General features: G+C 35.5%; 4 protein-coding genes, 1 long non-coding RNA gene and 2 pseudogenes across 6 annotated transcripts in view; 1 reads left to right on the plus strand and 6 right to left on the minus strand.

Moving 5' to 3' along the window:
• Positions 1–6,254: 6,254 nt before the first annotated feature.
• On the minus strand, positions 6,255–7,128 carry LOC132603918 (uncharacterized). Its single transcript, XR_009568571.1, has 2 exons — positions 6,991–7,128; positions 6,255–6,544 (listed from the first exon to the last, which is right to left on the minus strand). It is a non-coding gene; the product is annotated as an uncharacterized LOC132603918 (long non-coding RNA).
• Positions 7,129–7,276: 148 nt separating this feature from the next.
• LOC132601799 (laccase-15-like) lies at positions 7,277–10,693 on the minus strand (annotated as a pseudogene).
• A 15,546-nt stretch (positions 10,694–26,239) lies between these two features.
• Positions 26,240–35,292, minus strand: LOC132601800 (cysteine-rich receptor-like protein kinase 34; annotated as a pseudogene).
• A 2,023-nt stretch (positions 35,293–37,315) lies between these two features.
• Positions 37,316–56,783, minus strand: LOC132603916 (cysteine-rich receptor-like protein kinase 10). Its single transcript, XM_060317217.1, has 10 exons — positions 54,187–56,783; positions 53,901–54,094; positions 53,457–53,694; positions 52,973–53,123; positions 39,986–40,156; positions 39,778–39,899; positions 39,474–39,684; positions 39,085–39,322; positions 38,374–38,524; positions 37,316–38,025 (listed from the first exon to the last, which is right to left on the minus strand). The coding sequence occupies exons 5-10, from the start codon at positions 39,990–39,992 to the stop codon at positions 37,711–37,713; spliced, it is 1,044 nt and encodes a 347-aa protein (XP_060173200.1). The 5' UTR covers positions 39,993–40,156; positions 52,973–53,123; positions 53,457–53,694; positions 53,901–54,094; positions 54,187–56,783; the 3' UTR covers positions 37,316–37,710.
• On the minus strand, positions 40,168–42,046 carry LOC132603917 (cysteine-rich receptor-like protein kinase 25). Its single transcript, XM_060317218.1, has one exon. It carries the CDS (start codon positions 41,150–41,152, stop codon positions 40,307–40,309), a length of 846 nt encoding a protein of 281 aa, XP_060173201.1. The 5' UTR covers positions 41,153–42,046; the 3' UTR covers positions 40,168–40,306.
• Positions 56,784–62,312: 5,529 nt separating the features above from the next.
• LOC132603919 (ATP synthase delta chain, chloroplastic) lies at positions 62,313–63,344 on the plus strand. The gene has a single exon (XM_060317220.1). It carries the CDS (start codon positions 62,443–62,445, stop codon positions 63,205–63,207), a length of 765 nt encoding a protein of 254 aa, XP_060173203.1. The 5' UTR covers positions 62,313–62,442; the 3' UTR covers positions 63,208–63,344.
• Positions 63,345–66,663: 3,319 nt separating this feature from the next.
• Positions 66,664–72,089, minus strand: part of LOC132603920 (uncharacterized) — a 6,961-nt gene continuing 1,535 nt past the window's right edge. Inside the window, exons 3-6 of one of the 2 annotated variants that reach the window (XM_060317222.1) lie at positions 71,773–71,845; positions 69,850–71,238; positions 67,691–67,747; positions 66,664–66,942 (exon numbers count right to left, since the gene is read on the minus strand). In XM_060317222.1, coding sequence (XP_060173205.1) covers positions 67,716–67,747; positions 69,850–71,236 — 1,419 coding nt within the window. In that variant the 5' untranslated portion in view covers positions 71,237–71,238; positions 71,773–71,845 and the 3' untranslated portion in view covers positions 66,664–66,942; positions 67,691–67,715. Of the gene's footprint in view, positions 66,943–67,690; positions 67,748–69,203; positions 71,239–71,772; positions 71,846–72,089 lie in introns of those variants that run through there. The other variant, XM_060317221.1, reaches the window with a different exon arrangement.

Here is a 72,089-nt window from a genome sequence, read left to right on the forward strand (position 1 = left end):
GATATAGAATAACAAATGACACGTTCGACCTTCTCTAAAGCTTTTCTCCCTAATTTTTCTAAAAGAGAGACAATGTTAAAATTGAAAGTAGAAGTTTGTCCTATTTTAGCCAGTTTAAACTGAATACAGTAACTTACAGAAATAGCTATATTTTGGATGTTTCTAACAAGCCATAACTCTAGTTTAGCTTCGTAGCTACTAATTCTTTGACATAGGGTGTATTATGTGGTATTCAATTCGATTATATTCAATTATGTTGTATTCAATTCGTAGCTACTTTTACACTGCATTCAACTCACTGTATTCAATTCGATTGTATTCAAACAACAAAAATTTAAAAAATATAGGAAAATTCGACTGTATTCAATTCGGCTGTATTCAAACAAAAAAGATTCAAACAATACAGGCGAAAATACAAAACAAATCTCTTTCAAATAAAGAAATACAAAAGATACACCATATTTACACTAAAAAATGACAAATACGCTATACTCAAATCCGGCCATATCAGAGAAATAAAGGAAATAAAAGACACTCATATCTGCGTAATACACTCAGATATGAGGAAATACACTAAGATCTAGAAAATCTAGGTTGTTGCCCAAGGATTCTGACTTGAGATGATGATGGGGATGGAGGTGATGACAAAGCCAATCTGAAACTCGAGTTTTTCGGCGAGTTTTATCAACAAATTTCATCAGGTTTTTCACCGCCAACATTGGAATACATACGTTTGTGTTTGCTTTCTTTAAGAAAAAGTGGACACAATCAATATATAGCCCACCGGCTGCTTCAAGGGATCACTTCAACACTCGCATCTTTTCCGAAGTAAACATCTCGACGCGCCTATCGTCGCCGTCTTCTTCTCTATCTCATCTTCGGAATCTGATGAGGAAGAATCGTGGTCGTGCAACTTGTCGTTGATCTTATCCGTCTCGGCTTCAACGATTGATTCATGCTCGCCGACGTGATCGGCCATCGTGTACTCCCATCTTACAATCGTGAGCAGCCAGCTATTGGGGATTTTGTTTTTGCTTTTTTGAGTGATTGCACTTACGCTTGCAAGTGTGTGTAGTAATCTTCTTTAAATATATAGTATAGCTATGATAGATAATTAAATATATAGTATAGTTATGGTAGGTGAAAAATATAGTTAATGCAGGTAAATACCTCTTAGATGTTATCTACATCATGTAAAATTTCTTCTTCTTTTTTTAATAATAATTTGTGTGTACGAAATTTATCCCAAGGAACCAAGCATCTACCAGTAGAGGTATATCGACTAAATAATCCCGATATTATTTAATTCATGTATTACTATAATCTACTGTTTGAAAATTTCGGACAACCTGGTGCATGAAGCATCCCACATTAGCAGAGTTTGGGGAAAGGACGCACCCCAAGGGGTTTGAAAATTTTAACAACAAAATACTCCCTCCATTTCAATTTGTTTGTTTGGATTTAACTTGGTACAGAGTTTAAGAGAGTGAAGAAACTTTTGAATCTTGTGGTCTTAAGCTAAAGATATGTCGAATGTACCAAAATGCCCTTTAATCTTGTGGTCTACAACATGCCATTTGAAAAGTTGAATTAAAGAGTTGTCAAAAAAGAAAAAAGACATTCTTTTTAAACGAACTAAAAAGGAAACTAAGACAAATAAATTAAAACATAGGGAGAAGGTGCAAATATAACCCTCAACTTTGCGATTTAAAGCAGATATACCCCTTGTTAAAAAAATGGTGCATATATACCCCTGCCGTTACACAAATGGTGCAAATATACCACTGCCTTTACACAAATAGCGCAAATATACCCTTTTCGCTGCCTGATTTTTTTTTGAAAAATGAGTTAGCTTATCTTTTAATTAAGAATATGCCATGTGGCCTTAAAAATAAGTTTACCCATTTCTTTTGAGTAGATTTATTTTTTTAAAGCTATGAAGCAATTTTTTTCTAGTGGGTTGTCACGTTTGTTTAAAAAGTTATTTGCTTGACTTTTTTTTTTAAAAAAATAAGTCCACCATTTTTCTGAATGAACCGGACCCGAGCCAGCAGAAAAAATTTACCACGTGGCTTTAAAAAATAATTCTACTAACAAAAATGGGTAGATTTATTTTTTTAAAGTCACGTGGCATTTTTCTAATTAAAAAACAAGTTAAATGATTTTTTTTTAAATATTGTCAGCGAAAAAGGTATATTTGCACCATTTGTATAACGAGAGGGGTCTATAAGCACCACTTTTTAAACGAAGGATATATTTGCTCTAAATCACAAATTTAAGGGGCATATTTGTTGCTTTTCCCTTTTTAGAAAGTGCAAAAAATATGTGGTATATATGGTGAAGGTCGGTGTTTATGGTGAAGATGGTTTTCGGTTTTTGCTGATTTCCGGAAGATTCGCTGATTTTGGATGCTTAAGCTAAAAAATATTTATTAAATTTATGGTTGGCCGAATTTTTAACCTTAATCTTTAAATGACAAGCCGAATGGCCACTTGTGTAATCATTCCAATGTACTAACCCCAAGTCAAGAAGGGCAAAACAGTCCTTTAGCTAACAAAAAATTAGAGAAAAGAAAAGGATTTATACTGCATATCCATCGGTCAAAATAATAAGAAAATGTATATTTTTGTGCATTAATATATATTAGACATAAATGATATATAATTTATATATAACAGTGTATATTTTTTATATATTTGATTGGCCAAAATGTAAAACTTGCCCGAGAAGCAAAGCAAACAAATCAACCAAAATAATAATAATAATAATAATAATAATAATAATAATAGATTAGGGCCAAAGCTACGGAAGTAACAAGGAGCAAAAAGTGGAAAGGGAATACGGAGTAATTGAGCTAAAACTTTTGGGAGGCAACTAAAAGAAGGTTTTACCTCTTTCTAGCTAAGGAGTTCACAGAGTAGAAAAACAAGGTAATTTAAATTCCATGGTCCTTGGTAATTTAATTCCATGTTCCTTGGTAATTTATTTGAGATTTCCTTTACTAAATACCTAGCCTATTACTAGCAAAGTGCGTGTGTATATACACTTTGAAAATCGATCAAATATTTCGTTAGGCACCCAAAGATACAAAATCGATTGGGGGCGCGGGTCGAATTCATTGGTTAGTGGTTTTGCTTGACAGCGACAACGTGGATTCAACTAAATTTACAAAAAAATTATTTTTCTTCATCTTTGATTTTTTGGTATTTAATTAAACATGTTTTAGTTACGCGTCTATTATTTTGATGATCTGATATATATTCTTAGGATAACAAATAACGTCACATTTTTATTCATTGATTCCCGAATTATGAAGGTTGACATGTCGTGCCTCATCATGTTAAGAAGGAGACACCGTCAATTGCATATGTACCTAAGAATTATTGCAAAAAAAAAAAATATGGAGTTATTTTACATATCTTTTAATTTCCTTCAAACAAGAAATTTTGGGCCTTTCTATTCTAACTTTGGAGGTAGGAAAGATTAAAAAGCCCAATTAAAAAGTTTAGGATTTGATATTTTTTAGTTTATTTAATACATGATTAAATAGGATATATAGTCAAAGTTACATAAGAATATGTTTTTCAATTTCAACTTAAGTAAATTGCGTACTATTGTAAGAAGGAATGCTACCACTTATTTATTTTACCGTGAGGAGAACTGTGGAGGATATTAAGAAATTTATGATATTTTGAGTAAATAATGTGGAGACTTTCATTTTCCTTTTGAGCTGGTAATTGATTTGGTTCAAAATTTGGATCCTTTTAAGTTAACATTAAGGCTTTCCTCAGGCAATCAACATCATTATGGGGAAAATACTCCGTCTTATTGGAGCTGCGTTCGATGTTACATCGAAGCGTTTAGCTTCTAGCTTGAAAAATGGGACGCATTGCATCCCAAATTCGACCATACCGATGCTTGTGGCTCCTATCGTCCTCTTGTTCGCTATACGACGATAGGAGCCACAAGCATCGGTATGGTCTATGGAGCGAAATGTTATTTGGACCAAGAGAAGCAATGCCGCTGGGAAACAAATCAAGATTTGAAAGAATTCAAGCGAGATTTATCGCGAGAGGTCATAGAAGCAGGACATCAAATTAGTCGAGAGCTGCGGATGGAAATAGAGCGAGATGTACAAAAATTCAAACAAGAATTCTCGCGAAAGATCAATGAAACCGGACAGGAAATACGTCAAGAGCTGCGGATGGGAATAGGGAATGATGTACAGGAACTCAAGCAAGAATTCCCGCGAAAGATCAAAGAAGTCGGACACAGAGTACGTCAAGACCTGCAGATGGAAATAGACAAAGATGTACGGAAACTCAAGCAAGATTTCTCTGGTAAGATCAAGGAAGTCAAACAGGGAATATGTCAAGAGCTACAAATGGAATTAGGGAAAGATGAATTGTCGCGAAAGATCAAAGAAGCCGAACAGGGAATACGTCAACAGCTACGGATGGAAATAACGCAAGATTTACAGAAATTCAAGCAAGAATTTTCACGAGAGGTGAAAAAAGCCGGACATGGAGTGGAAATAGGGAAAGATGAGTTCTCCAGAAAGATCAAAGAAGCCGAACATGAAATACGTCAAGAGCTGCAGATGCAAATAGGGAAAGATTTACAGAACTTCAAGCAAGAATTATTGCGAGATGTGAAAAAATCCGGACAAGATATGGAAAAAAGAAAAGATGAGTTCTTGCGAAAGATCAAAGAAGCCGGACAGGGAATACGTCAAGAGCTGCGGGTGGAAATAGGGAAAGATTTACAGGAATTCAAGCAAGAATTTTCGCAAGAGGTTAAAGAAGCCGGACAGGCAATAGGGAAAGATGAATTATCGCAAAAGATCAGAGAAGCCGGACAGGGAATACGTCAAGATCTGCGGATGGAAATAGCACAATATTTAGAAAAATTCAAGCAAGAATTTTGGCAAGATGTGAAAAAAGCCGGACAGGAAGTACGTCAAGAATCGCGGATGGAGCTCAGGCCAAAGATTTTTAGAGAAAAACAAGATTGAGGCCAGTTGAGGCTTAAGAAGTAAACCCGTTTTGACTAAGGTAGCCAAGGAGAGATGAGTCTTGCTAATTTTTTTATATTTGTGCACACAAATTAAGCCTATGGAGACTTCATACGTTGAGGCTGAATGTGTTTTCGCCTCAATTTAGTTGCTAATTTATCTGTTCGGTGTGTTAATTAGTAATACTAGCTAGCAATTCAATTTGACAATTAGTAGCCAACTTTCTTTGCAAACATGCAAATATAAAAATAACTTCGATTGATTCAATTATCGGCCGCTTTTCCTTGTTTCCAATTCATTCAAATCAAACGCAAGCATTTGAGATTGTTAATGAACTATCCTCAACTTCACATATTTTCCTCTGCACTACCACCACAAAAACTACCATAACCTGATAGTTTTGTGCATTACATCAACACAAGTACACCTCAGGATAGGCCACAAAAAATTATAATATCAAAGTGAATCGTGCTAAAAATATCAGGTTGCTCTTTATTCTCATGTTTGTCCTCCCCTAATAAATAGACTATCAGATTTTGATAAACCTCAAATTTTAGTACTGTCTCTGTCCCAAAATATTAGTCATATTTTGCTTCTCAAAAGTAAAATTACATGAACTCTGACCAACATTTTAAGATATATTTTTCCACCATATTGGTACGAGAAGAATTACAACTTAGAATATTTTTCATATAGTTTGAGAATGTCTAGATTTTAATTTTTAAATATTGAATTAATCTAATTTAATTTAACTCCAAATATTAGTTAAATTGACTCTCGAAAAGCAAAATGTGACAGATATTTTGAAAGGGAGGGAGTAGTAGTGTAAAGGTAATACGATGAGATATTACTATTGTGTTGATAGCGAGGATGTGGAAATTCTCGTCCAGTATTAACTAACTTTAGGAGTTGTATGCTATTTACATATGAAAAGATAACAATTAACGTCAATTCAGGTGCTATATATTTATATACACACTGTTGTGAACCAAGCTTTCTTCCTAAGGGTCAGAAACTGATTCGGTCGGTATTATTGGACCGAGTAAAATATTGGAGAGTTTTATTTGGAATCTAGGCCCAATTGGCAAATTGTTTAAAAGGACGATAGATTAGAACAAGTAATGTTTATGCATATTGTTGAGAAAAGTCTGTATCAGTTTAATTCTCACCCCTTTCTTCTTAGCTCTGTTGAATTTACGTACTACTTTGTAATTCCAGTTCGTTCAATATAGACAGTCAGTTATATCGAACGAGAGTTGTCTACTCTCGGTTTGTTTCACATACACTATTAATTCCACAAATTCTTTTTATCAGGATAGTTTCCTTCAATAATATAATCACTACTAATGATAAACACATAGAAATATATTAGTAATTTGTGAAAGAAATACTAGAAAAATCACCAAGGTGGCATGTCCCTAGGAGGAGAGAAAATGCGTTCTTCGGGCCTGCGTCCATTTTTCACTATAAAGACAGTCTTCATCCCCCATGTAAGATGACGCTCAATATGGCAATGCATAAACCAAACTCCTAAAACAATAACAAATGAAAAATAAGAGGTTAACAATAATTGTGATATAGTAATTCTTCCTTCCTCTCCACAATAAGTAATTTTTAAAGTTTTGACACATTGATTAAAAAAATTGCTCGTTAAGAGAGTTATTTGACTAAATTTCCTGATCTACTCATAGGAAATTGCAAAGAATTTTTAAAAGACTTTTTAGAAATTTGTTCAGATTATTTTATTAGACGAAGGTAAATTGGAAAAAAAAAACACACACACACTTACTAATACTTTCATGGTTTTCTAAAAGTACTTCTTTTGGACCAAATTTGAAAGGATAAAGAATCAATTGTTACGGACCGGAGGAAGTAAAGAGTGTTTAGTATTTCTTTAAACAAATGAATTGAACTTAAAATCTTCTTTTGTGGAGATATCCAGTTTTCTGATGGACAAATAAGATATCCCGACATACCTGCGGTTTGATACCACTAGAAATGCCCTGTTCAAATCGATTATTAAACAATAAAGTCATTTATAAGGTAATTACCGATAGATATATATAATAAACATTAGTTGGTAACCTGAAAAGGTGGTTAACTTGCTATCACAGATATGCCCTGTTCAAATCGATTATTAAACAATAAAGTCATTTATAAGGTAATTACCGATAGATATATATAATAAACATTAGTTGGTAACCTGAAAAGGTGGTTAACTTGCTATCACAGATTAGACTATGTATCAATAATTTAAAAACTCTTTTTAATACTATCAGTATATATAAGTTATATCCGATAAGTAAAAACGATAATGCAAGTAATGCCTTATGAGGAAGACTTAAATACCTGGATTGTCTAAATCTAATGGCAACTCAACCACTTTTAGGTACAGCTACAGTGTTGCTTCGAGGGGGATCAACAAGATTATACTTCTTTGGATCCAATTTTTCATCAAAATTACCCAATCCCAAACCAACAACATAAAAACTGTAACCATGTAAATGCATTGGATGGTCTAATCCAGTGACCCCATTAGTCCCTTGTTGCACCAATTCAACTGTTGTATTATACTTCAATACTTTCACTTGTGTCCCAAATTCAGCCAATTCAAGCTCCAAAGGCAAAACATCATCAATGTAATTGAACACGTACGGTGGAAAACTTGGAAATTTTGTCCCAAACACGCCCTTGACACCATAATAATATGCCTCGAGTATGTTATACCAGGGCGTCGCGAAACTTATGTTGTTCATACTGGCATATAATTGCGTCCCATTTGGTCCTTGGCACGTCGTAACATTTGTACCATTTATTGGGCATGGTGATAAGTTCACCGAGACAGTGGAAACTAACCTTGTTTTCACTTTAATCGGGACAGATATCGGGTGCTTTTTCGAAGCTAAACTTCTTAGGCTACCGCTGAAATTAACAACTGAAGGTGTGTCATAGTAAGAAGGTAAGTAAGGGAGTGAAATAGGTGAAGAAATTTTATAATTTCCTTCATATTTCACTATGGCTGTGGTTGTTGTGTTATCAAATTGGACATTAGTACCATTGGTATATGCTCTAGCAGCCATGTAGTAAAGATTATTTTGTTCTTGATTGGCTTTTAATAGGCAATCAAGTGTTTGTCCAGGACTTATGGCTATGAAATCTTTTGTTAATGGCTTTGTGTAGCTTCCATCTGTTCCAACAACCGTTAATTTGTGATTTGAAATTGCAAAGAAAAGAATTTCATTCATTGCAGCATTCAAAATCCTTAGTAGATAAGTTTTTCCAGGCTTAACTTCTAGCTTGAAAGTTCCTGCCCAAGAAAGAAAAAGAATGAAGGATAAGGAAAATGTATCCTAAATGGGCTAAAGTTTTGAATTAACTTAGCCAAGTTACACATTTGGTTGGTTGGTAAAATTTATTGCATTCTCTAGAAAAAATACTCTATTATGTATAAAATATGTATATTTTATGTATATCATACATTACTATACAAAATATATATTTGCCGACTATTACTTTAGTGTCCGGATATACAGTATGGAAATCCTTTAACAATTATACATACGATAAAGAACTTTTACAGCTATAGGTGTGTGTAAACATAAAGTTTAACTTATATACATTGATAGTAGACGAATTTATACATACTATTGATTCAACCTCTTCTAGCAACTAGTGGAGGCTAAAACTTCCGCGAATTGCAACTTTCAACCTCCGCAAATTACCCATTTTTTTGTAGTGTACGTAGCAGGTATTAAATTTTTGTTTTCAAGATTGCAAATCTTACTTTTTATGGTGGGCTACCTATAAATATCTATTGTGTGACCTAACAGTGTAAGAATTTATTTACATTGTTGATACATATAACTAAACTTTTAAACATGATATAATAGATCACTTAACCTACAATTATCATTTAGATAACCTGAAAATTCTTTCTTTTACGTATAATAATGGTATTTAAAAGTTAAACTATAATTAAAGTTTTTATTGGGGTACGGCTGGGTAGCAATTAATAGTGAGGGATCAATAATCAAATGTGTTGCTATCGTATAGCCAATAATAGGAAAACGATGAGTTCAATGAAAAAAAAAAATCTACAACCACAATTTGTTTTCTAATTTTAGTTACAGTAATTAATACTTTAGTGTATAGAAACTGGTAAAGATCAATGGCTTTAACTTTGTGATATCAATTGGGTACCTACCATGATTTGAACATGGATGAAGATCACCAGGCTGACCATTAATCATAAAAGCATCAGAATTCTTAGGTTGACCTCCTGAGCTAATAAACTCCTTTACAACCACCATAACACTGTCCTTCCACCACTCAGCTAAAAATAATCAGATTTAAGAATATGGAAATTTAATGTGAATTTGTGAGAGTTAAAATAAATTTATATGCATATTCAATTAAAATAAGATGTTTAGAAGAAAGAATTAATAATTATACCTAAAATAATTGGTATTTCAGCATGTGGCTTGGGAAAAGGATAACCAGTACCAGGTTTCGGGTACACAACAATGGCACCATGAACTGTGGCACGCGCCCATGAACTGTGCACGTGCCACCACATAGTACCTTCTTCGTCAGAAAGTACGATGTTTTGCCTGAATTTAGAGCCTGGTTGAATTGGACATTGAGTGATATATTCAGGGCCATCTAACTAGGGATTTCGCGATTGTTTCACTCCATGCCTGGTACATATATTTTGAAGTTGAATCACTAAATTAAGTCGAAAAGAACAGACGAAAAAGAAAAATTCTTTGGTATTGAGGATTAATATGCTCATCAGATAGCCATTAGCATCCTATGTCATGATATGGAATTTGAAAGAAAAAAAACTATCTCTCAAAGATGGAAACTGGGATCAAATTTATCTTTTTTATTATCTGTGATATACAGGCAAGTTGAGTTATTTTCAATTACATATATATTATTTTTATGCTTTGGTGGAATAAAGTTGAAAGTCGTATGGCTATGCGTGAAATTAATGTGACTATATCTATTTTATCAAGTAATATAGAATTAATACTGTACTAATTAAATTAAGTGGTAGACAGGACATGTATATAATAAGGGTATATTGTTAAGATTCATCAATGAGCAAGGGGAAAGCAATGAAATTAAGTAAAGAGAGGAACTCAGTGAAGGAGAAGAAGAATTTGATTGAATGGAAAAGATCTGAGTTAGTTTCTAACTGTACAGTGCTGTGTATATATAAACATAACAGCTTAACCAACTAGTTAGTTATTAACTTACACTAGTTACACTTAGGTACCTCTAGTTCTACATACTAACACTTTGTACTCCTAACTACCAGCTATTACATTAATATCACTACACCCCTCCTCAAGCTGATGCTTGGAAGATGTCTTTCAAGCCCAGCTTGGACAGCAAATATAGATGTTGACTCTTGCCTAAGCTTTTGGTTAGCAAATCAGCTTGTTGTTCTGTTGTTGGTACATGATGAGTCTTGATCATTCCTTGTATGAGTTTCTCTCTGACAAAATGACAATCAATATCAAAGTGCTTAGTTCTTTCATGAAAGATAGGATTGGATGTTATTTGCATAGCAGCTTTGCTGCCACAGTAGAGATATACTGGTAGCTTGACTTCCACACAAAGTTCTTTGTACACCCCAATCAGCCAAGTTACTTCTGCAGCTGTTGAAGCCATGCTTCTAAATTCAGCTTCTGCAGAGCTTCTAGCCACTGTTTCTTGCTTCTTAGATTTCCAAGATACCAAGGCATTCCCAAATTTCACTAAGTAGCCTGTGACTGATCTCCTAGTCTCTAGACAGGTCCCCTAGTCTGAATCACAGTATGTAGTTAGCAGTTCTGAGCTTTGTGAAGGCATAAACAGACCTAGACCTTGTCACACCCCAGTCCTGATAGGGTATGATGGGCACCCGACCCTTTTTCTTAGAGCCAAGGCGAACCCGCTGGTTCTCGTTATATTCATAATCTCACTGGACTCTTAAATCACGAAATGAAATGCATAATGAAAACTTTTCAAAAACATTCTTTTCGTCTTTCTCAAATCAAGTAAAATCTGTAATCATATGAAATTTGTAACATAATGCATAATGATACATCGGCTTGCAGAGCCACTTGCAAGACTGACATGATATATGCGTGACTCTGTCTGCAAAGTCTCTAACATAAATCAATATACCATAAAAACTTTAAGAGTCACGAATCTCTAACATTTTTGGAAATGAAAATTTTCATGGAATTCATGCATAGTTTGGTAGGAAAAGAATCATGCCTTTAGAAGCTCAATAACATCACAAGGATCACGAAATTCGTGGACATCTAGCATTTGTGAAACTAGTAATATTATGGGTATGACACAAAGGTTTATAACGAAAGGATCATGCCTTTAGAAAGAAAGGGACTAGCCTTAACATACCTGGAAGAAAATTTCACGACTCCCAACTTACTTCCTGTCTTGCAATTCACTTAAGATTATTCGTAGCCTCGTAATTTACATATACCATACTATTGTTAGGATCATCATCATACGCTCGTCTTAAGCCCTTAATTAAAATTCCTTTTAGATTCTGTCGAAATTCGGGCAGCATCTCCCCTGTTTATATGCCTAGCCCGAAATTCCAATTCAACAACCAATAACATCAACAACAATATCCTCAACATTCTACAAGATAAATATATATATTTTATCCAAAATTTTCTTCAAACCTCAATCCATAAATCAACAACATCAACACAACAAACTATAACCTTTATTCTTGCAAATATTCCTTAATCAAAGTTGATAAAGAAAAAAGATTCTATGATTCATACCTTATTTTTACTAAGGTAGCAATATCTTCAATCTCTACTTGTTATCAAGCTCACTCCAACACAAAACGGAATGATAATCGCGACTACAAATCGTCCGGACTTCGATTGGTATTCCGTAGCTTGAAAATTGCTCAAAATCCTCAATTCTATGTGAGATTTAAGAGCCCTTTTGATGGATGAATTTTCTGGAAATTTTGAGAGGTTTAGGATGAAGAAAAATGGGGTTTTAACCCCTTTTATAGCAGCCAAGGTCGGCAGTACTGTAGTGGCACTGTAGCAGCCCTGTTTCTGCGTTGACAGCTCAGTTTGTAATGTTCGTAATTCTCTACTCCGATGTCCTAGAGAGGAACGGTTTATTGAGTTAGAAACTAGACTCGACGAACTTCATTTTAAGCTTTTGAAACACCTTAAAAATCCTAATATACTAGGAGATATGCCCCTCCAAAGTTGACTAAAAATCTGCCCAACATTTCTCAAATTTTTGTCTAGCTTATTTTCTTCAATTTGCTTGATCTCGAAATCTTCCGAAACTCTCCATACATGATATTTATCGTTTATTATAATTAATAATGGTCATGTTCTTGTGTTTCAAAATAGTCTTTCCTGATTACGACTTACGAGATCGTAATTCATCATTTACTTCATTGTTACATACTTCACATGGATTGTACCTTCCAAAACATCATGGAACGTCTCCGATACTCCATTACTACGGTGATGTACATGGCATGCTCATGCTCTGAAAGTACGGGGTGTAACATTCTCCCCCCCTTAAAAAAACATTCGTCCTCGAATGTTGAGGTAGAGTTTGCTTTGAGATAGATGTCAATGTTCTTACCTGTATTTGTCGGTATTTACTTTACTTACTTGTCGTCTTAATTGCTCATTTAAAACTAAACTTATCCGAGTTATGTAGTTTATCCTTCTTCTTTTGTAGCCAAAATTTATGCTTGTACTCAAGGTCATCCCTTTCCTTATTATTTGTCTATCTACTAACTCTCCATGCTTTATCGTTTTCATTGTCTCTTCAGCCTTCATTGTTTACATTCTTGTATTCCCTTTCATCCCGTGCTTACCACATACTTTTATTCAATTTTGATCTCATCTTTTTTTTTATTCAGAAATTCTTGTTCTCTTCGATCTCCACGTATCTTTCTTACGTTTCACAGATGTCCCAAGCCTTTGTCTTCTTGGAGTTGACTTATTCTTATTCTTACTTCCTTAAGGTAACCGCGAGACTGGTCACATTTTAGCATCCTTTCTTTCTATAGCAGTCGAATTAATCTTTGCGATACTTTATCTTTCAACTAGTGTAACACGGAAATGTCTCGCTTAATTTCTCTTCCTTCAATTTACTCTTAAAGTTTCTGACCCTTAGTTCGGCTAATAACTTGGGGGTGAATTCAGAAATTTGTCGAAGAATAACCAAGATTCCTAGTCATGCAGCGAATTCGAATCTTTTCATTCTTTCCTTTGTCTGTAACCTTCATTCATCCCTTTTTCCAATAAGAGCCATCATGTTGCTTGTTCCATGAGGTTTCATTCTCACCCGATTGATCTAATCGAACGTGATATCCTTTGATCATTTCCTTTGGGGTTCTCCTTCTACTTTTAACCTTTGCCCGATTCTCACTTAATACGTTTTTCCCATAGTTTGGCGCACTTATCTATCATTTTGGTTTACCAATCAAGCGGATCTCTTAATTCCTTAAATGTCCATCTCCTTTAGTTATATCCTTGAATCCGTTTCCTGCGCTCTTGTCTTCACGACTTCACCTTCCGTTAACTTAGTTCCTTTTATTTCGCAGCCCTCTATTTCTCTACTAGTGGGCAACTTTCTTATTTAGCTGCGGCACTTTTCCTTGCTTGCTTCTCTAGTGCTACTTTAGATTATTCCTCTTAGTACTAATCGATTTTACATACATAACATCTCATCTCCTTTTTAATTCCTTAGTCGGACTGCTTAATTCCTTGTATTGTCATCATAGTTCCACCTATGGTAGTGCCCAGATGGTTTGCAATAGCATTTCCTTGCTAAGGGCTTATTATTCTCATTAATTACTTTACTTCAGATTATTCATCCAATGCGTCAAAAATACCATAGCCAAGGGATTTATATTCAAATGGGACTCAATTCAACCCATACAACAACCTCAGCACCATCCTTTATACACTTGTATACAACACTTTCTTGTCATCATTGTTATCCCTCATAACAAGATTATACTTACAACATACTAATCTACTATTCAAAATATTTTCAAATCCTTGTTTGAATCTTTCCTCCAATTTCCCCTCCTCTAATCTTGACATCATTACCAAATAACTCATTAGCATGAGACTAAACAAAATCTTACTTAATTACAACTTCCTTTCAATACAAGTGTGCTTCCCCTCTTTAAGTCCTTGGCTCTCCTATAGCAGCGGCTAATTGAGACTTAACTAGCTTCCATTCCTCTTCAAATATTTATTGTCGTCCCCACACTATTTTACTAGCCATTTTATCAGGACGATTATTTATATGGTCCTATGACATATACTCTCACGATTTGATATAAATGGTGACTTATAATTTCCCGACGCAGGAGATATTTTCAAATCTCAGGTAGTACTGCTGTCGTGCTATCCATAGGCATACTGCCTTTCTTTCTTTTGACAATCATTGAGATTCCTATAAATATTCCTCTTTTAAAACTCTCATCTCTTCCAACGCCGCGATTTTTCTTTAGTAATCCCGTCTGTCCCTGATACTTATCCTTGATCACTTGTAGGCCTTCTCACTTCCTCCGTTACCTTTTTGGGGTACGTTCGCTGCATATTTACTTGTAACAAAATATTTCTCTGGTACGAGCAATTCGAATCATAGCCCGGAACACAACGTATTGCATTGACAAAACTTATTTCCTTTGAGTTGCTAAACCTTCATTATTTTGTCATGCCTCATTTCTCCTGTCTGTCTCATAATATACTTGCATTTAGTCCATTTTCACTTTTCGTTAGTACATCCTTGCTATATTAGTTCATCTCGAATTTTTGCCTCCTTCAAACCAATACATTTCCTTCTTCTGTACTAGGAAATATTCTAATTCGTCTAAGAATGTCCTCATATACCAGTAACATTCGAGTATTGACCGTCCTTGGTAGTCAATTGGCTGACCCTAGCGATCCTTCAACTTCTTTAGTCCATATAATGCCAGAGTTACTATCATCGCATGGTTTGACTTATTTCTCTTTTGCTAATTGAATTCTTGTATCAAGTCAAATGTCCACACATATTGGACACAACTCAAACCACTTCCTTCCTTCATGCCTAATAGTCCCCTAGGTTAATGAATCAATGGTGACATTAGAATTCGTTAGGCTCCTTATATTATGCCCGACTATACCATGCTCTTTCAGCCGTAGAATAGTGCATTACATTTATTCATACGTATATACCATTATTGGTATGGACCGAAAAAAAAAACTGTGCAGGATTCTGCTTTCCTTCCGCGATGCGGAAGGAAAGCACAATGTTCTGAGACCTTCCGCTTTCCTTCCGCGATGCGGACGAAAAGCTGAAAGTTCTGAGGCCTTCCGCTTTCCTTTCGCAATGCGGACGGAAAGCGCAATGTCCTGAAGCTTTCTGCGCAGGACTCCGCCTTCCTCGCAGAAGGAAAGCGCAATGTTCTGAGGCTGATTTTTGAATGAGAAGTCAATAATCTAATCTTGGCCTTTCGGAGTGACATGAGGTCGATAGTATCCGAATAGCTTATGGAATTCGTATCGAGTCCAAAGGAGTAATCGATGATGCGTAAAATAATATTTCCAAGAATCAATCAAATAACAAGACATTAATATTTGATATACAAAGCATGGGAATAGAGTGAAGTTGTTATGGAACACTCATGTTCATGTTCTAGTTAGGTTCGTGCCAAAGAAAGAAGGAAAATGAACACCTTACATACCTTATCCGTCAAGTCACCACTTAAAGAGTTCCTTACATCGAAGCTTGCCCTTCACCCGAGCCTATATATCGAGAAATATATCATTAATCATACTTTCATCGCATTTCCATCAACTTATAAGTACTCATAGGCATCCTTTCCCCAGTACCCTTGAGATTCCTCTTACTCTTGGTTCTCGATTCCGAGTTGGTTTTATATCATACCAGTAAAAGTCGATACTTTCTCTCATATTCTCGCGATTCATCCTTTTCTTAATTTAGCTCATAGTGTCCCATGGTTTCTCTTAACTAATTGTTTGTATCATAATCATGCGTCATAGTCCTCCTAATGTCCCACCGATTCTTGTTCTCATCATGACTTTTTTGTAAAATACGCCCTTTTCTTTCTTCCTTCGTTCATTTCTTATTTCCCTTTACGATAGCATAGCTTGCTCGTATGTATGTTTATTTCTCGTATATTCGTCTTGTTTCCTTTATAATCGTATCTCTATCCCAAGTCTACTGTCGTATGCCATCACTGTCTACCCTTGGCCAACCTTATTAATTTATTAAACTTCCTCTCATAGTCGCCAATCACATAACTTCCTTTAATCAATTCATGACCGCACTTTCTCGTACTTCTGTCCTGAAGGTCCTCCTAGATTTCTGTTGCTCTTAAAGTGCTCTTTTCCCCGTTTGCCACTTAATAGTATCTACTTAGAAGTTTGCAGGACATTCTATGATGAGTACAAACCTACCTTGATCTCGTATATATATATATATATATATATATATATATATATATACTTCTAGGGTGGAACTTTTCCGTACTCGTTAACTTCCTTCCCATGTCAATATCTCTTTGTTATCACCTACTAACCAATCTAATCTATAAATCGTAATACTGTATTTGAGTTCCTGATGTCAACTTTCTTTATGTTTCCAATAGGTCCTAATCCGTCGAAATCTCGGATGCAACTCATCCTAGTTTCTTAACTACTAATCATTTTTCCCTCCAGGATTCCTCTCTTAAATTAAATTAAGATCATTCTAGAACTTCTCTTTGAAAGCGTCTCATACTTGTTCCTTCAATCATGACTTACCAAACGGCTGATGGTCACATTTTCCCTTTACTCTTTCTCTATAGACATGCAAACAATTCAATTTGCAAAAAAAAAAAATTCGACAGAGTTTCCTCTATAATTTATACTACCTCATTCCTGCACACAGCCCAGAAAACACATCCAATGCCCCACAGAGCAATCACAAATACCCATAATATCCTGCTCAAGTTCTTATATCAACGTCTATCCATATTAATAAAACAGGAAACATACCTTTCGAATGAACAACTTCAATTCGAAGCAATTTTCTCGTAGCGACATAATCAACTGCTTATCCATGATCAAAATATTTGGGTTAGGATCAGGGACATCATATCCTATGATTTAGCTCTATGACACGATCTAGGATAAGAAAGAAAGGGCAATGGTTCCTAAATGCCCTGCAGCCTCTTGTTTATAAGTGTGGCGCGCTTCACACCCATAAACAAGACTCTACTGGACACGACTTTGCAGACAACCCCTAGGACGAACTGCTCTGATACCAATTTGTCACACCCCAGTCCTGATAGGATATGATAAGCACCCGACCCTTTTTCTTAGAGCCGAGCGAACCCGCTGGTTCTCGTTATATTCATAATCTCACTGGACTCTTAAATCACGAAATGAAATGCATAATGAAAACTTTTCAAAAACATTATTTTCGTCTTTCTCAAATCAAGTAAAATATGTAATCATATGAAATTTGTAACATAATGCATAATGATACATCGACTTGCAGAGCCGCTTGCAAGACTGACATGCTATATGCGTGACTCTGTCTTGTCACCCCCAGTCCTGATAGGGTATGATGGGCACCCGACCCTTTTTCTTAGAGCCAAGCGAACCCGCTGGTTCTCGTTATATTCATAATCTCACTGGACTCTTAAATCACGAAATGAAATGCATAATGAAAACTTTTCAAAAACATTCTTTTTGTCTTTCTCAAATCAAGTAAAATCTGTAATCATATGAAATTTGTAACATAATGCATAATGATACATCGACTTGCAGAGCCGCTTGCAAGACTGACATGCTATATGCGTGACTCTGTCTGCAAAGTCTCTAACATAAATCAATATACCATAAAAACTTTAAGAGTCACGAATCTCTAACATTTTTGGAAATGAAAATTTTCATGGAATTCATGCATAGTTTGGTAGGAAAAGAATCATGCCTTTAGAAGCTCAATAACATCACAAGGATCACGAAATTCGTGGAAATCTAGCATTTGTGAAACTAGTAATATTATGGGTATGACACAAAGGTTTATAACGAAAGGATCATGCCTTTAGAAAGAAAGGGACTAGCCTTAACATACCTGGAAGAAAATTTCACGACTCCCAACTTACTTCCTGTCTTGCAATTCACTTAAGATTATTCGTAGCCTCGTAATCTACATATACAACCATTCATACTATTGTTAGGATCATCATCATACGCTCGTCTTAAGCCCTTAATTAAAATTCCTTTTAGATTCTGTCGAAATTCGGGCAGCATCTCCCCTGTTTATATGCCTAGCCCGAAATTCCAATTCAACAACCAATAACATCAACAACAATATCCTCAACATTCTACAAGATAAATATATATATTTTATCCAAAATTTTCTTCAAACCTCAATCCATAAATCAACAACATCAACACAACAAACTATAACCTTTATTCTTGCAAATATTCCTTAATCAAAGTTGATAAAGAAAAAAGATTCTATGATTCATACCTTATTTTTACTAAGGTAGAAAGATCTTCAATCTCTACTTGTTATCAAGCTCACTCCAACACAAAACGGAATGATAATCGCGACTACAAGTCGTCCGGACTTCGATTGGTATTCCGTAGCTTGAAAATTGCTCAAAATCCTCAATTCTATGTGAGATTTAAGAGCCCTTTTGATGGCTGAATTTTCTGGAAATTTTGAGAGGTTTAGGATGAAGAAAATTGGGGTTTTAACCCCTTTTATAGCAGCCAAGGTCGGCAGTACTGTAGCAGTACTGTAGTGGCACTGTAGCAACCCTGTTTCTGCGTTGACAGCTCAGTTTGTAACGTTCGTAATTCTCTACTCTGATGTCCTATCGAGGAATGGTTTGTTGTGTTAGAAACTAGACTCGACGAAATTCATTTTAGGATTTTGAAACACCTTAAAACTCCTAATATACTAGGAGATATGCCCCTCCAAAGTTGACTAAAAATTTGCCCAACATTTCTCAAATTTTTGTCTAGCTTATTTTCTTCAATTTGCTTGATCTCTAAATCTTCCGAAACTCTCCATACATGATATTTATCGTTTATTATACTTAATAATGGCCATGTTCTTGTGTTTCAAAATAGTCTTTCCCGATTACGACTTACGAGATCGTAATTCATCCTTTACTTCATTGTTACATACTTCCCATGGCTTGTACCTTCCAAAACATCATGGGACATCTCCGATACTCCATTACTACGGTGATGTACATGGAATGCTCATGCTCTGAAAGTGCGGGGTGTAACAGACCTGGTGCTGATTGAATGTATCTTACCACCCTTAATGCTGCTTCCATATGTGACTCCTTAGGTGCATGCATAAACTGACTAAGAGACTGAACTACAAAGGATATGTCTACTCTGGTCATAGTAAGGTATAGTAGCCTGCCCACTAACCTTTGAAACTTCCCAACATCAGCAAGAGGTTTATCTTCTACTGATTTGGTAGTTACATCATTCTTTGACTCACTCACATAAGTGTCGTACTTAGTAGATGTCAGTCTAAGATTGGGGTCTAGAGGTGCTTGCACTGGTTTGGCACCACTCAAACCCATTTCAGATATAAGCTCCAAAGCATATTTGCACTGACTCATAACAATACCCTCCTTGGACCTGGCAAATTCTATACCCAAAAAGAACTTCAACTCGCCTAGATCCTTCATTTTGAACTTTAGCTTCAGATCATTCTTGGTTCTATTTATCAATGCTATGTTGCTGCCAGTGATCAAAAGATCATCCACATATACTAGTACAACTATTAAGCCACCCCCTTCCTTCTTGGTAAAGAGTGAGTAGTTATAGTGACTTTGAACAAACCCAAGGTTTATCAGGGAATCTGTTAACTTTAGGTTCCATTGCCTTGGAGCCTGTTTAAGACCATATAGGGATTTATTTAGTTTGCAGACTTTACCTTGACCCCCTTGTCTGCAAACGCCTGGAGGAATAACCATGTAAACATCTTCCACCAGATCACCATGCAAGAATGCATTGTGAGCATCCATCTGGGCAATGAACCAGGCTTTAGAAGTACTCAGATGGAGTGTTGCTTTGTTTCCCACTGGTGCCATTGACATTCATATTACTTCTACCACCAAAGAAAGCCATTCCATCAGCTGTACCTACACTATTAACAGGGTTGGAGTTTCCTAAAATTCTCTGACATTCTTCAGCAATAATCAGATAATAAGCTTTGTTGACACTAGGTACTGGATACATCATCATGATCTAAAATCTACACTGAGTAAATGACTCATTTAGACCCATTAGGAACTGCATTAGTCTTTGATACTCAAAATGATCTGCATATGTCTTAGATTCAGGACAAGGATACCCTGGACATGGCATTAGTGAGTCAAACTCCTCCCATAATTCTTTCATTCTAGAGAAATATGTGGCAACAGAGAGAGTTCCTTGCGTTAAGGTTGCTATTTCTTTGTGCAAATAGAAGATTCGAGAGCCATCAACTTTATCAAATCTCTCCTTCAAATCATTCCACACCTTCTGTGCACTAGATGCATAGACTAATCCACTAAGTAATTCTTTGCTAACAGATACCATAATCCATGAAAGAACTATTGCATTACATTTATCCCACAAATCATGTAAAGATGAGTTAAACTTATCTTTTGCACATTTTCCATCAATGAACCCTAGTTTACCTTTACCTAGCAATCCAAGTCTCATGTATCTACTCCAAGATGCATAATTTTCAGAACCAGTTAGTTGTATTGAGATGAGAGAGCTACCTGGAGTATCACATGCTTGTAGAAACAAATGATGATGATGATGATCGATTACCGTCACATCACCAAAAGCATTTTCAATTGTTCCAGATACCGCTATTGATGAAGATCGAAGAGAAATTGACTGCAATAAACTTGTTTTTGAACAACAAATCTGTAAATCTTTCGAGTTCAATTTGAGCTACTTTTATGGACGATGAGTTCAATTTCAATAATTTTACAATTGTTTCTTCACCGCAAGTAACATCCACTCGATTTTGAAGAACTACTAAGAGAAATAATAAAAAACAAGATTTAATTTGTCAATTTCCTAGCCCTAAGCTTTGATTCCATGTTAAGATTCATCATTGAGCAAGGGGAAAAGCAATGAAATTAAGTAAAGAGAGGAACTCAGTGAAGGAGAAGAAGAATTTGATTGAATGGAAAATATCTGAGTTAGTTTCTAACTGTACAGTGTTGTGTATATATAAACATAACAGCTTAACCAACTAGTTTGTTATTTACTTACACTAGTTACACTTAGGTACCTCTAGTTCTACATACTAACACTTTGTACTCCTAACTACCAGCTATTACATTAACATCACTACATATATATCAATATACCATTCAGGCAAAGGGTTAGATAGAACGCACTAACTTTGACCTAAATCTTATAATTTTCTTAAGAAATTCATTTAATACGTATGAATCATTGTTACTTTAAAACCCATTAACACAAAAGGACTAAAAAAGTTCGTACCCACAAATTTCAAATTTGGAATCTGTCTCGGAGTATATACAGTGCATATATACCAAAGGAAAGTCTAAAAGAAAATTCCAATATACTTACCAGTGAATAGTGATATTGTATTTCTCTTTGTTGTAAACATCAACAATAAGAGTAGATCCTTTGTGGACATAGAGGGTTGGCCCTGGAAACAATAAGAGTAGATCCTTTGTGGACATAGAGGGTTGGCCCTGGAAACTTGCCATTCACCGTTAGAATTTTCTTTGATTTGCAGAGCCTTTCCAACGTAGCTTCTTTAACCTGTCATACCATGCAACGTCAATTAAGCCATATTATATAAACTACTATTAATTTTTATTTTTACTTGAAATCATTCAAATAAGAATCATAAATGGAGAGTAGTATATGCACAGCATAAGGATATTAGATATGTGCAGGGGCGGATGTACACTTTGAGGTCCGCTTAGGCAGTTAGGCCTAAATCTCGTATTTTTCTAAAGAAATCCATTTAATATGTATAAATTATTAACTTTGTACCTGTAGTTACTCAAAATGGTTAAAATGCCAAACCGATAAACTTCATATCCTTAGTAGGCGTTTGGACGTGCGGTCTGAAACCATGGTTTGAAACCATGAGATTAAACCAGCGTTTGAACATGCATTTCATATCATGGTTTCAAAAAATTTAAATATAAAACTTGGCCCATAATTTATATTTTATAAAGAAAGACCCATAAGTTGGTAAATATTTTTAACAATTACTCTCACCAACCATTTACCAACCACATTAACTTCCACCAACCTTTATTTATGTCTACCATGTGGGAGGATTATATTAAAGAGTAGTTACATTACTATTCATGTTAACTTTTCGTTTTTATTGAACTAAAGTTTGATCAATTGATGATGTAATTTTTAGAAAGGCCTTCTAGTTGCATATTAATTTTGTTATGAACTATAACTTGCTCATTTGGTAAGATTGTACTAGAATTGGGAATGTTTTGATAGTTTCATAACTTGTGGGGTTTTTATGTCTATAAGAAAAAATACAACTTAAGATATCCAAATTACATGTCCAAACATGGCTTCAAATCATGGTTTGAAACCGTGGTTTCAAACCATGTCCGAAGGAGAGATCACTTGAAGAAAACTACGTTAATATAACTCATCCAAATGAAACTAAGGGATTTTAAATTTGCGCAATCGGCCTTAGATAAGATCAGTTATATATGTATAATCAAAATAATTCGGATAAGGACTATAAATGGAGAAGCTGACAATAATTTTGTACTTACAATGAAACGATAAGGTTCGCAAAAGCTACGTAATAATGGAGGAAGATGGCAAGAAATATGAGACTCAAAGTATATGTCTTTATAACTATTTCTCCAGCCATCACTTTGAAGAAAAATTGTTATATTTTTTTCGTACTTAACTCTGCTTTCTAAATGGTAAGTTCTCTCTTGCTCACGGAATTTATAATGGAATCAAAGAAATAACGTACAGAAGACAATAACAGGATTAAATGCTGCGCACTACAAATAGTACCAAGAAAATGTTTTTAAGTCCTTTACGTTAATGGATAATTGTGTGTGTGTGAGAGAGAGAGGGGTGATTATTTGCTAGTGTTTTGAGTCATTGTTTATTTGTAATACACTGACCCTTGAACGAGTAGAACTAATGAACTTGGAAGTCTTGAACATGTTACGACTAAAGTTTTGCATAGAAAATTATGTTTTAGGTATGATACATACTAAATGAATTTTTTTCAATACGGCAGGGTTTGAGCCTAACCGATAGCGCCGCCCCTGGATATATTCATGGTCAAGCAAGTGATTTTTTTTTTTTTCCATAACGGGTGCACAGGATATTCTAACTCTGCCTGCTAATTTGATATCATGCAGAATATGTGACCCTTCCATCTTTCATGTTAGGCTAATTAGCCTCCTTTATTTACTTAATGTTATCTTCAATATAGGATAATTAGCATCCGCGACGTTGACATGAATTTACCGCAATTGCAGTGGAGAATCAGAAAGTTAAAAACAAAAAATTAAAAAAAAAAAAAAAAGAGAGAGAGAGAAATTATTCATCGCAGTAGAGATAAGACTTCCAATATTTTTCGGAAATTTAAGCAAAACAAGTTTAACTTAACTAGCTTAGGCCTTAGAACACTAATATATATTGTAGGTGATTTTGAAGGAACCAACGCTAAAAATTCCGAATAACCAAGGTAAGTACTAACCCCTAACTCATATGTATCTAGCTTAAGATCATCATTATATAGAGGTCATACTTATTAGAATCTCCACTTTAATTAATTTGCCGTAAGCTACTAGGGTTTGAAATATGAGACATGTTTTAAATTCAAGGTATACCCTCTTTAAGGTGTTTATTCGCTAGTAGCAAGTTATGGAAGAATTTGTCAGAATTAGTCGATAGGAGTCAAGTGCAAGAAGAATTAAAAGCATTGTGTGCTAACTGATAACTCACTACTTGTTTGTGATAATAAATTACATGTTTGAAGCAAAAAATATGTGTAAATTGAGATAGATTTGATAATTTCAAACCTGGTTGTGGTGCCACAAATATCCTTACTTTTTGTGATGATTTAAGGGTCGCTACAAAATGTTGCCCCAAAAAGATTTAGTATTTCTTTTACAGTTTTACTGAATCTTTAGGAGTGTCATTGTTATATTTTACAAATTATACATGATTGGAATAAGTAAATTAGCACATATCTTCTGTAATCTTCATATCTTATATCTATTTCATCTTTTATTACCACTTACTTTATCCTTTCCTTTTAATTTCTTGATGAAAACGAGAAGGCCTGATTGTCAACTCTGTTAAACGTATTATTCTCTGTTTGGCATTTTCTAATTTATGTTTGCGTAAATAAGAATTCATCTATCTTTTTTCATTCTTTGCTTATCTTATAGTAGACTCCCTTAATTACTTTTGTTTCACTAACGTCTTGTCTATATAGGGTCTGTTTGGAAAGCCTCCTGGTAATTGGAATTGTTGTAATTACTAGGGTAGTAATTACACAGTATTGTAATTAAAACGACTTGTTTGTTTGTCATACAAGCGTGTTGTTTTGATTGCACAAGTGTAATTACACAGTTTGTTTAATTTAAAATAAAATTTAAAATTAATATTAAAAAAACATGTGCCTTTATAAATGATATTAAATTAGTTATTTAATAACACATTGTTTTTTGAAAAATATATTAATTAATAATCATATATTTGTAACAAATGTTGTAAAAAATAATTGATATAAAATTTTCAAATTAATAATATTTTTATTTTAATTAATTATAAAACTTAAAAGCAGACTTTTTTTGTGAGAACATCAGGGATGAGATTTTTGACAAAAAAAAATTATAAATATAATGCCATAACATAATTCAAATGTTTGACAAAAAAATCTATTAACTGTAAGTGAAAAATAAACAACATGCAATGTGAAATAACAAGTTAATAGTACTAAAGCAAATAAATTAAAATCGAAAATATAACCTACATTCAAAATCCAAAAGAAAAAGCTTAACATAATACTCTTATGTCAAATTCCAACATTACATAAGTTCCAATATGACTTAAGTAAAGATAATTCAAAAGAAAGGAAAAATAAAGTTTATAACCTCATTCATAACGAAATTCTACTTTAATAACGTCACTCATTATATGCTAAGTTTGTTAATGACTCATTCTTTCTAATATTAAGAGGTGTAGTTTAAAAAATTAGAATAATAGCACGGTTATGTTAAATTAATAAAATAAAATAAAAAATGCGAGCAATTACATGAAACCAGAAGAAGTAAAGGTTGGGATTGAGAAGAAAGAAAATGATAGATAAATAATATATTTTAAAAATAAAGATAATTAAAAAGTAAAAATAAAAGAGAAATTAAAATAATAGAAATAAAAAATAAATTAAAAAAGAAAAGAAATTAAAATAAAACAAAAAAGAAAGAAATTAAAAAGTAACTCTGGAATTACAGGGTGTAATTACACCCAATTCTCAGTCCCCCTTGAGAATTGGAGAATGTAATTACACCCTCTCAATTACACTTAATTCTCACCTAACTGTGTAATTACTTGATCAAACAAACAGACCAAACTATGTAATTACACCTAATTCCAATTACCTGGGTGGCTTTCCAAACAGGCCCATAAAGTTTTCATAGTTGGACTCATTGCATAATTTTTCCTTTTCATTCTTTGTTCATCTTAAAAATAAAAACATTCTTATTAGGCAGGTCTAATGGATGCTTTCCAAATAATAACTGCGTGAATACACCAAGTCAAAGAGCATATTGGACGCTAGAAAAACAGGGAATCAATGAAATATCTTTACTTTTCAATGCTCTTTCTGTCACAATTTTCTTTGTGTCCTTATACAAGTATGATTAAAGAGTTTTTCTGTAAGGGTTTCAATTGCAACTGTATTGATTTTTATGTGTGAATTCAATTAAGGAGGTATAAGGGAGTATCCCTAATATTCACAGAAGGATTACAATCGTTTAATTTATCCAAAACTAAGGAAATCAGACTTATTTCCTCCGTTACAATTTATGTGACGCAGTTTGAATCGATATCGAGTTTGATATGAACCGAACACTTTTGAAAATTATGATTCTAAATTATAGCATATGTGCGGCTATAAAAATTTAAACATTGTGGCTTTATATATACATGTGGTAACATTGTGTGGTTTACCCACAAAGGTGGCCGAGTTGATTGAGGAGGAGACTCCCAAATGAGGGGTCGCAGATTCGAAACTCTCTGTCCTGTGTGATTTGCGAGTTATTATTCAGCGAAATAGTTGGGTGTACTGGCTCAAACACTACCACTATTGAAAAAAAAAACAATCAAAATGTCTATTGTTATAATTCGGCCATTCTTGATTGACTTGGTTTCATTTCGGCCACAAAGCTAAAATACTGGAAAAAGTATATTAAACAGAAGTAAGCACGACAAAAAGGTTAGTTTACTCTTTATCTTATTCATTCAGCTCATTTACACCTTTAAAAAAAAAAAAGGAAGAAGAAGAAGACTGAATCTAATCATGAAATTGAACTTTACTAAGAAAATACCTTACATTATTGAGAGTCTATTTATAACATCCCAGCCATTTAAGATGAACAAATACAATGCAGTACACTTGATGCTTTCAAGCCTTTTCCATCATAATAGCTACCTTGGATAGACTTCAGTAATTGGGTCTCGTCAAACAGACGATACGCGACAATGGAATGGATTTTTTGTTGAGTTGATCGAACTTTCTTATCCCAGTATAATCCTTAAAAGATGCAGGTCGATTTGACTTGGGTAGAGTAGCAAAATCGGTACTGCGAATATGAGCTATCAAAACAGTTGTAGGTCTTTCGTCTAAATCATTTTGAACACACAACAACCCGATGTGAATACGTCTCATGACTTCAGATGTTGAATTTGAGTCATCAAGAGTTGGATCAACAAGTTCCATAGCTCTACCATCTTTCCACAGATTCCAAGCCTACATAGATATAGACAATCATCTCAGTAAGGTTAGTCACGTTCAAGAATCATAGACTTGAAAATAAGGTTAATTTCACGGGTGAAATCGAATTTCCGGTTTATTATACCAAAGTCACAAGACTAAAACTTTTCTCACTTGAAAAGATTTGACTCTTCCTATGTTGCACAGAAAATTATAATAGGAAACCCAACAGCCGACACCAGAAATGCAAGTAGCATGCTAAAATTAACAAAAATGCCAAGGTAGGTATGCCATGTCGGCCTTGAGAATTTCAGCTACGGTCACTGAACTTAAGGTTTAATTTATAGCAATAAAATAATAAAACTCGATATATTACTTCTTTTGCCCATTCAGATTTACCTGATAAATTTTTATGGACTGAAAAAATAGAGTATTGTTGTAAAATATATATATATGAATGTCCATATGGCCTAGGTTTTTCACATGTTCTAAATAAGGATAGGTACATGTACATTTGGTGGCATGTATGAAATGAAGAAAATGAAGCAACACAAGTTTGATTTTAACTCTTGGTGTTGTCATTGATGACTTCATCAAGAGATTTACCATCTCTATAAATAGATGGTTAAGTTCTCAATTTGTGAAGAGATATCAACAAGAAGTGAATAAAATATCTCTCTCCTTTCTACAAAATTATTAGTTTGCTTCTCTTGTTTATTTCCAATTATATAGTTTTATAACACGTTATCAGCACGAGTCTCTAATATTTTATTTGAGTTTAGCCCATATCGGTACTACCGTCTTTGAATAATCCATGCCTTACTGAAAATCAAGGTATTGTCCTACCCATCTAAAATAATATACCTATGCAGAAGTTTTTGTTATTTAAGGGGTTGCAATTATAAATCATCCGGGAAACGGTTCACGACGGTGTATGTAATCAAGTATTGTTTGCAATTCTTCATGAGGTTTGGGTATCTAGTAAGTTATACTTGTATCTTATAATAAAAACAGTTTCCATCACAGGTAAAGTGATTTGAGCCTTTTTGCTTATTATTGTTGGTTTAATATTTTTAATTCACTTCTAATGTTACATGCTATGTTTAATTTGGTACTTGTTTTTAGAATGATCCCAGAAGTGACATTCATACTTCACAAGTCTAAAGTATCACTAAATTTATTTATATTTATGGATCATGATCACTGGAAGTGATGATTCATATATAGGCCTCCATATTGTGATTTATATTGAAAATATGTTAGAGAAAAATCTCTACATTAGATGCATATCTCGATTTGCTCCTGAAGTAGCAATATCTTAAAAGAAATTTTAAGCTATCACAATTTGATATGCTTAAGGTCTGCACGTTCAGATGATTGTGTTCCATTTTTTAAGAATGAGAACTTTTGATATAAGCTATAAATATAGATCCATTCCCTAAAGTGAATGTGATAATATGTAGTAAAGCTATAAATATAAACGTGCATTTGATTGTGAAAATATCATGATCCATCTCCAGAAGAGATAATTATTTATTTACAAGTATCATGACACTAGCAATGTCCAAATAATATCTGATTATGATAAATAAATTGAAGTCTCTTGAAGATGTTATATATGATAATACCATTCATCGTAGATCATAATTGGTACGATCGGAACATTGTAGTAGACCTGAAGTTTACTAACAAATGATCGGAATATTAAATATCTTCAGGTTACTATGGGTAAGAAATACACAAGTGCAATGTTACCCGAGCATGATGAGATCACATACCACGATAAACCAGAAGTTTATTGATATACAATTTCATGCAATAGTAAACCAGAAGTTTATTAAAAGAAATAGCACTCGTTATAGTAAACTTGAAGTTTACGGGTACAGATAATTTTATCAGTTGACAAGACCATTTTGATCGTCCTGATTTAAATCTGATGTGCTAATTGAGTAATAAAAACATATTGAAGAACTAGAAGATTCTTTAAGAATTTGTTAGTGTTGCTTGTTCTCATGATAAGTTGATTACACCAGCTAATGTTGGGACTGAATCCCCAAAATTCTGAAAAATATAAAAGGTGAATGTGGGCCCCTTCACCTGTAATGTAATGTCTTAAATAGATGCATCTATGAGACGGTCTCATGTATGTTTATTGTCCACTGGCAGTTTGACATTTACGAAGTTGCTTGCTCAAAATGATTGAGTTGGAAGCACAATTTTCAGAATATGTAATCAAGACAATCATCTTGATAATGCTGGTTTATATCTAAGTTGGTTTGGCATTAGATGCCTCCATAATACAACCAAACTATTGCTTATGAGAACAGAGTTTCAGATGTTGGTCTGAGATATGATATATTGCATACGACAGCACTTGTGTGCTTCAGATCAATAAATTTTGATAAATTCTCCCCTCATATTTGGTTCAGGGTCAGGAACTAGATATTTCCATCTTTTAGCATTTGATGTGCGGTACATGATTAATGGATATACCATGATGCACACATATGGATTTTCCCAAAGAAAATGGGGACATATGTCACTAAAATAAAGGGGAGAGAATAAGCAGCTAAGAAATATGTTGTGAATTATCATCAGTATGATCCTCAGATAATTCAAGTCAAATGCTGGAAGCATTTGCTGACCCAACTATTTCATATTTCATCTGCAAAATGTTCCTAATGTCCCTGAAGGACAGAGTCTACAACATGCATGGAGCATGGTAGACCAATCGGTTCCAAATATAATAATCCTTGAAAAAAGGGAGGAGCAAATGATCATAATAAGGAAGAAAAGTGCTCTTGAAGAGCCGACGACATAACACTTCATGAAACCTTATGTGAGGTTCAGGTACCTGAAAATAATGAAGTGATGAGATCTCAGTAAGTTATGTCGAATTGCGAACCGATACAACATGATATCTTGTCGACAATATTTTGATACAATATAGCGCAATATTGTAAAAGATTGTGAGGATCTAAATTCTACGTCTATTAAAGCATGCTGACTTAGAAATTATTATCAAGTGAAATGACGCATCTTGGTAAGCATAAAACTTATTTGACCTGCTGTCCAGACACCAGAAGATGTCATATCATTTAAATAGAAATAGATGTTTTCACATCCTATATGAATTACTTGACAAAATTTATATGAAAATTTCTGAAGGATTCAAAATGCCTGAAGCATATACAAATTCTTGGGAAACTTGTTTATAAATCCTTAAATGGATTAAATGAATCAAGGCTGATGTACTGAAATCGCCTTAATGAATATTTATTGACGAAGGGTACCAATAAGATCATGTTTACCCTTGTCTCTATATGATAATCAGAACCTTTCATATTATTATGCAAGTTGATGACTTGAATATTATTGGAGCTCTTGAAGAGTTTCCAAAAGCACTTGATTATATCTGCTGAAATGAGAAAATTGAAATGGTCCAGAAGTACCATATATTTGTGCAGTTGATGCATTTATATATCTTGCTATAACTACAGGCGTGATATAATTTACTCCAACATGGAGTTATTGAAATAGATCAACTGCATATTGCAAATGAAAGCCCTGACATGAATGTATTTGTCCTAACCAATACTGTCAAGTGTTTTGGACATACAGGGCATTCATCTGATCGACATAAGAATTCAATCCAGATGTTTTATCTATTTCCATGAAGGATTATTGTCATGACAGTCAAATCATAGAAAGACAACAAGAGATTATGAAGCAAGTCATGATGTACTTGTCCTAATTGCAACAATATTATACGGCGATGATGCAACTCTATCTGAGAAATGAAGATGCAGATCATCAACCAGTTCGTCAAATGATCATTTGACAGATTTGATAAAAGCTCTGTCAATCTCAAGATATGATAAGTTGGTATACAAGATTTGTTACATCATCGTCAAGAATTATGTGATGCTTTAATCAGGGGGAGAAAATACGCACTGTACTCTTTTTCCCTTGACTAAGGTTTTGTCCCATTTGGGTTTTCCTGACAAGGTTTTTAATGAGGCAGCTCTCAAAGCGTATTATTAGATATGTGTACTCTTTTTCCTTCATTAGGACTTTTTCGCACGGGGTTTTTTCCTAATAAAGTTTTAACGAGGCACGTCATCTATTAATGGTTTAAAGCAATCTGGGCGCATGTGGTATAACCGCCTTAGTGAATATTTGTTAAAGGAAGGTTATACAAATGACGCAATTTGCACATGTGTTTTTATAAAGAAAGTAATATCGGAGTTTGTTGTACTTGCTGTATATGTTGACGACATAAACCTTATTGGAACTCCTGCAGAGCTCAAAAAGGCAATTGATTATTTAAAGAAGGAATTTGAGATGAAAGATCTTGGAAAGACAAAATTATGCCTTGGTTTGCAAATTGAACATTTGACAAATGACATTTTTGTCCATCAATCTGCTTATACAGAGAAAGTGTTGAAATGATTTTATATGGATGAAGCACATCCATTAAGTACTCCGATGGTTGTTCGATCACTTGATGCGAATAAAGATCCGTTCCGACCTCAAGAAAAGAATGAGGAAATTCTTGGTCCAGAAGTACCATATCTTAGTGCAATTGGTGCACTAATGTATCTTGCTAATACCACAAGTATATATTATCGGGGAAGTTTTTCCAGATAAATGGTATTGGACAAAGATGTTTTACACATTACAATAATGTTTCTCATATGATGACATGACCGCCACGTAATCAGAGTAAAAAATTCATCAGATAATTGTTACTCAATCAAATTCTTAGGGTTCTCTAAAGGTAAAGCAATAGAATTATGTAGGAGGAATAGGAAAAAAAGGATGGAGTTGTTCCACCCCCTTATTAGATGGAGTACAACAACAACAACAACAACATACACAATGAAATCCCACAAGTGGGGTCTGGGGAGGGTAGTGCGTACGCAGACCGGTAGAGAGGCTTTTTTCGACAGACCCTCGGCTCCTTATTAGATGGAGTAAAACTGGAAAACACACTAAATTTTGAATAATAAATAAAGGGAACTCTTTCGGGAAAAAAAGAAGATAACAGTCCACATCAATACATTTAATTTGAGCTTACAAGAATAAGAAGGTCTTCAAGTCCATCTTCATGATAAAACGGCCTATTTCTCTTTCCACTTATTATTTCCAGAAGAAGCACACTAAAACTGAATACATCTGACTTCACAAAGAATTGACCATGGAGTGCATATTCTGGTGACATGTAACCGATAATAAAGAAGAATAATTCGCATTAGTATTGTGCTGTAAGGACCAATTAGGAAAAAATTCAAATTTTTTTCAACATAAATGTTCACTCTTGACATGTGTGGCAACAAATAAGGAGAATTTTCTGGTCTAACCTATAAAAATTGAACTAAAATATTTTGGAAGTAAAAAAGGAGAGGAGGGGTCAGTTGTGATATATGTGGCCACACACATCACTATGTCGCCACTGGGAAGGGTAACATCTGAAGTTGTTGAGAGAATAGACACTTACTATGTCCCAACAATTGTGTTAGTGCTTCCTTCAGTTTGATCAACTCCAAAGATTCTAGCCATGCCGAAATCTGAGATTTTTGAGTTCATGTCTATGTTTAACAATATGTTGCTTGCTTTGAGATCACAGTATATGATTCGGAGACGGCAGTGGCGGAGCCAGGATTTATGTCAAGGGGGTTCAAAAATATAAAGAAGTCATAAATGAAGAAGTTAAGGGGGTTCAATGTCTACTATATATATATAAAAAATAATTTTCACCTTGTATATACAGTGCAATTTTTCGCCGAAGGGGGTTCGGATGAACCCCCTTCTATAAGGCTAGGTCCGCCACTGGGAGACGGGAATCTTCATGAAGATAAACTAATTCTCGTATTATTCCTCTAATAATCTTGTCACGTACTGACCAAGCCAATGATGCTTGATTCTTCATGTCTTCATATTCAGTCACAGACGAATGTTCCAAACCAGATAAAACATCTTTGAAGAGCTAACTCTAAACATGAGAATAGTCATTACCGGTAGCAAATACAGGAAAAACTATTAAGAAAGAAGATGAATTTATTACCCGTTTGGACATGAGAAATTTTTGCTTCAAGTTTTTTTTTTTTTTCCCCAAGTAACTGTTTGGTCATACATTTAGCCAAATTTCCACTCCAAACTTGAAAAAGAGTTGAATTTGAAAATTTGGTTTGAACCAGTTTTTCAAGTAAAAAACAAAATTTCCCTCACAACACTTCAACATTTTTTAAAGTGAAATGCATATCCAAACACATCTTCAACTTCTAAATACCCTTTTTCAACTTAAATTCATATAGTAATTTTTAAATATCATCCAATTCATGTCCAAATGCCTACTTAGATACATATATATAAACCAACATACCAAATAAAAAGTAATTGAGGCTTTTGTTAGGCACGAACTCTTAGATGAGTATCTTTTCTTCTCCTTCCAAACAAAAACCAAGCAGTCTCACTAAATTTCTGTGTTGAAGCTTGGGTACAAGTACAACCTCATTCGTAAATTCTTCTACACCTTGACTTGACCTTCTTGATAGCCTTTTTACGGCTACCTCTTATCCAGTAAGAAATTCCCCCTGAAATTAAAGAATTAAGAATTTTTAGTTTTACAAGAACCATGTGTTTTAAAAAAGAGTACTTTTTTAATTGGAATTCCATCATGCGCTGCATCCGATTTAAGCATATTGAGTCCAGATGAAGAACCTGGTTTTAAGTCAACAACCACAACATGTACTTAGAAGTATGAGAGCGATAAAGTGAACTATGGTGCTTGGTGTATCTTGGCATGGATTAAACATGAAGAAAACTAGTCATCTCTAAACTATCTGTAGCATATAGTATTAGTTAACTCTACCTTTAGTTTTGGATGGAGCCCGAGGAGGCACGGGTACTTTTTTTGATGTTGTAGAAAAGATACGCCTCATACCTGATATTACAGCTAGGGTAGTAAATTCTAACACCCCGTTGTCCATAACAGCAGACTGGGAACTTGGTTATCACAGTTTTAAGGCACTTTAGGCAGTCAGAAGCTGAAAGATCAGGAGTGCACTGAGCAAGGGTATATATCGCTATATCTGATTAGTGAAATTGGTTTCGTTAGTTCCAAATCTTGTGTCTGAGCGATCAAGAGTAGTCGCAACGTCATCCATCATGTCTCTTAGCTGATGGCTGAACTTATGCGGTTCAATGTTAATTGTGCGACCATTACGTAGCACGTAACTGCGGGATTCATCTGGACTGGAAAATATGGATGGATCTGGCTCGGGATATGTTGATTGATTTGAATATCGTAAGAAACAATGGTCATACCAAACCATAGACATTTTTCCTTTAGGGAAATACTGAATTATGTCTATAGTAACAACAATCACACAATCTTGACATTCGGACTCGGAGACATCACCTCTACACAGAAACAGGCCATAAATTATTTCAGAACCATCTTCACCGCCAGAAGTGGAGTTGTAATAAGTTTTTCCACCATAGGCATTAGATGAAAGGGTTGATAGTAGCAACTTGAGGTTAGAACGATACGAGCTATATGGACTGTAGGTAATTGTGTTTGGGCAGTCATTTCCAGGAGGTGTGCTTTACACTACAACGAATTTGGCTGATGGGCAAGAAAAGAACGATGGGTGCTAGAATACAGTGGCGACCCAGAATTTTTACCAAGCGGGTTCAAAATATAAATAAGTATATATACAAAAAAAAATCAATAAAATAAAATTTAATTAATGAAAAATAATTAAAATATATTATTATAATTGTACTCTAGAAAGGAGATGGCTATGAATGTAATGGAACTTGATGTTTGGATTTTTCGCAGTTGAAACTTGAAAGGACCCAGCCGAGAAAAATGAGGAGAAGTTTGGGAATTAGGCTCTCTGTTTATACCTTTAGAATTATATGTACATGGAAAAACTTTCCTAAGTTATATGTGAAAGAGTCTCTTTTGTTTTTGGAGAAAAAGAAATATTGGAAGAGTAAAATGGTATAGTTATTACACAGATAACTTTCACGAACTCAGATGTTTGGTGAAAAAATGAAGCCACTTTGCCGTTAGACCAGACATACTTTTATGTTCAAAGTGAAGTCAATATTTAACTTATAACTGTATTTAGTCAAAGACAAATCAAATATGCCTATATATACCGTGTAATTTTTACTAATTTGACACTATGTAGGTCCACCCCTGCTAGCATCCTAATATGCATGGCGGGATATTATTGAAACTACAAGGCATTATGCCGATTGGGAAATTCCTTCAAGTCGAGATTTGGGCGCATTTTGTGAGTGGAAGGTGAGATTGTCCAATAAGTTTTTGAGAAAACACATTTCAAGCGTAACTTCAAAAGTTAATTTTTGAAATAAATCTTTGTTGCTAAATTCTTAAATATGTATGGATAATCACATCGTAACACGTTTTTTTGCAAGTTATGAGAAAAAAGTTGAAAAGACACATACCAATCTCAGCATCAAGGAAAGAGTAGAGCACCACCCTTTATGAATCTTCTTTCCTTTATTTTTCTTCTTAATAGAAAGCCACCTTATAAGAGGTGACGGGTTAGGATTCAAACTATCTTATTACTAATCAGTATAGAGAGTTTAAGTTATATGCACTCACACGGTGTAAAACATATTTTACACAATCAAGTCACTTATTATGAAATTACAGGTAAATTTTCTTATAAGCATTAATTGGCAATTTGGTAAAAATGGTATTAACTTATTATCACAAGTTAAAAATAGTAGAGAGCGACAAAAAATTACACTGTTAATACATTTGGTCAATTGAATTGCCTCATTTTTTATGAATGAAATTGTCAACAATAAAAGCATAGAATTAAGGGAACAATAAAAGCATATAATTAAGGGAAAGCAATAAGTTAAATTGCATGGCAAAAGATTACAGTAGAAAGGCCATTGATGATAGATCTTTCTAGGAAGAGTCTGTCCTATATATTTGAATATTTAACTCGAAAGAGTCCTAGAGTTCTAATTCCACCAATCAATAGTGAGTATTGTGATTTGTGAAGGTTCTATGTTCGCATTAACCATAACGTCTTTTTTACTCTATATCCTTATTGACATAAAGATAAGTGTATGTCTATCAAAAGGAATTCAAAACCCATTATCATATTATAAATGGTATATACATCTATCAATGGGAACACAACTTAACAAGTGAACCTATTACCTACCATCTTTTTTGATGACGTGCTAATCAGAGTTCTAATTGATATATGTTGTAAATATTAGTAATGGATATCCATTTAATTATACTTGAAAACCATGAATACTTAGTCACCAAGGAAACTTGGCAACCAAGAATACCAGGCCTTCAAACTATTATCATGTTTTTGGCCACCATTTTCCTCCTATAAATAGGAGGTCCATTTGATGAATTGAAAGAGCAATAAAAATCTCTCTCGCTCTCCCAACTTCTTTGGTTATATCTCTTATGTCGTGTATTTTTAATATTATTTTATAACAATATATACTTTATCTTTTTCCCTCTTCCCCTCTTTTTCTCTGGTTCATCTCTATCCCTTTTCAAAGAATTTTTTTTTCTTTTTTATGACATGAAAACCCGCAGCGGCCACCCTTCGAGAGCGCACAGGGTAAACCCAACTCCTGTGCAAGAGCTCGCAAACAACATAGGAGAGATAACCCGCACTAGGCAAGCCCTGTGTGACGAGCTCGACCCAGAAGGCAAATCCCTGCTGTCGTAGGCGGAATTTCGAGCCTGAGACCTTCATTATGAAAGCCCCATGCTCAAGCGAGCCACCCTTGCCGGTATGGATTCGAAATTTTCTGAACCCAAGGTTCATTCGATTTTCTGGGTTTCGAACTTATTATTGTACCAATTTAATGTATTTTTAACACATATATACAGTGTATGAGCCGAAGTTACTAGGTTCAATTGGACTGCCTAGTTATATATAAACCCGCCCTGCTTTCCCTTCCTAAAACCTGCTGCCATTTATTCTTTTGGATTGCTTCCTCTACATGAACATCACAAAGAGATGCAGCGAAGCAATCAATGGATGGTATACTTTTTAAGGTTTCACTTCGTCAAGGTACAGTGACACTCAGCTAAATCTCATATCGGACAGGAAAGAGAGATATAAGAAGCTTGTGAGCTGTCTAAACTCATGAGCTAACTTTTGGAGTCAAAAGTTAAGCGAGTGTGTGGCAGTGGGATCTTTAATGAAGCAGAATACTAGCAAACAATCCTTGCAAGAAAACTCAACTGGAGTCATGGAGATCTGATAGACTTTTCTGCGTAAAGCAGTAAATAAAGGAACAAATACTGATGTTTTACACTAGATACACTGATATTACAAGAAGAAATCTGAAAACAGTCACTCCAACACTGCTAACACCTTAAATTACAACCTAAGACATGAATGACATTCAGGCATTACCATCATTAAAACACAACCAAAATATCTATTGTTATAATTGCACAGTTATTTGAACTTTCCAATCTAATCATGAACTTGAACTTTACTAGTGAAAATACCTTACATACTTGTGATTCTGATTGTACGATCCCCAGCTATTTACAATGAACAAATCTTACAATGCAGTACACACTCAATGCTTTCAAGCCTTTTCCCCTCGAATACCTACCTTGGATAGACTTCAGTAATTGGTTCTCGGCAAACGGATGACAAAGGAATGGATTTCTTGGAGAGTTGATCGAACTTTCTTATTCTAGTATAATCCTTAAAAGATGCAGGTCGATTTGGCTCGGGTAGAGTAGCAAAATCGGAACTGAGAATATGAGCTACCAAGGCGGTTGTAGGTCTTTCGTCCAGATCATTTTGAACACACAACAACCCAATGTGAATACGTCTCATGACTTCAGATGTTGAATTTGAGTCATCAAGAGTTGGATCAACAAGTTCCATAGCTTTACCATCTTTCCACAGCTTCCAAGCCTATAAATATACACATTCATCTCTGTAAGGTTCAAAAGTCACGTTCAAAAATGCGAAGATACTTTTTTACCAATAGCATAACAGAGGGTAAAATCGATCCTTTTCGCAGAGGAGAGGCGCAAATTTGACCCTTTTCCCCGAAACAATTGAATTATGTAGGAGGAAAAAAGGATGAAGTTGTTCCACCCCTTATTAGATACACTAAATTTTGAGTAATAAAATAAGGGAACTCTTTCGGGTCGGGGGGGCGGGGGGGGGGGGGGGGGGGGGGGGGGGGGGGTGGGGGGGAGGGGGTGTTTATAGAAAAAGAAGATGAAGGGAACTCTTCAATACATTAATTGCGCTTACATGAGTAAGAAGGTCTTCAAGTCCACCTTCATGATAAAAAGATCTATTTCTCTTTCCACTTATTATCTCCGGAAGAAGCACACCAAAACTGAATACATCTGACTTCACGGAGAATTGACCATGCAGTGCATATTCTGGTGACATGTAACCGCTAATAAAGAAAAATAATTTGCATTAACATTGTGCTGTATGGACCAATTCGGGAAGAAATTCAAGTTATTATTATCAACATAAATGTACACTCTTGACATGTGTGGCAACAAATAAAGAGAATTTTCTGGTAAAAGATTAACAGAAGGGACCAAACCTAGTAAAAAATGAACAAAAGGGATCGAACCTATAGCAGAGGACAGGTCAGTTGTGATCTATGAGCCGCCCACACATCTATGTTGCTCGGACTCGGTGCAAGTGTCGGATCGGGTACGGATCTAGAGGTCGGATTCGTCATGATCTAAATTTTAAGATTCATGTATCCAGGTATGGATATGAGTGCGGGGCTTCGGCAAAAAATAATTCAAAATTCTAAAAATAGGGTTATAAAACCTAAATTATGAGATATTATGTGGAAAACTTGAGGAGAAAATATTGATCAAGAGGAGAATCTCGGAAGGAGATAAAAGGAAAAGGAGAGAGAAAATAAACACTATGTCTAGTTAAGATTCCCCACTAGGAGGGGTAGCATCTAAAGTTGTTGAGAAAATAAACACTTACTATGTTCCAACAATTGTGTTAGTGCTTCCTTCAGTTTGATCAACTCCAAAGATTCTAGCCATGCCGAAATCTGAAATTTTTGGGTTCATGTCCTTGTCTAACAATATGTTGCTAGCTTTGAGATCACGGTGTATGATTCGGAGACGAGAATCTTCATGAAGATAAACTAATCCTCGTACTATTCCTCTAATAATCTTGTCACGTATTGACCAATCAAATGATGATTGCTTCTTTGTGTCTTTACATTCAGTCAGACGAATGTTCCAGATTAGACAAAACATCTTTGAAGAGTTACCTCTAAACATGAGAATAGTCTTTAATGGTAGCAAATGCAGGAAAAACTATAACAGAAAGTAGATGAATTTAGATACATATATAAGCCAACATACCAAATAAAAAATAGTCGAGGCTTTTGTTAGGCACTAACTCATAAATCAGTATCTTTTCTTCTCCTTCCAAACAAAAACCGAGCAGTCTCACTAAATTTCTGTGTTGAAGCTTTGCTACAAGTACAACCTCATTAGTAAATTCTTTTACACCTTGGCTTGACCTTCTTGATAGCCTTTTTACAGCTACCTCTTGTCCAGTAAGAAATTTCCCCTGAATTAAAGAATTATGATATTTTAGTTTCACAAGAACCATGTGTTTTTTGGGAGTCATGAATCTGAAATACAGTTACTAATAGACCTTTACCTTATAGACATCACCAACTCCACCTTTACCAATTTTGTTTTGCGCAGAGAAGCAGTTTGTGGCAGCTTCTATTGTACCAAAGTCATATTGCAAGGATTCAGCTGTCAAAATGCCTTTGAGGTCTGCAACATATATTAATAGAACAAAGGTAAGGAGAATATGAAGCACTTGAGTCATAGTAAAGTCACATATAAAGTTCAGAATTTACCATTCATCTTCTTTAGATTATTCCTTTTCCTAATTCTCCTCCGTATTAAAGGTAAGCCTCCAATGAAGATTAGAATCAAAAGACTGGTGGCAATGACTGTACAAACAATTGGGAGTACTTTTTTAATTGAAATTCCATCATGCGCTGCATCCAATTTAGGAATATCGAGTCCTGATGAAAACGTGGTTTTAAATCATCAACCATAATGATGTACATAGAGGTATGAAAGCAATAAAGTGATCTATGGTGTAGGTATATCCTGCCATGGATTAAACATGAAGAAAACTAGTCATCTTCAAGCTATTATGTAGGCATATAGTATTAGCAAACTCTACCTTTATTTTTGGATGGAGCAGGAGGAGACACAGGTACTGTTTTGATTTTGTAGAAAAGATACTCCTCATACCTAATATTACAGCTAGGGTAGTAAATTCTAGCACCCCGTCGCCCATAGCAGCAGACTGGGAACTTGGTTATCACAGTTTTAAGGCACTTTAGGCAGTCAGAAGCTGAAAGATCAGGAATGCACTGAGCAAGGGTATATATCGTTTTCTCATTAGTGAAATTGGTTTCTTTAGTTAAAAATCTTTTACCCCAGTGGTCAATAGCAGTCGCAATTTCATCCATCATGTCTCTTAGCTGCTGGCTGAACCTATGTGGTTCAATGTTAATTGTGCAACCATTACGTAGCACGTAACTGCTGGATTTATTTGGATTGGTAAATATGGATGGATCTGGCTCGGGATATGTTGATTGATTTGAATATCGTAAGAAGCAATGCTCATAATAAACCATAGCTATTTTTAATTTGGGGCAATACTGAATTATTTCTGCAGTAGCACCAGTCATACAATCTTGGCATTCATCCTCGGAGACGTCACCTCTACCCAAAAACATGCCATAAATTTTTTCAGAACCATCTTCACCGCCAGAAGTGGAGTTGTAATAACTTTTTCCACCATTGGCATTAGATGAAAGGGTTGCTAGTAGCGACTCGAGGTTAGAACGATACGAGCTATATGGACTGTAGGTAGTTGTGTTTGGGCAGTCATTTCCAAGAGGTGTGCTTCTTACACTACAACATATTTGGCTGATGAACAAGAAAAGAACGAAGGGTACTAGCATACTCGACATGCATGGTGGGATATTATTGAAAGTACTAGGCATTATGCAGATTGGGAAATTCACTCATGTCGAGATATGTGCGTGTTTTATGCATGGAAGGCGAGACTGTCCAATAATATTTTTAGAAAACACATTTACACCGTAACTTCAAAAAAAAATGAAATAAATTTTGTTGCTAACTTCTTTAAAAAATATGGATAAACACTTTGTAACACGTCTTTTGCAAGTTTAGGGGAATATTCAAAAGACAAATGCCAATCTCAGCATAAAGGAAGGGGTGGAGCACCACTTTTTATGAATCTTCTTCTCATTATTTTTCTTTTCAATAGAAAACCACCTTTTAAGAGGTGCAGGGTTAGGAAGATTCATACTATTACACAGTGTAAAATATATTTTACACAATGAAGTCACTTGTTATGAAATTACAGGTAAATTTCCTTATAAGCATTAATTGGTGATTTGGTTAAAATAGTATTGACCTACTGTCAAAAGTTAAAATCAACTGACAGTATAATTTTACACTGTTAATGCATTTGGTCAACTGACTTACCTCCTTTTGTATGAATGAAATGGTCAAAAATTATGTAACAAAAGTCTAAAGTTAAGGAAAAGCAACAAGTTAAATAGCATGGCAAAAGATTCCAGTAGAATGGTCCATTGACGATAGATCTTTCTTGGAAGAGGCTGTCCTACATAATTGAATATTTAACTCAAAAAGAGTCCTACCCCTGTTTGGATGGTGGTTTCCCGTGGTTCATTAATGTATGGTTTTCTATGAAACCATGTTTGTTTCCATTATTCTTAAAATTATGTGGTATAGTGTTGTAAACCTATGGTTCATTCTATGATTATATAATCATGAAAAGTCCCAATTTTTGTAACCACGGATTTGGTGATTTTTTCGTGGTTATGTATTTCATTTCTCCATTATACCCCACCCTCCACCATCCAGCCCACCCCCACCACCCACCCCACCCCAACTACCCCACTCCTCTGCCAACCACCACCCACTACCCCTCACCACTGCCCAACCCTCATCCCACAACCACCGACCTCACACCACCCACCCCTCCACCACCCCCACCACCCTACCACCCACTAGCCCCACCCTCATCCCACAACCACCCACCTCACACCACCCACCCCTCCACCACCCCCACCCACTACTTACTTTTTTTTAAAGTTCCTATTTTATTCTTTACCTGAGTTTTACTAATATATATATAAATTAATTTCTAATTAAGAGTTAAGGGTATTTTAGTAAACTTACAAGTTATTATACAGTACCATACAGCCAAACCACACAATACAAATATTATTAAACCACAACAAACGATACAATATAACCAAACATTGTGTTCATTAATACAATACAATACAACACCATATTGTACCATACCATACTGTACATTAATGAACCACGGGAAACAACCATCCAAACATAGGGCTAGTGTTCTAATTCCACCAACCAATAATCAATATTGTGAAGGTACTAGGTTCACATTAATCGTAAGTCATAACCTCTTTTTGACACAACTAACAAGTGAATCTACCATCTTTGTCATAACATGATAATGGGAGTTTTAATTGATATATACTTTACATTTTTCCCTCTTCCCCCTTTTTTCTCTCGTTCTTCTCTATCCCTTTTCAAACTTTTTATTTATTTTCCCGCGTTACCTTTTTCTTTTACCAATTTATTTTCTTTTTCTTTTTTCTTTCTTTTGCCTAATAATGTGTTTTTCCTACTTCTTTCCCTCAAAGGCGAATTCAAGATTTTAACTTTATGGGTTCAAAATTTTCTGAAACGGTTCATGAAATTTTCTGGGTTTCAAATATGTTAATTGTACCTATTTTAACCACATTTAACAGTGTGTGAGCCGAATCTATCGGGTTCAATTGGACTTGCTAGTTATAATATAAACCCAGCCCTACTTTCCTTACTGATGGCATCCTAGAAGGCTGAACTCCATTGCGGACCAGGAAATATCAAGACGCTTTCATGGGCTTCAATTAGTAATGAAAACATGTTTTATGATGGAAGAAGAGCTCCTGCCTCAAGTAGTTCTTTTGGGAAAGTCTTACAACTATTTGCAGGCCCAAATTGAAGATCAAGATGAGTTGGATTGTAGCCAAAGATCTGTCCAAAGAAGGAGCACGTCTAGCAGCCCAAATTCGTGTTCTGGAAGCTTTCTTAATGCTATGTTGACTGTCTTTAAAGCTTCATTGGACAAAGTGTTTGCAGTCTTCTATGCACCTAGGAAATTGCACCTTATTTACTTTAATTTGACCACCTTTAAATCTTCTTGAACAAAGTGTTGACAGCCCCCTTGTAGGATCCTATATAAAGTGGTATTTTCTTCTTCATTGTAACTAAGTTTGAACGAATATTAATATTATTAGCCTTGTGGCTTGTGGAGGCCGGTGACGTTCTCTTTAGGGTTTTGCCCTTTTTGTTCTACCTTGAACTGTAGCTTGGATTCTTCAATGGTAAGATTCTTTGTTTAAGTTCCCTCCCTCCTATTCTTCTTCTTCTTCTTCTTCTTCTTCTTCTTCTTCTTCTTCTTAATTGATTCAGTTGCTTCTTTCACTATTAGACAAGGTTTCAAGTATCTAATACTTAAACTTGTGTTCTTCTTTCTCAAGAATCAATCCTTCTCTCTTTCAATCATCTAATTCTAAAGTCTTCCACTATCTGTGCCGTTATCAAGTGGTATCAGAGCTTTGGATAGTTGCGTATTCTTATACTCACCCGATCTATTGATTTGAAATCTAGAAATAACAAAAGAGATTCTGAAATTTTTTTGTTGCTACAGTAACTCAGCTACTATGGCAGTTAACAAATCTGAATATTTTGCGAGTTTTGTCTTTGTTCTTGAGCTATTTGATGTTGGGTACCATTGGGGAAAATCAAATTTGATTTGGAGTGTAAGCACTTCTTCATCCTTGTGTTGAAGATAAAAAATAAAAATATAAAGAGAAACTAGAAAACTCATATCTGCCCCATATGAGCAATGACTTGTAGTTTTCTTCACATTTTCTTGGTTTGTTCATGCTTTATCTTGTGATTTGGTGACTTTGAATTGTCGGAAATCAGATCTAGTTGTTATCTCTAGAAAATCCTATTAGATTTGAAGCTTCTTTGTCTTTTGCTCATCAAGGAACTCAAAAGTTACTTGGAGGAGTGCAAAGATCATTGCACCACTTTTGGATAAAAGCTCATTTGAAATGTTCTAGATCTTCTCTTAAAAGTGTTTATTCACTTCGTTCTCTTGCAAGAGACTTTAAGTATTTGTTCATACTTACTGTATTCTAGTGATTCTGTGCCCCTCTCTTTACTTTGAGCCAATTTGTTCCGTGCTTTTCTCTTTATTTTAGTTGAGAATTTACTTGTTTTTTTTTTTTTTTTGATGAAGTGAGAATTTATTTGTTTCCAGTCCGTTATAGTTTTCTTGTCCTTTCTTTGTTTGACATAAACTCTATTCTTGAACCAAGCTTTGGAACTTACTTCGAAGTGTTTGAGTTGCTGGTTTACGGAAGAACTCCAAGAAGCAGCCCTTGAGTGGTAAAAAGCAAGAGTGGTGAGATTATTTGAGGGTAAAAGCCTAATAGTGTGGAACACAAGTGTTGAGATCCACTACTTGAGTGATACAGCAAGGGAGTGCATGTGAGATCACTTTACTACTGACAGTTTTCTCTCGTTTTAAAGCATATCTTCTACAGATTTTGAAAGCATTTGGATGAAGGAATGGATGATTATAGTGGAGATGATTCGGGATCAGACGTAGAGGATGACAAAAGGGCAAAACCCTAAAGAGAACCTCAAATGTCTTCAGAAGCCACAAGGCTAATAATATTAATATTCATTCAAACTTGGTTACAATGAGGAAGAAATGATACGAATTAGCCCTGCTATTTTCTGTTATTTGCTCATTAGACTCTCTTGTTCTAGTATGTTTCTTTTTATTTCCTAAGTGAGGCTAAGACCCTAAATTGCAATTTAGGAAAGAGTAGATTTCAACTAACAAAGGGGCCCACAAGTTAGTTATCCAGCTCAGCTATTCACGAGCTGAGCATTTTCCCCTCTCACATATATCATCATTGTAATTGTTGTTTGAGCGTTATGTTGAATATCAAGTTTTTTCTTCTTCCCTGTATTTTTCCTTCTCAGATAATTAATACTCAATCTATCCAAATCTTAACAAGAAAACACCCCTTTATATAGGAGTCCAGGAAGGGGCTGCCTGCACTTTGCTCAACAAGCTTTAAAGGTGGTCAAACTAAAGAAAATAAGGTGCAATTTCCTAGGTACATAGAAGACTACAAACACTTTGTCCAATGAAGCTTTAAAGGCCGTCAACACAGCATTAACAAGGCTTCTAGAATACTAATTTGGGATGCTAGACTTGCTCCTTTCTATAAATCTTGGGCCACAGTCCAACTCATCTTGGTCTTAAATTTGGGCCTCCATATATTTGTAAGACTTTCCCAAAAGAACTACTTTGGGCAGGAGCTCTTCTTCCATCATAAGACATGTTTTCATTACTATTTGAAGCCCATTAAAGCGACTTGATATTTCCTGGTCGGCAATGGAGTTAAGCCTTCTTGGATGCTATCATTCTCCCACTCTTAAAGAAGATTCGTCCTTGAATCTTGAACATAGTTTCTCCTTAATGAAGTTGTGCCTCCACGATAGCTATCATTCTCCCCATTTTAAAGAATATTCGGCCTCAAATCGTGAAATTGACCATTGGATGTAACTGAAGCCCATTAAAGTGCCTTGATATACCCTGGTCCGAAATGAAGTCAACCCTCTTGAATGATATCATTCTCCCTCTCTTAAAGAAGATTTGTCCTCAAATCTTGGCATTGACCATTGGATGTAATTGAAGCCCATTAAAGCGTCTTGATATTCCCTGGTCCGCAGTGGAGTTAAGCCTTCTTGGATGCTATCACAGTATCACTTACTAAAACCTGATGCCCTCTCTAGTATGTATTCTTCAGTATCTCTTCCTATACATGAACATCCCATGCTAAAACAAAGAGATGCAGCAAAGCAATAAGCATCCATAGGTAAACACCAGGTAGCTCTCGTTTCTCTATTTTTTTTCCTTCTTTTTTTTAGGTTGACTTAGTTGTTTATGTTTGATAAATTAAATAATTAAGGCAAAAGGTGCCTTCGGCTTGTCTCAAGATTTATCCAACATCGGACGTAGTTAGGGAAGGCCAGGGATTCGAGTGATGGATCTATTTTAATGGTTTCAATGCTTAAATGTACAGTGACACCTAGCGAAATCTCATATCGGACAGGAAAGAGAGATATGAGAAGCTTATGAGCGATCTAACTCATGAGTTACTTATTGGAGTACAAAGTTATGCGAGTCTGACAGTGATATCTTTAATGAAGCACAATACTGGTAAAAGTCCTTGCAAGAGAACTCAACTGGAGGCATGGAGATCATTAATAATTTATCCTAAGTCGATCTAATTTAGAGCTTTAATATCTATCATATTGGTCCACATTTTGATGCTGATTAATCACAAAAGATAAAGTGCTGGAATTTATTTGGCCCAAAGCCGTGGAATTGCCGGGTAAAAGGTGCACTTTGGACTCCAAAGTCCTTGTAGGGCTAACCAAAAAGGAAAATGGTTTATGGCTGATATGATCCTACTTGGCACACCTCATTTCAAGACTTACATCCAAGGCCAAGATATGAAACTTCAAGCTCTACAAGCGGCATGGATGATAAGGATAGCGTTGAAGGCCTTTGGAGGCCCATACAGGCCCCACAATGAGGCCTATGATGTGTGGGAGGTGGCTTGGGAGAGGCTTGAAGAATAAGCTACTAAAAAGGAGACCAAATGCGCAAAGTGGCCAAACGTGCAAATAGGGACATTTCTGCAAATTGGCTACATGTGCAAACTTGGACAAGGTCGGTATTCGGCTATTTGTGCGAAAAAGGTTATGCTTGCAACAAGGCCATGCATGCAAGGTTGGTTAGAGGGCCATCTATGCAAGGAAGGGCGTGTTTGGCCATTGAAGGCCAATTCTTGAATTGAAGACTACACTAAGAAGACTAGCCAAACAAGGCCCTTACTTCATTAAGGGTAGCATTGTAATTGCCTATTAGTCTTCTTTACTTAGCTTGTATATATAGCTTGTCTTTCATTTCATTAAGGAGATTACCTAGATTTTGGATGATGAATATTTGAGTGATGATAGGATTAGCACAGTTTGTTTAGCTAGGGTTTAGCTTAGTTTAGTAGATTTAATGGTGGATTCCATTGTTGGTCTTTGAACCGTTTATTTCCAATGATTTCATGAAGATTGTTCGTTTGTGGATTTCATCCGAATATCTTGCCTTGAATTCATATTGCTTTGGTTCTTTTGGGTTGTTGAATTCAAATTAGAAGGGTTTACGTTTCATATACCTAGATTTGTCTATAGGATTCCCCCATTCGGGTCAAGTATCTATCCTCTAATTCTCATCCTCTTTCTTTCTATCGTTAATTTCCGCATTTTGAGTTGATTTGGCTTCATCTCCAAATCGATTCTTATCATTTGGTATCAGAGCATAGGCTAAGAGATTGTTCCTACAATTTCTAATCCTAGGCTCAAAATTCGAAAATCCCAAAAAAAAAAAACAAAAAAAAAAATCGAAAATCCCAAAAAGAAAAAAATCGAAAATCGTTTTGTGATTTGATTTTGTTGTTTTTGAAGTTAGATTTGAGTTTGTTGTGGTGGGAAACATCTAGAAACGAAATTTGAAGCCATTTGGGTAAGGATTGAAGTTTCCACCATTAGAGGTTCATCAAAGCTTGAAGAACTCAAAGTGGGTTTAGTTGATTTTGGTGAAATTGAGTTTTGGTTCATATTGGGCTTTGTTGTCTAAGTGATAAGGAGATTATATCTAAAAATTGGGGGGAAAACGAGTTGATTTGGACCACATTGGGTTTTTAAGTGTTCTTCATTGTTCATCTTTGTTCTTGGTGAAGAAGAAGATAAAAAGGAAAGTTAGATCCAAGAAATCCAAGTCAAAAGTTGAAAAGTTGTTTTTCTACCCAAAAAGGGGTAATTACTAGGTTGAGTGGGCCCAGAAACGTCATCAGATCCAAGAAATTTGGTCCAAATTTCGAGACGATCGAGTTCAACACGAAAATCACTGAAGCTGGGAATATTGCAAATTACGGCCCGTAAATCACTTTACGGACCGTAATCTGGGTCGTAAACTTCGATCTTGAGATAAGGAGCTCACTGGAATTTGGCGACCTTGTTAAATACGGACCGTAAACCGTAATACGGACCGTAAATCACAATACGGCCCGTATCTCGTAGGTCGTAAAAGGCAAGGTACATTCTGTTTTGGGATCACTAAATACGGCCACGAAGAACGAACCGTAAACCACAATACGGCCCGTATCTCGTGGGTCGTAAAGTGCAAGGTACATTCTGTTTTGGGCATCACTAAATACGGTCACGGAGGACGGTCCGTAAACCACAATACGGACCGTATTTTGTCAAGCTCAAACCGTATACTTCAAGGTACCTTTTCAAGTCCAAATTTCATTTCATCCCACTTCCATTTCTCAAAAAATTTCTTGATCCTTAGTTGATGGTCTTGTGTTCCTAGTCCTTTGGTAGGGAATAAAAAAAAAAAAAGTATAGAAATTTTAAAATTTTCATTATTTCAAATTGATACCTTGGATCATTTGGGACTTCAAGGCCACGTTTTCAAGTTATCACCTACCAGGGCCCGAAATTTTATTTATTTTTCATTTTTAGCATCCCATTTTCTTGTGTCTTTCAACTAGTAGCCATTTGGTAGTTGTTCCTACTTGTGCCTACTAGTTCTTTTGTCCACATTTCTTTCGTGCTAATTTCTTTCAAGCTTTTCTTCGTTTTATGTCGTTGAAACTTTATTGACTCCCGTCCGATTTGCTTTGAGTCGTCCGTCATTCATCTAAACAAGAATCTATTCCTCCACAAAAGTTAGCAATCTTGTGAATTGATTTGGATTAAAAGGGCTCTTGACCAACTTTGGAAGAAACTTTAGGTTGAGAGGTAAGCTTGAGTGCAAATACGAGTGACGTGAGGAACCTTTGCTACTAATATTGTTTGCTCGTTTTGTAGGTACACGAAGAGGAGACACAAGGAGAAGGAGAGATAAGGATGTCGTCCATAGCTTCCGAGCCTTGTGGAGACGATTTTGAGAGTTATACCTCTAGCAATGGAGGGTATGACTATGAGGGTGACGGAGGCTATGAGGGAGACGACATGGGATATGAGCATCACTATTCTTACAATGAATATGATGGTGATGGTGCTCATGAGTCGTATGAGGAACGTGATCGATATGATCATAACTCGTACGAGGGTGAAGAATACTCCTCCGAGGGCAATTGTGAGGTAACACCAGGCTTATGAAGAAGAAGGAGTAGATGAGTATGAAGAAAGGTCCTATGGTGGATACGAGCATGAAGAGTCTCATTTTACACGCCATGGACATGGGGGCGAATTGAGGTATGCTCCTTCCTCACACTTTCGATATGAACCAATTGGTGGGAACTTGCAAGAATGGGAAGAATGTGATGAAAATGAGCCTATTGGCTATGCACTTCATGGTGAGTATGCTTATGAAGATAATGGGATTGCATATAATTCTTATGAGCGGTCTTCTAATAGATATTCACATACATCGCCTTGTAAAGCTTCCTATTCAAAGCAAAATGGTATAAGTGTGTGGATTGGTCCAAGTAGGAGTAGTCCGAGGATGAGAAGAGAGTATACATTTCCTACTTCAAGAAATACAATGAACCATGCTTCTTATCCTAGAACGAATGTACCCTGTTCTCATAGTTATGGTGTGGATGCTAGGAGGGGAATGTTGATAGGTGAAGGAAGTAGAGGGAATGCAAGCTCTCAAGTTAGAAATGACCCGGAGAGGCGAATACTTGAGACAAAAATCACTTTACTTGGTAGTGCGGGGTATGTTCTTGTGTTGGATGATTGGAGCTATGGCAACTACCTTGCACCTCAAGCAGTTGCACAATTGGGTATAGAGTGTACGATGAAACAAGACCCTTACTATGATTCACAAGGGTTCTTAGTTGATAGGAGTGCGAAGGTGTTCTTTACCCGTGGCGACTACCAAGAAGAAGAGGTTTTGTGTGATATACTCCCACTAGATGATTGTCACATATGTTTGGGTAATCCTTGGTTCCAAAAGCATAGGGTTTCGTTTGGGCGAAGGTGGCATGAGTTTGTAGTGGACAATGATGGAATGCCTCTCTTTCCAACCGTACTTGCTATAGGTGGAGGATCCAACCCTTCACTAAGGCGCAAGGAGAAATTAGAAGAAATGCACCGCGTAATGTTGGGACGCTTACTCAAACAATGGGAGGGAGATAAACCCAACCCTTGTGAAGAGGAAGAGGATGAGGTGGAGAGTTTTCCCAACCCTTCTAAAGAAATACTCTCCAAAGATGAAACCTGAGGCAAAGGAGATGAATGCGTACTTCAAGGTACAATAGCTAATCTTAACTCTCTAAATGATGTGAATGAACATATTGTTGAAGTGAGTACAAATAATAGCTTTTCCCTAAATGAGCTTAATGAATCTTTGCCTTGTGATGTGCCTAGTGCTATAATGACAATTGACAATGTAGTTGAAATGGATGGTCTAACACTAGTTGATCCTATTGATGACTATCTTGACTCTTCTCTTGAGTTCAAGTTGTGTCCACCTAGTGTTGATCCCCTTGGTTTGCATGTTAGTACATCGTCATGTGAGATGTTAGGACACCTACTAGTTGATTCTAGCGATGACCGAATTGATTCTTCTAACAAGATCAATTTGCGTCCAACTTGTAGTGTGGTTGCTTGTGTTGATCAATTTGTTTGCTATGAAAATCCACTATTTCAGGAACCTTGTGATGTGCTTAATGACCCTCAATTTAGTGATGATATTGGTACAATTAATCGTGTGCATGAAAGTATTGTGGAAAGTGATCGTTGTCTTTATGAGAGTGGAATTGCATGCTTTGATATTTCAATGTTAAGTGATCCTTCTCTCTTTATAGATAATGCGTTATTTGATATTGACATGACTATTGGGAATGATGAACCTAGTGGGATGTTTGGTAATGTTGAGCATTTGGTTTCTTTTGGAGGCTATAATGTGATATGTAACCCACTATGGAGTGATGACACTCTTTCCCATGATGGAGATCCTTCTTTGAAGGATTGTGATCCATTTGTGGGGAAGGAAAGTGTTACAAAGGAAGGTGATTCTTGTCTAGAAATTGCAAATTCTTCCGTTCATGTTCAACTTCATAAGAGCCTATTGAATGATCTTATTCTCGGATCTAATTGTGAAGCTACATTGGAGAATGACATGGATGAGGAAGTTATCTTAAGTGATACCTTTCTTTATTACTTGTTTGCATATGATGACACTCTTATTTGTGTTGGGGGTGCATCTTATGCTGAGGAAGGTACTTGTGGGGTAGTTGGTTGTTTTATTGACCCTAATAGGTGGCTATACTTCCCATTTGACCCGGGTGTTATCTTGTTAGATTTAGGAACACCTTATTTGGAAAGTGTGTTCCCATGGTGCTTCTTGTCAAATAGAACCAATGTAGTATTACATGCTTCGTATTTTGCATCCATTGGTTTTATTACTCTATCCTCATGTCATGAATCTTGGAGGAATCAACTTCTTGATACCTCATGTATGCACTTGTTAGTCATGATTTCTATTGATGTGTGGTTGTATCACAAATTTGTCCATCCTTGGCATGTATGCGTGGTTATTACTTTGTGTGCTAACCCTCAAATCCTTGAGGAGTATGTTTTCGTATGTCTTCCCTTGGGTTTTGCTAGGTTCGGATTCAAGGACGAATCCTTTTGAAGAAGGGGAAGATGATATGATCCTACTTGGCACACCTCATTTCAAGACTTACATCCAAGGCCAAGATATGAAACTTCAAGCTCTACAAGCGGCATGGATGATAAGGATAGCGTTGAAGGCCTTTGGAGGCCCATACAGGCCTCACAATGAGGCCTATGATGTGTGGGAGGTGGCTTGGGAGAGGCTTGAAGAATAAGCTACTAAAAAGGGGACCAAATGCGCAAAGTGGCCAAACGTGCAAATAGGGACATTTCTGCAAATTGGCTACATGTGCAAACTTGGACAAGGTCGGGATTCGGCTATTTGTGCGAAAAAGGTTATGCTTGCAAGAAGGCCATGCATGCAAGGTTGGTTAGAGGGTCATCTATGCAAGGAAGGGCGTGTTTGGCCATTGAAGGCCAATTCTTGAATTGAAGACTACACTAAGAAGACTAGCCAAACAAGGCCCTTACTTCATTAAGGGTATACGCACATCTTTTTGAATCAACAAGTGTTAAGGTGCTCTCTAGATTCAAAGATCACTGTGAAAAGCTAGTGCTCTCTAATATGATTCTAGAATATCTTGCAACCAGATGAACTAGGTCTTTTTGTCAAATACAGCTATAAGACTTGGAATTAATTATTTTGGATGGCATTTAACTAAATTAAAAGAGGACTGGTGACTACAATGGGTCTATGATAGCATTATAGTAAGTTATCTGATGATTAAACTTTGATCGAAGTTCAGCAAATGCACAAACAAGAAAATAGGACAAGCACATAATGCTAGAAATGTAACTGTGAAATTAAACAGTGATAAACAAAGAGGAACGGAATAAAAGTTAGAGGTAAACCTTTTCGGAACCGAACCGTTTCCTCCGTTCTAATTAATCCTCGTTCGGTTTGATAGTTGCCCCAAACTTTGGAAGAAAAAAGATAAAGGGAACTCTTCAATACATTAATTTACACTTACATGAGTGAGGAGGTCTTCAAGTCCATCTTCATGATGAAAAGATCTATTTCTCTTTCCACTTATTATCTCCAGAAGAAGCACATCAAAATTGAATACATCGGACTTCACAGAGAATTGATCATTCAGTGCATATTCTGGTGACATGTAACCGCTAATAAGAAAAATAATTGGCATTAGTACCGTGCTTTAAGGACCGATTCAGGAAAAAATCACGTTATTTTCAACATAAATGTCTACTCTTGACATGTTTGGCAACAAATAAAGAGAATTTTCTGGTAAAAAATGAACAAACAGGATCGAACCTACAGCAATTAAATTAAAATATTATGGAAGTAAAAAGGAGAGGAGGGGTCAGTTGTGAGATATGTGCCCATACACATCGTCCAAGCCAGATACAACAGATTCTGCCGAACTCACTATGTCTAGTTAAGATTCAGCACTAGGAGGGGTAGCATCTAAAGTTGTTGAGAACATAAACACTTACTATGTCCCCACAATTGTGTTGGTGCTTCCTTCAGTTTGATCAACTCCACAGATTCTAGCCATGCCGAAATCTGAAATTTTTGGGTTCATATCTTTGTCTAACAATATGTTGCTTGCTTTGAAGTCACGGTGTATGATTTGAAGACGAGAATCTTCATGAAGATAAACTAATCCGCGCACTATTCCTCTAATAATCTTGTCACGTACTGACCAATCCAATGATGATTGCTTCTTCGTGCCTTTATATTCAGTTATATGAAAGTTCCAAATGAGATAAAACATCTTTGAAGTCGTTACTAATTTCAAAAAAAAAAAAAAAAAAAAAAAAGATATAACATCTTTGAACAGCTAACTCTAAACATGAGAATAGTCATTAATGGTAGCAAATCCAGGAAAAACTAAAGAAAGAAAATGAATTCAGATACATATATATAAACCAACATACCAAATAAACCAACATATGAACTCGTAGATGAGTATCTTTTCTTCTCCTTCCAAACAAAAACCAAGTAGCCTCACTAAATTTCTGTTTTGAAGCTTTGCTACAAGTACAAACTCATTCGTAAATTCTTCTAAACCTTGGCTTGACCTTCATGATAGCCTTTTTACGGCTACCTCTAGTCCAGTAAGAAATTCCCCCTGAATTAAAGAATTATGAACTTTTAGTTTTACAAGAAGCATGTGCTTTTAGGAGTCATAAATCTGAAATAAAGTTACTAATAAAACTTAACCTTATAGACATCACCAAATCCACCTTTACCAATTTTGTTTTGCGCAGACAAGCAGTTTGTGGCAGCTTCTATTGTACCAAAGTCATATTGCAAGGATTCAGCTGTTAAAATCCCCTTGAGATCTGCAACATATATATTAATAGAACATGTGTAGCACTTGAATTATAGTAAAGTCATATATAAAGTCTTCGGATTTTACCCTTCATCTCCTTTAGACTATTCCTTTTCCTACTTCTCCTTAAAGATTAGAATCAAAAGAATGATAGCAACGACCATACAAACAATCAAGAATACATTTTTAATTGGAATTCTATCATGTGCTGCATCCGATTTAAGAATATCGAGTCCTGAGGAAGAACCTGGTTAAGTCATCAACCACAACATGTACTTAGAGGTGCGACACCAACAAAGTGAACTATGGTGTTTGGTGTTTCTCAGCAAGAAGAAAACTAGTCATCTGTAAACTTACCTCTAAAGATATTGTAGTAGTAAACTCTACCTTTATTTTTGGATGGAGCAGGAGGAGGCACAGGTACTTTTTTGATTTTGTTGAAAAGATACTCCTCATACCTGATATTACAGCTAGGGTAGTAAATTCTAGCACCCCCGTCGCCCATAACAGCAGACTGGGGACTTGGTTATCACAGTTTTAAGGCATTTTAGGCAGTCAGAAGCTGAAAGACCAGGAATGAACTGAGCAAGGGTACATATCGTTTTCTGATTAGTGAAATTGATTTCTTTAGTTAAAAATCTTTTGCCCCAGTGATCAATAGCAGTCACCAATTCCATCCATCATGTCTCTTAGCTGCTGGCTGGTTCAATGTTAATTGTGCGACCATTACATAGCACGTAAATGCTGGATTGGTAAATATGGATCAATCTGGCTCCGGATATGTTGATTGATTTGAATATCGTTAAGAAGCAATGCTCATAAAAAACATATCCATTTTTAATTTGGGGCAATACTGAATTGTTTTTGCAGTAGCCCCAGTCACATAATCTTAGCATTCATCCTCGGAGACGTAACCTCTACACAAAAACATACCACACATTTTTTTCAGAACCATCTTCACCACCAGTAGTGGAGTTGTAATAGCAATTGTTTTCACCAAAGCCAGATGAAAGGTTTGATACTAGCAACTTGAGGTTAGAACGATACAAGCTATTTGGACTGTAGGTAGTTGTGTTCGGGCAGTCATTTCCAAAAGGCGTGCTTCTTACCCTACAACATATTTGGCTGATGGGCAAGAAAAGAACGATGGCTACCATCTAAAGTGATTTTAACACATAGCTACAATGTATGAGCCGAAGCTACTCGGTTCAAATGAATTGGCTAGTTATACTATAAACCCACCCCTGCTTCCCTTTCCTAAAACCTGCTGCCATTTATTCTTTTGGATCTCTTCCTATACATGAACATCCCATGCTAAAACAAAGAGATGCAGCGAAGCAATAAGCATCCATAGGTAAACACCAGGTAGCCCTCGTTTCTCCTTTTACTCTTTTTTTTTTTTTTTTGGTTGACATAGTTGTTTATGTTTGATAAATTAATTAATTAAGGCAAAAGGAGGCTTTCGGTTTATCTTAAGACTTATCCAACATCGGACATCAAATAGTTTCAATTCTTTAATGTACAGTGACTCCCAGTGAAATCTCATATCAGACAGGAAAGAGAGATATGAGAAGCTTATGAGCTGTCTAACTCATGAGTTAACTTTTGGAGTCTCCAAAAGTTAAGCAAGTCTGTGTTAGTGGTATCTTTAATGAAGCACAATACTGGTAAAAAGTCCTTGCAAGAAAACTCAACTGGAGCCACGGAGATCATTATTAATTTGTCCTAAGTGGATTAATTTAGAACTAAAATACCCTATTAGTCAACAAATGAATGCTGACCAATACATAAAAGCTAAAGTGTAGGGACTTGGGATGTATTAAGCCTAAAACCATTGAATTGCAGGACAAAAAATCCACGTTGGACTCCAAATTCCAAATCTTGTCGGGCTAACCAAACAGGAAAATATTTCATGGCTAAATTTATTATTTGCATGCACATCTTTTGAATCAATCAAGTTTTAAAGTGCTCTCCAGATTCAAAGAACTGCTAAAAGCTAGTACTCTCTAATAACATTCTAGAAAATCTTGCAACCGCATGCAGAGTACTAGTTGAACTACGTCTTTTGTCAAATACAGCTACAAAACTTGGAATTCAAACACCATACATGACAAGTTTAAAATCACAAAATTCAGATGACATTTTAGTACATTACAGACATCTTTAATTTAGAACCATAAGATCGAAAAGTCTCCCTCATTTCTTAAACTTCATGTCTAGCCAAACTAAGACACTTAAATTGAGACGGAGGGATTAATTATTTTGTATCGCAATTAACTAAATTAAAGGAGCATTGGTGATTACAATGGGTCTATAATACTCCCTTTGTTCACTTTTACTTGTCCGTGCTACTAAAAATAGATGTTCACTTTTACTTGTCCAATTTGAAAAATCAAGACAGAATTAATCACTAAGTTCCTAATTTACCCTTATTATTAACTATAATCATTTTTATCCTTACCCAAAAGTACAAGTTTTAAATTTTTTGGTTTTATGACTTTTTTAGTGGTTTTTGTGTTCAATTTAAATCGTTATTTCTTTTTTCCTGAATTTTTCTTCTTTAAATTTTCTCTAAGCGTACCTTTACCATTTTCTGAACTTATTATCATTATTTGAATGTCCTTTTTTTTTCTTTTTCTTTTTTTGCAATTGTCTCCTACTTATTCATGTGGACCCCATCTTATTATTATTATTATTATTATTATTATTATTATTATTATTATTATTATTATTATTATTTTCAATTGTCTCTTAATTCTTCACGTGAACCCCACCTTAATATTAGAAGAGTGGGTGGTTGATGACCATACCTACTCTTCTAATATAGTAGAAAAGTTATTTTAGTAGGCGTTTGGCCGTGAAACTTTATTTGGAATTTTGAAGTTGGAGTTGTGTTTGGTTATAGTTTTTGTAAAGAATATTTGGTTGTTTGAATGTACTGAAAATGAAAATATATTTTTTGGTGTTTTTCAAATTTCAAATACAACTTCAAGTTGTATTAGGAATTTCCATGGCCAAACGTTGATTGCCAAATAAAGTGAAAACGTTTTCCGGAAAATTCTTATGGCAAAACGAGTCTTAGTATGAAAATGAGTAGTTCACTAGCGGAAAAATGACATTCTTATAGCTTGTTGGCCAAGCTTATTTTTCTCTAAAAGTGCTTAATTTTTCGAATAAGTGCTTATTCTAAAAATATGAGGTGTTTGGCCAAGTTTTTGAGAGAAAATAAGTGTTTCTGGGGAGTAGTACAAGCAGTTTTTGAGAAGCTAAAAAAATAGCTTCTGCCGAAAAGCACTTTTTTGAAAAGCGTTATTGAGAAAAATACACTTAGAAACAATTTTTAAAAGTGTTGTCAAACACTAATTGCTGCTCAAAAGTACTTTTATAATTAATTGGCCAAACATAAACTGTTTTTGCTAAAACTACTCTTTTTAAAAGCATTTTTCGAAATAAACTGATTTTAGAAGCTTGATCAAACAAGCTATTAGTCAATTAATTGACTATCTAAACTTTCACTTTATTAGCGAAGGTGTAAATTGTAATCCCCATCATTTTCCCTTCCCTACCCTTATGAAACGAAGCAATAAAAAGACCTTCCCAGTGAATGATATTCTACATCATTATAGGTATTGGTATATTTTCTACTATTAAGAAGCATGGGTTGGGGCTCCTTCGTCGTCCGTTGTGGGCCCCCTCCCACCTAAAACTTCTTTTTGTGACTAATTACTTTATATTTTAAGTTTTCCTTGTAATCTGTACTCCAAATTTCATTGCAAATCAAGTGAATAAGATAGAATTTAATTATTTTTTTATTTTTTTCTTACTCTAAAGAATGTGAAAAAAATTGTGGGCCTCATATTAAACATCATGCGTATTCGTAGCAAACATTAATATAATAAAGTTTTAAAATACGGAGCACAAACTACAATGTTATATTAATCGTGTTTTGAACATAGTATCTCATATTGACAAAATCAAGCAATATATACAAAAAAAAAAAAGTGAATCCCATATTAAAAAAATAAACAATGTCAAAAAAAAAGTGCAGACTTTGTATTCTTAGCAAACACTAATATAATAAAATTTTAGATACGGAGCATAAATTACAATGTTATATCAATCGTATTTTGAACATAATATATATATATATATATATATATATATATATATATATATATATATATATATATATATATTATATGCATAAAAATAGTGCAAACTAATAATGTCCAAAAAGGTAAGCCCCATACTAAATAACACCGAGCAATAAAAAAAAGGAAGAAAAAAAGTGAAACTCACCACATTCAAACTCACGGGAAAAAAAAAGTGGACCCCATATTAACAGAATCAAGCAATATTAAAAAAAAGTGAATCCCATATTAATAAAACAAACAATGTTAAAAAACAAATGCTTAGAAAATCAAACAATTAAATCAATAATGATGGACTTATTGCCACATGCGTATCAACCCATTAGTGTGAGCAAATGAGATTATTGTACAACAACATACTTAAAATACTCATATAAAAAAAATGGACCCATATTAAAAAAAAAAGGCAACGTCAAAAAAAAAAAATGTGCACCCTGTATACTAAAAAATCAAATAATATTCATGTAATTCCCAAAGTATCCCCATCAAGTCAATAATAGTGGATTCATTGTCACATGCATATTAACCCATTAATGAGAGCAAATGAAATTATTGCACAGCAAAAAACATGGACCTCATATTATTACTTTTCTTCAAAATATTTAATTGTTGTATTTGCTATTCCGCCATGTCATTTATTTATTATATTTACTAAAATAAATATACCTAAAATATATATATATTTAAAAAATAAGATACAATCTAATTACTTCTTTATTTTTATTCTTACTCTAATAAATGTGAAAAGAGATTAATATCAAATGAAGATCAAATAATGAATAAGATAAATTAGTCAAATTATAATTCTAATTCACGTTTCCTTTAAAAACCATGCAAAAGACAACATGACAAGTAAAATGAGTTAAACCGAAAATATTTACTAAAAATTAAAAAATAGCATTTCTTCGTTTAAATAGAAAATTAATTTCTACTTTGTTTCGTTTCAAACATGTAAAATTAATTTAATAATGTGAATTAGAATTATCCAAATCAAAATTTGATAAAAATAATAAGTATTTTACACTTTTAAATTAATCGAATTAAAATTAAAAATATCAACTGATGCTTAAATATTGCTATTATTTTATCTCAAAGAGAGGAAAATAATTTTCTTTTAAACAAGTCTTCTCTTTTAAAAAGTATTAATAAATTTTCGTAGCAAACACGAATAAAATAAAGTTTTAGATACGGAGCACAAATTACAATGTTATATTAATCGTATTTTAAACATAGTATATATATATATATATATATATATATATATATATATATATATATATATATATATATATATATTATTATTATTATTATTTAAACACAACTATATATATATAGATACATTATAATCCGAAGTGTTGGGCCCGTGCGCAGCACGGGCATAGGCCATCTAGTTGTAGTTATAAAATTTAGTTTGGTATTTCTGTTGTAACAAAACTTTAGTTTAGGTACAGCTCATGAAATTTAGCCATAGCCTACGTGCAAGCACCTAAAGTAAAAATAGCTGCAAATCTATAAATTTAGTTTTGTACTATTTCTGTTGTATCAAAACTTTAGTTTAGGTACAGCTCACGAAATTTACTCATGGGCTAGGTGTAACTTGTATTTGTAAGCACTTAATTAAAAAGTAGCTTCCAATCTATTAAGCACTAGTATACTCGCAAATCATTTAGCTTTTATTGGATACTTGTTATCTCTACAACTATTAGGTAACTCCATTAAACAAAGATTACACGTGTAGGAAGAAATTATTGATCTTTTTTGTCTTTTGAAAAATTTGAACTCTAGTTTCTAGTAATTTCCATCTAATTCATCAACCACTAGGTCGAATCCTCAAGTGATCTATCCCACCCTTTATATGGGATAACTTATCTCACCCTTCAGCCCATATAGATGAGATTAGGTGAGATATCAAAGGAGTTATCCCACTAATCAAATATGGGATAATTCCAATCTTATGGAATTAATAATCTCATCTCATCCTATCCCTCTTATCAAACGACCACTAAGATTATTTAGAATATAAAAAACAAAAAGGATCATCGAATAAAAACACTGAGCCAATTTTTTGCATCTCAACAATTTCAAAAGTCAAATACAGCAACAACAGACTAGCTTTCATTCAACTTTCACAAATGGGATGGATTGCAAAAGATCGTATCAAAAATGTGATTTGGTGGACGATTTGTCCATTTGAAATTCCCTTGCTACTTGCAGTTTAGTTCAAGCCAGCCACTTTGGCAGGAGCACAGTTGGTAGAGACCCTTTTTTGGAACGACATTATCAGCATTACGTACAATTAAACCTTCTGGCTTCTGATACGGAAAACAATTTTCGTCCATATGTTCTTTTTTCTCTTTTATCAAGAATAATTGAATTTGGTGCAACACAAGTGTTTTTCTATCAGAATTCAAAGTGTAAAATGGTCACCAGTTAATTTAATACCGTATTAGTTTTAGGATAGAATAGCCTAAATCCGAAAGAGAAGAAGCACAAAATTTTAACAACCCATTAGTTAATTTGTTTAACGTAATTTGTAGCTTACATTTTACAATATCAGTACCAAACTATGATAAATAATTGGTGAGTGACAAATACGAAAAGAAGACATACTACTACTATAAACAAAAAGGTATTAATACTTAATGGTTGTTTATCGGACAGATCGGGCGGATAATACACTTAACGGTTCGAATTATAGGTTATCGGTTTTTAAATGTACTAATCCGCTAGTCAACCGGTAAAATATAGGTTGATTTGGTATCGGATTAGCAATTGTCGGACGATTATTGGAAGATGTATGGGCTAAATATAAGAGATAATAAAATTTTAAATCAACATGTATATTGCCATTATTTCTTCAATTACTTTTGATAAAGTACATTTGCCTACCATTTCTTAAGATTTTTGTCCCGCTTTCAAGTATCTAATGTCAGGTTCTAGCATTTCTTTGCAGCAATTTAATTGGATGTGCTCTAAAAAATTCAGAAAAAAACATCAAGAACTCCTTTGCCAGAGGGAATAGAATACTTAACGGGGCTTTAACTTTAGGTTTGTAATAGATATTTAATATATCTAGGGGTAAGAATGTAAATATGATCAATCTTAACGGGTTAACAGTTTACCCGATAAGGAAATTGAGTAATCTGTCCCGCACCGATAAGCCGTTAACAATAAAATTTAATCTGTTCACTAACCGTTAATCCGATAATCCAATACCAATAAGCCAATTTTGCAGTTAGGTTATAGATTAATACTCCTTTCGGTTCTCAATTCATGTGATAGTTTTTTTTCCTGCTAGCAGAGGCAGAGCCATAATTTGAAGTTTGTTGGTTAGGGGTTCTAATATTTTAAAGTTACCAAGTTATAAATCAATAATTTGTACATATTTGATAAAAAAAATTAATATAAATATATGGTTCAAATCAAAGCTACTGTGTTCGGTCGAATCCACGCTCGAAGAGCTAGCTTCGCCCCTGCCTGTTAGGTTAGTCCCAAAAAGAATGATATTATAATTAAACTTTAAATTTCTCAATTTATCTATAATGAAATAATTTATAACCATATAAATATTTATGACTCGTTTTAGATGATAAGTTTCAAACGACTTTCTTTTATTTTGAAATTTTATGTTTGGTAGAAAATTTCACATAAATTATAGGACCCATAAATTAGGACAGGGGAGAGTAGCAGCAACTCCTAACTCTCAAATTTCACAAATTGGCCCCTCCATTTAGCTCAAAAGGAAAGCAAATCCCTCATCAAATATGAAGCACACACGTGTCAACTCCATATATCCCCATAAACCATCAGATAAGAGGGTTTCGATAAGAGGCCATCCTTCATCACCAAAAATAAAAGATAATCTTATCACCTTCATCACCGTCCATCTCCATTTCCCCCAGTCAATCCCCACCATCCATATTACCATTTTCTCTCATATCATTATTATTCCCCTCTCTTTCTCTCCTCACTCCATCGAGTTTTTCATCATCAATGGCGGCTCTACAACAAACTCCCATAACTTTCCAATCCAGATCACCACCACCATCAGCTCAACTCATTACCAAACCGGTATCTAAACTCGTCCTTTCTGGCAGCCTTAAGCTTCCCAAAATCACCATCAAACTCCGGGCCAAACGACAGCCCCGCCGTGGCAACCGCGGCGGCGGCGCTCTCGGAGCAAAAATGGCTGATTCCGCTGCTGGTAGCTACGCCAACGCCCTCGCTGACGTGGCGAAATCCAACGGAACGCTGGAAGAAACCACGTCAGACATCGAGAAGCTCGAGAAAATCTTCGATGACGAAGCGGTTTACGAATTCTTTGTAAGCCCGATAGTGGGTATTGAGAAGAAACGTGAGCTGGTGGACGAGATCGTCTCGTCCTCAAGCATTCAACCCCACGTTGCGAATTTCCTCAACATTTTAGTGGACATGAAGAGGGTCGAGTTGATCAAGGAAATTGTCAAGGAGTTCGAGAAAGTATACAATACGATAACGGACACTGAGCTTGCTGTGGTCACGTCAGTTGTGAAGCTGGAATCGCAACACCTGGCGCAAATCGCGAAAGGTGTGCAGAGATTAACGGGGGCGAAGAATGTAAGGATTAAAACAGTTATTGATGAATCGCTTGTTGCTGGATTTACAATAAGGTATGGTAATTCAGGATCGAAATTGATTGATATGAGTGTCAAGAAACAACTTGAAGATATTGCTGCTCAACTTGAAATTGGGGATATTCAATTAGCTGGAGCTGTTTAACTCTTCTGTTTCTAAACTCTACAGTAATTGATTGATTTTGTAATATATGATTTGCTTAAATGGCAAACTAAGCATACTGTTCTAATTTTTTTGGATGAATATATATCAGTAGTTGCTGTATGCAAATTCAAATTGGATGATAGGAATTACTCCGTCCGTCCCAATTTGCTTCAGAACAAGTTTTTCTTTGATAATAATTTTTTTATATTTCAAATATGTAAATTTTATTTTTAAAATCTTAAAGTCTAAATTTACGGTCAAAATTAAGAAATATGCGGGTTGTCATAAATTGGCACAGAGGGAGTACCATGTTCAAGCTAAATTGAAAAATCATACCAAACTAAAACACCGATCTGTAATTTGATTTGGTATAGCTTGGTGATATGTATTTTTTAAGGGGAAAAAAAGAACAGTGTTTGGTTTGATTTGTTTAAACATATGAAGATACTGAATCCAAACTAAGCCAACAAAATACTCTATATATCACTTTTTAGATTTATGTTTATGTGAAATTAGAATCTTTGACATGTGGTTTAGATTTCTGTTTATGTGAAATTAGGATCTTTGACATGTGGTTTGGAACTTTGACTAACAATGTCTAAATATATTCTTGTTCCTTTAATATTTGCTTAGGAAAAGATCTAGTCTCAAAACCTTAATTAGAAGTCTCAGAGTTTTAACTTTGAGAACGAAGAAATTTCTGATAGAAGACATTCTCCCTTAATGGATCCTACATAGCGCAAATTTGAATTAGCCCGGCCAGTAAATTATTGAATACCAAATAATTATACAAGAAAGTGAATCTCGAATACTCAATTGTGATTAAAAAAAGGAAAAAATTATCTGTTTATAAAGCCGTTGAATGTCAACCGGTTTTTAAACACCATGAAGTTTAGGGGGGTAGACTAGTTTTAGCCCCCGTTTGGCCATAAGAATTATTTATTTTATTTTGGAAATTTTTTTCACTTTTTTCCGGAATCAGCGTTTGGTCATGAGAATTCCGAATTTAACTTGAAGTTGTATTCCGGAATACCAAAAACTCAAAAAATTTATTTTTAAAAAAAAAATTCACTTTTTTACAATTACATTTCATTAAAAACTACAATTTCAAAAACTATGGTCAAACACAACTCCAACTCCAACTCTAACTCCACTCTAAAATTCAAAAAAAAAATGATTTTTTTTTTTAGTATCTATGGACAAATGGGGCCTTAATTTTTTAAGGATACCAAGTTTACAGTTCAGTTTTCTTGGACTAGATTTGCTAAAATTTCAGTCGTAACACAATGTGAACCGGTTTTCAAACACCATGAAGTGTGGTAGTGTTTGTGCGATTTTTTTATTTTTTTAAAAAAACTTGCGCTTGCAAACATTTTATTTTCAAAAATAAACTTTAATTGAATTTGTAAAGAAACAGATGTTACCGCAGTATTTAGAATCCAACTAGGAAAGACATCTCATCAAGAAATAGCATGTAAAAGTGACATGAAAAATCTAGCTAAATTATGAGCTATTATATTCTACGATCTCGGTATCTGCACAAAATTTACATCATCTCCCAAATGTCTTCACAAGCAGTGGCAAGCTCCCATGAGACTGTCTGAGCCCCACATCGGCTTTTAAGGGTCGGTGAGGTCTTTTTATTATGATTTTGGCCGATTCTTACTTCATAAATTAGTTTTTGGGATTGAGTTTAATCCGATATCTGTTTTCTTATGAGAGAGTTACTTTTTTCAACTTGAAACATTTTAGAACTCTTCAGAAAACATTGAATTATGACTCACAAAGAAAGAGTAGTTAAGAAAATCAAGCACTAGTGAGAATTTGGCGCGTTCATGACTCAACAAACAACAACAACGTCGATAACAATAAAAGTTTGAATATTGAGGTAGATTGGAAATTCTCTAAGAACTTACATGCACATTAAACCATTAACTGACATTCAGTATAAGTGAGTGGTTGATTATTGCTTTTGGCCATTGTTAAAAATTACTCCTTTCAATTCGATGTTCTCTCTCTCCCGAGCTCTCTCCAAGGCGCACGCTAGTATAGCTTGCTAATGTGTGCCGCCTATAGCCAAGGGATGGCCAAAGAAGAACGCAAATAAGATACAGCTTTCTGAGCTTAAGGTAGCAAATATTAATCAACGATCCTTAGGAATGGAATCAGACAAGGGGAAATACTGAAGCAGGAACTGAATATATGGAGGTTATCCCGGATTCTAGCCGGACTAACGAGCTAAAAATCACTCCCATTACTGTCAGTCAAGATTAAGGAAGGCAGAACTAAATAGTCATGCCTCAGGTTCGGCAAGCTGTAAGCACACCGGTACAGAAGAGGACAGGGAAGCTAAGCTGGGCAATGGAACAGAACCAATCATCCTGAGAAGGAACAACCTGCAGGAAAGGGGTTGATGTGAGCGGATCTGTTCGCTAGCAACAAATTAGCTGCCAGGGTTATGAGCTTAACCTATGTTGTTAAGCTGACTAGAGAGGGTGAGACGATTATTCAACTAAAACAAGATGAGGATGATATTGGTGACCATGGATTTACAGTTGATATTGATAAAGGGAGGAAGAAAAAAGAAACTCTATGAAGGGAATTTCGGATTGAACGAGGAACAAGTGACTAGTCTCTTGTTCTGGTCAGACACGAATAAGCTCATTCTTGGGCCTTTCTACGGTTGACAGTGAAGAAGTACAGAAAATTTCCAAAAACTTGTTCTTCAAGATTTACTATGAAATCTTACAGTTGGAAAGGAGAACGAGAAATGGAAGCAGGCTATTTATCTACAGTGAAGCCCAAAGTTTATCTACATACAGAAGGTTGTTTCGTTGTGCGATTCAACAATCTGGATGATAGAAATGAGGCTAATTTTTTTGCTAGATACTGGATGTCTCTAAGAACTGTGGGATTAGAATTCACCTAGGCAAACGACCATATTTCAATAAAATTGATACAACCTTCGTTAATCCTGAATGGATGGCCATGTCCCAATTGGAAATAAAAATTATGGATCCCAAGTTCTCAAATCATTCACCTTTCTGCATTACTCTTACTGATCAGGCAATCATGGGATTTAGACCTATTAAGTTCTTGAATCACCAAATCATCATGAATTTCTAGATAAAGTGGACAGGGGATGGAAGAAATCAACAACAACAACAACAACTTACCCAGTGAAATCCCACATAGTGGGGTCTGGGGAGGGTATGTACGCAAAACTTACCTCTACCTTGGGAGACAGAGAGGCTGTTTCTGGTAGACCCTCGGCACAAGGATAGGGGATGGAAGAAATCAACACCTGAAAAATCATATGAAGAGAAATTGGACGTCACGACCCACCTAGGGGTCGTGACGGGTATCCGGGGCTAGCCACCGAGCACCACTCGCTCTAATACTCATCTTACTCATTTAATGTTCTTTTACTGATTTTATACACGAATTGTAGGAAAATCATATTTTATATAGAAACATAAATACTTATATACATTTGCCTCTCGGCCATCAAAATAATATATACATAATAATAACATCTTGTGAGACCATCTGACCCACACTGCGTATCTACGAGCCTCTACTGACATACTAAACATATAGACGGAACAAGACTCCGTCGTACCCAAAATATGCATATATACCAAAAGAAGAATCATAAGCACCTCCGGACAATGCAGTGCTCTCAATCAGCTGACGGCTACTAAGGGTCTGGACCAAGCTCACCTCTCTGTCTACCTGTGGGCATGAACACAGCGTCCAAATAAAATAGACGTCAGTACGAACATTGTACTGAGTATGAGAGGCATAAATAATAAAGAAAGACAGTGTTAATATAATGTGAACATCAATATGAAACATCTGAATCTGAATGACAATCATAAAAGAAGTAATGCATGTTATCTTACTCATACTCATTATAATTTCATATATGCATAATATGCAAGCTGCCCGACCATATCGGAACGGTGTAATAATCAATAACATTAGCCCGCGTCCAGGCCTCCCGCGTCCGGGGTACCATCTCATGCCGCCCACTAGTGGTGTCTGCCCATGCCCAAAAGGTCATGGTGTATCCGTATAGCTGCCCGCCTTGGCGGTGACTGCCCGGCCAACTAGGCGCGGTGTAATATGATCATGACATGCTCATAAAAAATACTTGTAATAATATGCTTATCATAGTACATGCATAAGACTCAAGATCAACTATACTCTATAGGGGTGGTGTAAGGTCGTGATCCCCCGATTTCATTATGGAGCAATTATTGACATTCTGCCTCACCTTGAAGGAATTAGTACATAAGGTGAGTGTAAGCAATAAATAACATCATTATCAATATGGCATCATCATATCATATCTCTTATCTTATATAGACATTTATGGACTTAGGCTTCTAGCTTTCCGGAAAATGTGAACTCATGAAGAGGAAAAGAACTCATGCTATAGGATTCATGTCATTAGAAAGAAAGGACTAGCCTCACATACCTTTGTCGTTTAGCTATGTTATCGTTCACTTTCCCTCCCCCAATGTCACGTCATTACCTTCACGGGAGAATTTGAATTAACATTAGTTAATCGATTATAAGAATGCGTCGTAAATTCTAGAGAAAATTGGGCAGCATTTCCCCTGTAAACTTAACAATCCTCGAAATTCCAACTTAGCCAAACATCAATAAAAATACCAACAACAACAATATCAACAATTTCATATCAAACTAGAATTAAATCCATTCTTAAATTACTTCCAAAACAGCCCAATATACATTTTCATGCCGATACTTGTATACACTTCCTTATTTTCGTATATACATAGTATAACAACGAGCACAACCACAACAACTATAGCCAATTCCACGATATTCCAGTACACCAAACAATTTATAACAACCACCAAACAGTCCATATGACAACAATAACAATTTATCCGATTTCCCGCAATTAATTTCGTATTTCCCATGTCATAATTTAACTATGACCTGGACGAATTTAAATATATCTAATAGAAGAGAATTCTTACCTTATATTCCAAGAAATAATCTTCTTCCACCTTACTTTGATACGAAGAAAGTCTGAATCCAATAACACGGCAACACGAACAACGAGATCAAAATGGTGCTCAACACCCGTATTTTTCTTGAGAAAAACTACACTTTGCTGCCTCAAATTGCAGTACATTTCGTTGCTATTTAGAGCCCGTTTGGATTGGCTTATAAGTTAGCTTATAAGCTGTTTTCAGCTTTTTTGAGTGTTTGGCTGGCCAGCTTAAAGTCATTTTGTGCTTAAAATAAGCTCAAAAAAATAATTGAGCCCATTTGACTTAGCTTATCTAAAGCAGCTTATAAGCTGAAAACAGCTTATAAGCCAAAAAAAATAAGTTAGACTACCCCAACTTATTTTTTTTAGCTTATAAGCTGCTTATAAGCATAAGCCCATCCAAACAGGCTCTTAATGTCCAAAGAAGGTTGCTAAGTTGCACGACTTTTCTATTTAAAAGAACCAAAATTATATAGAAAGTCTTGTGCTGCCCACGTATAATATTCATTATATACTAGATCATAATTAAATTCTTCATTATGGGCAATGGGATCCACTCCCTTTTTGACCATTCCTTTGTAATAATGATTTTTGTCTTAAAGGTGCCACCATTAGACACATATGCAGCAACTAATAATTATTCTACATCAACCTTGTTGAATTTATTCTATTATGCCTTGCTGCCCGTTATTTGTTCATAACACGTGTAGAATCTGCCCACGCTAATAATTATCTACTAATCTCAATTAATTATTTAATCTTCATTGCAAATTTCTCACTTAATAGATTACACACATAATTAATTTCTTGATCTCAACCCATTTAAATAGTAATCATTTTTTTATATACTTCATATACTCATTATCATGACCATATAATATAACACTAGTCCACAACCTCGTTTGTCATACATAAAATACAATTTCCAATCACCGTCGTTACACTTGTTAAGGCCCAAATTATTTTTGGACTTCATTCCTCACATATACCAAGTTCTTATTTTTCATGCTTAAATATAACCAAATTCTCCGGATTCGGATAAATTTCCTCATGTTGGACGGTTCACTTTCCTAGTCCAAAAATACGGAATATCATAGCTTGGACCGTATTTCACTTAAATAAATTTTAATCCTCGACGAAACTTATTTTCTTCTATTTGTTTAACTTCTGATATTTACAACACATCTGTACCATCAATCTAACCACCTATAACCTTGGGGGATAACCTCGTGTCCATTACTAATATCATTTAACTCGTACACTTTCCAACGCATGAGAACACAGGATGTAACATCCTTCCCCCTTTTAGAACATTCGTCCTCGAATGTTAAACTAATCCTGCGCTCCCAATACTTCCTTAAAACTTAAGTACCATCGTCCCTACAATACCCTTTAAGTCCCATCGGTAGTACTTTTAAAAAGGTATTTTATAAAGATTACGGGTGATGGATCAATACTGTCCTCAAGGATATATATAAACATTGTTAATATCACAAAACATACTTTATCGATTACCGTCGCTACATAGCATAAAACCTCTCAATTCATACTTGCTTAATATTACAAATATTCATTTCTTCTTTCACACATTATCAAAGGTGCAGATGTACCTGTGACGGCATCGGGGTATGACTCTGGATCCTGTCGCTCCGCTAGAGCATATATACGGGGCTGAGTGGCACCTGAAGTAGATGCTCCCCCTCTGCCTCTACCTCGACCTGCTGGAATCGGGGGAGTCTGGCCTCCTGGGCGCACCGAAGAAGAACCGGCCACTGATCCTGTGGGCTGAGTCCCAACTCCACCACTCATCGATGGGCAATCTCTCATCATGTGCCCAACCTGGCCACAGGCGTAACAAGCATCTGATCCCTGGAGACACCGTCCGGAATGTAGTCTACCGCACTGACTGCACCGCGGTACTAGGGGTCTCCTTTGGCTATAAACTCCCCTATACCGAGAGCCCGACTCTGTAAAACTTTGATTCGGTCCGGGATGACTAGAGAAATCGGACCCCTGGCTTGCAACTCGTGGAGGTACACTAGTCACCGATTGACCTGAGTGACTAGAATAGTTTTGCCTTGATCCCCCTTTATATTCACTGCTTGCTCCCATCGATCTAGCCCTCTTGTTTTGCCTTCGATCAACATCCCAGTCACCCCTTTGCGGAGGTTGCTGTCCTTCTAGATTCTGAGCATGAGCTTGTATACAGGCAATGTCCATCCCTGCTTGCAACGAGGCTGTTAGACAGTCTTTGAATAAGTATGGCTCCAAACCACTCACAAATCTATGCACACGATCCCCCATGTCGGCCACCATAGTTGGGGCATACCGGGCTAAGGAATTAAATTGCAGGCTATACTCTCGAGCACTCATGGTTCCTTGCTTTAGATTCAAGAACCTGTCCGCTCTAGCTCGGCGGACCTCGGGCGGCAAGTAGTGACGAATAAAAGCATCCACAAATTCCTGCCATACAGGCGGAGACGCATTCTCTCCTCTTGACAGTACCCAGTTGTTATACCATAACACTGCCACGTCCCGGAGTCTATAAGACGCCAACTCCACGGACTCAGTCTCGGAGGCATGAATAATTTTCAATGTCCTCAACATCTCATCAATAAAACCTTGCGGGTCTTCATCCGGCTTTGACCCGAAAAACTCCGGAGGCTTCAGACTTATAAAATCACGAGCTCTAGTACTAGATGACTGATCACGTGAACTCGCATTCTGCCGTTGTGCCTGGGCGGCAACCAACTGTGTTAGTAAATGGATGGCCTCGGTCACTTGTTGACCCGAAGCAACCGGTGGAGGGACTGGATGCACTGGAGCTGGAGTGGAGACCTCTTCATGCTCTTCTGCTACTGGTGGAATAGAGGTAGCATGCGAGGGAGTGGCACTCTGAGACTCACTATGTCCTAGTTCAACCGGGGGCTCTCGGCTAGTGCCTTCTCCCACAGCACCTAGTATTGTGCTGACTTTCTTCTTCTTTCTCAAAGGCATTGCTGAAAATTAAACAGAAAAGATTAGATAGTTGCATCCTTAACTTGGCTCTATCGCACGATCTCTTAAGATGAAAGACGGTCATTTTCCCTAAATGCCCTGTAGCCTCTTGTTTATTAGCGTGGCGCGCTACACACCATAAACAAGACTCTACTAGACACGGCTCGTAGACACTTCCTAGGACTGAACTGCTCTGATACCACTTTTGTCACGACCCAGCTAGGGGTCGTGACGGGTACCCGAGGCTAGCCACCGAGCACCACTCGCTCTAATACTCATCTTACTCATTTAATGTTCTTTTACTGATTTTATACACGAATTGTAGGAAAATCATATTTTATATAGAAACATAAATACTTATATACATTTGCCTCTCGGCCATCAAAATAATATATACATAATAATAACATCTTGTGAGACCATCTGACCCACACTGCGTATCTACGAGCCTCTACTGACATACTAAACATATAGACGGAACAAGACTCCGTCGTACCCAAAATATGCATATATACCAAAAGAAAAATCATAAGCACCTCCGGACAATGGAGTGCTCTCAATCAGCTGACAGCTACTAAGGGTCTGGACCAAGCTCACCTCCCTGTCTACCTGTGGGCATGAACACAGCGTCCAAATAAAACAGACGTCAGTACGAACATTGTACTGAGTATGAGAGGCATAAATAATAAAGAAAGACAGTGTTAATATAATGTGAACATCAATATGAAACATCTGAATCTGAATGACAATCATAAAAGAAGTAATGCATGCTATCTTACTCATACTCATTATAATTTCATATATGCATAATATGCAAGTTGCCCGACCATATCGGAACGGTGTAATAATCAAT

The sequence above is a fragment of the Lycium barbarum genome, chromosome 7, assembly GCF_019175385.1.
Source record: "Lycium barbarum isolate Lr01 chromosome 7, ASM1917538v2, whole genome shotgun sequence".
Taxonomy (NCBI): domain Eukaryota; kingdom Viridiplantae; phylum Streptophyta; class Magnoliopsida; order Solanales; family Solanaceae; genus Lycium; species Lycium barbarum.

Bases quoted from the DNA above. Each gene is read 5' to 3' on its own strand.
- LOC132603919 (XM_060317220.1), top strand. From the start codon at position 62,443: ATGGCGGCTCTACAACAAACTCCCATAACTTTCCAATCCAGATCACCA.
- LOC132603917 (XM_060317218.1), bottom strand. From the start codon at position 41,152: ATGCCTAGTACTTTCAATAATATCCCACCATGCATGTCGAGTATGCTA.
- LOC132603916 (XM_060317217.1), bottom strand. The intron at 39,685-39,777 runs GTAAAGGTCTAT...TCTTTAATTCAG, and splicing joins GAGTTGGTGATGTCTATAAG to GGGAAATTTCTTACTGGACA. The intron at 38,026-38,373 runs GTAAGCGCAATT...GTATATTTATAG, and splicing joins TTGAAGACCTTCTTACTCAT to GCTTGGAAGCTGTGGAAAGA.